The sequence below is a fragment of the Benincasa hispida genome, chromosome 4, assembly GCF_009727055.1.
Source record: "Benincasa hispida cultivar B227 chromosome 4, ASM972705v1, whole genome shotgun sequence".
Taxonomy (NCBI): Eukaryota; Viridiplantae; Streptophyta; class Magnoliopsida; order Cucurbitales; family Cucurbitaceae; genus Benincasa; species Benincasa hispida.
Genome location: NC_052352.1, coordinates 50377559 through 50449647, shown reverse-complemented (window position 1 = coordinate 50449647; position 72089 = coordinate 50377559). Strand labels below are relative to the sequence as shown.

Below are 72089 nucleotides of genomic sequence, written 5' to 3'. Positions count from 1 at the left end.
AGTCCTAAAGATAAATAATTAAGTATATAGCAATATTTTTTAAAGAATTGTAAAATGTAGCAAAATCTATGATAGAGATTCTATTGCTGATGACTCTTATCAATGATATACTCTATCACTTAGACCCCTATTAACAATATAGCCTATCATTGATAGACTCATAGAGTTAGTTCTAAATTTTGCTATATCTACAAATTTTTTTGTATTGTGTTATATATGTTAATACTTTGGATTTAATTGTTATATTTGTAAGCCTTATCATTGACCATTACAAAAGTATTTTCTTAATGCAATAAGTGAGGGTATAGAAATTTGAAGTTTATCCCAAAAAGTATTAATTACAATTTAACTATATTCACTTTACATTATTGCAAGTTATTATGATAATTTTGTTTTTAGTGGAAACAAAATAAAAGGCTTGTTTGGATTAACTTAGAAAAAATGTTATTGGAAAAGCCATTTTAATTTAAACACTTTTGATTAAAAAAAATGTTTAAGATTAAGTCACTTTATGTGTTTGACAACTCTTTCTCAAAAGTGTTTTTATTACAAGTTTGTTAGGTTTGTTGTATACTAAGGGTATTTTTATTAATCTCAAATTACTATAAATGACAACTGTAAAATACTATGAACCAATAATTTAAAATAATGGTTGTCGAAGTTGGTCGTTCTTGGAATTGGTTGTCGGAGTTGATCGTCAATGGTGGCGATCAAAGGTCATTGGCGACGATGATGGACACCGGTGGTGGTTAGAATTGACCGCTTGTGGTGGTGGCTGGAGTTGGACTGTAGAGGCGATGGTAGCTAAGACAACATAGTGAAAGTGAAGTAGATGACTTTTGGGGTATATTGGAAATTTTAATAATAATACAAATGGGTGAGAGATTAACCATTAAACACTTAAAAGTCATTTTTCAAAAAATGATTCCAAGTGTTTATCATAAACTAACTTATTCTATAAACTCGTTTTTTTCAAATTCCATTTTAAATGTTTACCAAATATTTAATTTTTTTTTTTTTTAAACTAACTTATTTGTTAAATTAAATACTTGAAAATATATTCCAAACATATTTAAAATCTATTCAAAAGAGATATTGGATTAAAAAGTAGTTCACCTATAAGAAATTAGAGTGAATTGACTTAACAATAATTGCAGTCTTTGCAACAAACATTTTATATATATATTATATAAAATATCATATGTATGCTTTATTTGGTAACCTTTTTGTTTTTTAAAATTAGGTCTATGGACATTACTTCCACTTCCAAATTTCTTTCTTTGTTATCTATTTTTGACTACTGGTTTAAAAAACCAAGCCAAATGTTGAGAACTAAAAAAAGTATCTTTCAAAAAGTTATTTTTGTTTTTAGAATTTAGCTCATAACTCAATCATTGTACTTAAAAAGATGCAAATGATAGTAAGAAATGTTGATGAAATAGACTTAATTTCAAAAACAAAAACAAAAAATCAAATGGTTACCAAACGAGGTCATAATAATTAAATTCCAAAATCTACCACACATTTTATAATTAAATAATCCTCAACTAACAACGAGCTAATAATAATAAGAGCAATAATTAGATGCAACCTACACTGTACTAATTCCATGTATCCTTTTTCTTACATGATAAAAAAAAAATTAAAATCAACCACATGACAAATTTTTTTGGTGTGCAAATATGATGCACAAAAATTATGATGATGATGATAAAAATAACTCAAACTTGTTGATTCAATCCAAAATATGAACTAAAAATATAAATCTTCATCTAATCATATTTTTTCTTACACCTTCGAAAAAATACAACAATCTCTATAGTCAATTATTTGGGTGCATTTTAAGTTACACCAATGGTTATACAATCTATCCAAATATCCAATAACAAATTGTAACGTGGTAAACTTTTTTTTGTTCTAAAATGATAACTCTTTTATATATATATATATATATATTCTTTTGTGATGGAAGGATGTATTAAGAGTGCCGATGTATTACTCTTAGAAATTCCAGAATCTTTCTGCCACATCATCCTCCAAAACCCAATCAGATGCAGCCATCTGGCCATCAAACTCTGCACCTCCACAAGCAGCACCCAAGAAAGAAAATGGGTGTTGTAGTTGTAGTTGTAATTGGTCCACCTGAAGAAAGTCACCATTATTATTCAGTGGCTGCACATCACAATTATTCCCAGCCTCTTCTGAAACACTTTCAGAGGATTCTGGCCATTGATAATAACCCCCACAACTCAGAATTGAGCTCTGATTGGCTTCTATGGTGGGTTCTGATGAGGATGAACCACATGGCTTTTGAAATAAAGCTTCTTCTGATGATGGAGGATTGTAGTTTGAGGAGGTTGATGATGATGGTTTTTGGTCCATTTTTTGAAGCAACCTCGGAATCCACAAATGGTGAACTGTCTCCAAGAATTTTTGGCTGTTCGATTCCATCTTTAGCTGTTTTGCTTGTTTTTCTACTCTTGTTCTCCAGTAATTCTTTATCTCATTGTCCGTTCTTCCTGGTAATTGTTGTGCAATCTTTGACCACCTGAGAATCAACAACAAAAATAAATGGACAAATAATCTTAAATTTTACATGAAATGACACTATAAGAACTTTAACATAAGACCCAAACACGGTTAAATTGAAAAAAAAAACTGATAAAAAAATCTTAAAAATTATTTTACGTTAATTATGAAAGAAAAAATGACATTACAGAAGCACGAACACAATAAGTCAAATCACTATTTACTTTTTCTAAGAAAGAGAGAAAATATAAAAAAAGCACGAAATCTTGTTATGTTTCATCAAACAAATTATTATCAATATTTTTTTATGGTTATAAACGTTCGAAAATAGAATCTAATTTAGAAAAAAATTAACTGATGTGTTACAGTAAATTTAATTTTCTAGATTCGTTCAAGTAGGTTCTTACCGGTTCCCCCACTTGGAATGGAGTTCGAGGATGAGGAGTTGTTCTTGAGGGGTTAGATTCCCACGCTTGATGTCGGGTTTTAAGTAGTTTAGCCATCTCAATCTGCAGCTTTTTCCTGTTCTCTTAAGGCCTATAGAAAGAAGAAGAAGAAAACAAACAAACAAGAAAGGGGAAGAAAGTTCAATAAATGAAAGGTATAGGGGTGGAAATAGAATTTGAGTTAAATTCTGTTTGTTTGCAGAAAGAGACCTGAATATTTGGCTAAGTTATTCCAATGGCCTTCACCATGACAAGCAATGTAGTGAATAAGGAGTGTGTCTTCTTCAATGGTCCATGGGCCTCTTCTTACCTCACTTTCTGCTGCATTATCATCATTATTATTGCAGCTTCTAATTACATTTCTTCTAATACTTTCCATTGAAAGACAAAAAACAGAGAGAAACAGAGAAGAAGAAAGATTCTAATTTGTTGATTTTGGGTGTGAGAAAGATTGAAGAGTCAAAACATTTATAGAGATGAGAAGAGAGGCCAAGGAGTTGTTCTAAAAAGCTAATTAGCCTAATATTTTGGTCCCTTATATGGGAGAATTTCTTCACATGTTCTTTTTTTTTTTTTTTTTTTTTTTTTTTTTTTCACTTCCGTAATTTGAGAGATGTCATCTTTTTCACTGAGACAATTCCAATCAAATGTTTTACCCAATAGATTTTAATACTTCCTCAACAATTTGAATTAAAAAAAAAAAAAATGACTTTCTTTTTCCTCTCTTTAAATTTGAAAGAAAGACTTCTNTTTATAGAGATGAGAAGAGAGGCCAAGGAGTTGTTCTAAAAAGCTAATTAGCCTAATATTTTGGTCCCTTATATGGGAGAATTTCTTCACATGTTTTTTTTTTTTTTTTTTTTTTTTTTTTTTTTTTTTTTTGCATAATTTGAGTGAAATTTTCTTATGAAATGGGACAAAACCAATAAAATGTATAACCCAATAGATTTTAATACTTCCTCAACAATTTGAATTAAAAAAAAAAAAAATGACTTTCTTTTTCCTCTCTTTAAATTTGAAAGAAAGACTTCTCCAAGTCCACATTGTCTATATGGGTAATGAGATTTTTAAAGTTAATTACAGTTTCACCTTTTTTAGCTTTATAAAGGGATTATTATGCAGCATGCATGTTGTAATCAATTTCACTTGAAATTTCCAGATTTCAAAGTGATTTGAAATTTAGAGGATAATTTCGTTTTCCCCCATTTCGATAGACATGTTATAATAAATAATTTATAATTATTTTGTACGATAATATTTTATATCTCCTTTAATTTTATTTTACTTTATTAATATGATTATTAACAATGATCCATTATAGTCTAATTAAATAATTATAATAATCTCTCTCCATTACGATAAATTTCTTGAAAATTTTCATTGACATTGATATTTTTGTAAAATCATGACATCGATATATCTACGGATATCATCATTTTGAACCTTGACTGCAATGTAAGTCGAACTACTAGATATAATAAATTAATTAAAAATAATAATAGGTCGTGTTTGACAACTATTTGAAATTTGATATTTAGTAAAATTAAGCTTTTCATCCATAATTTTTTTTTTTTGTTATTTATTATTTCTTTATAAATGTTCTTAAAAGTCAAGTCAACTAACATAAAACATGTATTATCAACCTCGATATTAAAAGATCCAATTCCCTTCCGAACACTGTAAAAAAAATTAAGAACTAAAAAAATAGTTTTTGTTTTTAAAATTTGACTAAAAATTAAAATTTATTTTAAAGAAAGTCAAGATCCATAGTACTTGTACGATCATAGTAAAAAAAATTGAGAAAATATTTTTTTTTTTTAAGAAAAGCGAGAAAACTAGAAACAAAATCATCATCAAACTTAGACATAGGTTAGCATGATTACTATTATTATTATTTCTTTCTTGGGAGGTTAGATCACAGGTTTTTAATCTATGAACTTTCATATTTGTGTGGCCGAACTTTAAAAAGTACAGCTATCAAGTCATGATCGTTCACTTTTATGTCTATTAATACGTATTAAATATATTTGACATTTTTTAAAATTAGTGAATCGATTATACATAAAATTAAAATTTATATATAAGTCATTAAATATTTAATTTTTTGTTGAATAATTTTGTGAATTTTTTAAAAATGTTGAATTGGTTAAGATTCATGTGACACAAAATTGAAAATTGAAAATTTTATTCCAAGTAGGTGCTAAATTTATAATTTAACCTAAAGATTTTTTTTAATGAAATAAATAACAATTAAAAGGGAAAACTTTCTCTAAAATTAAATGCTCCTTCGGATCACAAATTACTTTTAGGAGTACTTCGTTTTTCATCATATATCCCATTGACTCCTTATTGATATATTTGCTCATAAATACAATCTTGATGGGATATCGTTCAGTGCACCCAAAACCAATGGCCTTTCAATTCCCTTCCATATGTTAAGAATCAAATGCATTTCTTTGTCTTAAAGGATTATCAAGTCATTGTAACTAGTCCTACCTTTTTTCAAAAAAAAAAAATGGTGCAACGAACACGTGGAATTGGAGATTCAAACCGTTAGTATTTTGATCGGTGAAATTTGTCTTAATTAGTTGAGCTAGGCTCAGATTAACACAACTATTCATACTCAAGTGTCATATAAGGACTCCCATCATCAATCATCATTCATTTAAAAACTAATGTGTAAAGTAATTTTTAAGATTACAGTTGTTGAGGATCTCAAATCAAAAGATAAAAAATAAGTTACAATCTTTATGTGTAGTACATGAGTTATTCCCCCATACCTATTGGTTTGAAATAAAATTTATGTTTATCAATATGATATCGGTAAAAAGAAATCGGATCTAACCCAAAAATAGTGAACCAAAAGAGTTATTGGCTAGAGGGGCATATTGAAAATCTCTTGGATCAAAAAGTTGAAGAGAGGGGTAGACAACTTTTTGTGTACAGTAAAGGCATGAATAAATGACCACGATAAAATAGTAGAGGATTGGATAATCGACTTAATTAAAATGAAAATTTATATCTTTTATATACGGATAGAAATTTTAGAAAGTTCGGCAGTTGAAAAGAATAAATGTTTTTAAGTAAATAAGAGTAGTTTTTTGAATTCATAACAATTTTTGGCTATGACTATGAGACAACTTTTAAGAGAAACACTTCATTTTTGTTTACTTTTTCAATAGTGCTTATAACATAAGCAGTACTTTGGAACATGTCCATGACATATATATTTGAACAAAAAGAAAAATTCAAAAAAATGTTGGGGGGGACTAAAGGAAAAGAAAAATAAGGGTATATAAATAGGGCATAAAGTATAAATAAAAGGTATATGGTGAGAAGGGATACCCTTTAATAATTTGATTGATAGACTTAAAGTGAGAGAATGAGAATCAAATTATGAACATGAATATGAATATCATCACTCTTTCTTCTTTCATCAAAAACTGACTTAAAAGAAACCACAAAACCCATTATTATTATACAACTTTACAGTTTTCCAAAGCCAAAAAATAAATAAATAAAACCCATTATAGAGGTAAGAACTGATTGAAAGAAACAGCAAAACCAAACTCAATAATTTGCTTGGTTTTTTTCAGTCTCAATCTCAAAATATATGCATACAAATATAAAGGGAGAAAGAGAGAGATATTGTTTTGTTTTGTTTTGTAAAAGCTTATCCAATAGATGAATAAGTTGGTGCAATAATTGGAAGTGAGATTATGTGAACCAGAAGAAAGTTTATGTTTACAAATGTAGGAAGCAAGCATGCTTTTGGGTGGGGGACTCTTTCACACAAGATAAAGATAGGTGTTGTTCCTTCCCCCCCCCCCCCCCCCCCCCCCCCCCCCCCCCCCTTTTTTATTTGAAGAAAAAAGGGAGAAGAGTTTCAAAAAAGTGACTAAAAAGTTTGGGAAATTATTTTAAATGACAATACTTCTAAAAATATTAGACACAAATAGTAGTCTATCACGTAAAATTTTGCTATATTTATAAATATTTTGGTTTAGTTTCTTATATCTGAAAATAACCTTCAAAGTTTTTTTATCACATATAGTTCTATGTAATTAGATGTTTTTTTAAAAGAAAAAAAATGGAGGGAAGAATCAGGTTTGGGAAAAAAAATTCCAATTGAAAGAAAACATTGGGTAAAATTGTATTAGAAGGACTAAAGAAGCTATAAGGGATCCATTTTGTTTGCTAATTATTGACATGGATGACCAAAAGATATAAGGTTTTCATTTATTTTGACCTTAAGATTTTGAAGTTGTTCCAAATAAAAGTTAGAGGAGAATATTCCTTAAAATGATTGAAAAATATCCATACAATAATTGATGGATAAAAATTGGTACATACATATAAGACATTATTTATAACCATGTTTATGTAAATTGAAGTGAGAGTTGATATGAAATCAATATTGTTCATATAATGTTGTAAATGATGTCAAAAGAAAAATATGAGGGTAGAAATTTAAACATTTGATATCAAAAGAATAAGTTGATGTTTTAATTGACAAACTATACTCATATTTAGAAGCAAACCCAAAGAAACAATTTTTTTTTATTATTGAATTTGAGTAATGTTTGACAATCCGTCCATTCTAGTCAGATATTTGAAATTGAATAGTAAACGACACACACATACACCCTATGAAATACACATACAGATACAGATACGAGATACATATATGATAAGATATGACGATTCGTCAATTTCTAGAAAACTAAGATACTGATTCGTTAAAGATACGTTTTTTTTTCCTTAAAAAAATGTAAGATAAAAAAATTTACAAGTTAATGACAATATATATACAAATACTAAAATACAATACAAAAAGCAACATCTAAAATGTTGAAGTACAAAAGTCAATAACATGCAATAGAAAGTGATTCATATTGATCAGAGAAGAAGAAGATATTAGAGGAAGAAGTATAAAGATAAACGAAAAACTTATTCGTTAAATTATTGAAGATATTCAAATGGATTATACTTTGGTAGACATTATAAGACTTAAATGTGAAGATAGAATCTGATGATTCTAGGGTTTGATTTTTTTTTCTCCTTTTAGTTTTGGACTCGAGTAATGAACTTTTTAAATACGTTATCTAGAAAAAATTAGATGAGTTGCTTATCTTTTTTCTTTAAAAAAAATGTAAGCATAAGAATAGATACGTTAAATCATGTGTCAGATATGTATCTAGGAAACATCTGGAAATATGATTATTTGTCTCACATCAAATATCCGTGCTTCATAGCATACACCTTTAAAGAAAAACAGCATCATCAAGACATCAACCCACCATTGTATAAGTAAGTAAATAAATAAATCAATAAATGAAGAGAGTCGCGAGTCGAATAAAATTTTTTAAAACTATAGAAACCAAATTACAATTATGATCAAATATAAAGATCAATTTTGTAACATTCTAAAAATATAAGAATCGAAAATACATGTTTGACTTTGTGTAAATAGGAATAATAGAAATTAAAAGAAAATAATTTTCATTCATCACAAGCAAACGTAAGACCTATGATGCAAGGAATAATAGACTTACCTCGCAATATAACTTTCGATCTTCATTTTGATTTTTATAATGGATGAATATTATCGTTAATGGTAAGAAAGTTAAATAGGAATTAAATTCTCCTTTAATTTTGGAAGATTCAAAATCATTGGATGATTTTGTGGAATTTGTCATTATCAATGTGTCACATTCAAGAATTCTGCGTCATAATAAAGCTGAAATTTTGAATTACACAAGTCATCCATTATCAGAATTATCAAAGATCAAAAAAGAAAAAACATCTTTTAAGCTGTGAACCACTTGCCTTTCTGCTTGGCTTCATAGGTTGATCTCAATTTGACTAGAAAATTGGAGCGGTGGTTTTGTCTGTTTGTCAGAAGAAAAAGGATGTACACATTGGATTTTGTTTTAGACCATTTCGTCTCATTTGTCCTTTATGGTTTGATGGTTTGAGTTCAGACTTAGGTTTGATTCTATATGTTTAACTGTTTCTAACTTCCATTCAACAGTACTTGTTTTCTAAATTGTAAGAGATAGTATTTGAATCGTTGACTTCTGTTTACGATCTTAGTAAATTTGTTCTTTTTTATTTTTGGAAGAGAGATTTCTAATAGATAATTTAGTTAAATCTTATCAATAAACATCTTCGTTGTTAATATATTGACAAATTTTTTGTGGCATGGAGTTAATGTTTTCAATTTGGCTAGCTATGTTACTATACTACTCTAACAGCTTATAAAGTGAATAAAGTAAGGAAATATACAACATTAGTATTGAAAATGACTTGCAAAAGTGGAAAAACTAGCCATATTATATAGTTGGAAACTAGTCATTTATAAATTTAGAAACTAGCTGTTATAGTTGTTTTAAACTAGCCATTTTTTTGTCCTTATCTTCTTTATAAAGAAGAAGTTTTGCAAGATCAAACAAACATTCTTTGTTTTCAAGATTTCCAACCTTTACTTTTTCTCTCTATAATATTTCTGAGGGAAGGTTTTTATCAATTTCATTTCTGGGGAACAATCGACATATACGATTTAACACTGAGGTCGCGTCAAATTTTGCTTTTAAAGTGGTGGATCTTCCACAACACAAAAACGATTGACGTTTGGTTCATCAATTTGAAAGAAAAATTATCATTCTTTTCTACTCCAAATGTCGATCAAACATGCTTCCACTAGCAAGATCTTTTTATATTCTATAATTTCTCACCTCTATTGTGGCTGCCACAGGAAACAACACCACCAAATCGGTTCTCGTTGAACTTCAAGGCATCGTTAAGGAGGTTGTGCCTGAAATCTCCCCCAGTGAAATTAAGAAAAGTGGATAGAAAGAACAATGTATTGAGTCTTCCCACACTAAGAACAAAAGCTTGCTAGGTGAAGGGGAAATTGCTATGTTTTCAAAGGAAAGATTGATGAAAACACATGGGCTGCTGTAAGGATGGGATTCATGGGCTTATTTTTTGGTACAAACATCGATGTAGGGAACAATACTAATTTATTCATGTCCTCACAATTTGAGATGAAAGATTTAGGTGAGGCTAATGTGATACTTGATGTTAAATAAGGAAAGCTAGAAATGGATTTTCTTTATGTCAATCACACATTGAAAACCGCTAAAGAGATTTTATTGCTTTAATGATGCTCTTGTAAGAATACTAAAAAGTTTGCGAATTATCAAGTTATAAGCGAGTAACTAGGGCGATAGGTGCTATCAAGGAGAGGGTTCCTATCGTCTTTGTTGAGATTGATGCCCTAAATCTCGTGATCTTGTAGTTTGTAAACTGTATTTGTACAAACATCTTCTTTGTCTATAAAATAAGCGTTATTTATTTGATATTTAGTTGTATTAACCCAAAAACCAATAAACTAAGATCCAAAGTTATTAGATGAAGCTTAAACATGTATATGGAGACATACAGATGGATCATGTTTAAATGATAACCTGAATGATCTGTAGTAGATGGATAAGGTTGGGTACCTTATCCTGGTGACATTACGGATACAAACTATTTTGTAATTGTTACAATCATTGTAAAATGATACAAATTATCTGATCCTGATCATTCATATGGCGACATGTGAGCAAAAGTATCCTATACAAAGAGTTTGTATAAAAGATCGAACTACAAAATGAATAGCCTCTATTTATAACACTATTGTTAGAAGAGACTTACATTTCACCAGGATGACCTGTCACACCCCCTCCCAGTTTACCCTCTTAACCTAGAAAGAAATGTGAATGCAACAGTTACCAACCTTTATGTGGCACTTACTGCCTAGCTGACCTGTTTAGGAACCCTGAACTTTACAAATGTTAATTAAAAAACTAACTCAACTTCGAACTTTAAGACAATCTTAGGGTACCATTCACAGTAATTTACAATATATACATATAGAAGCAAGGTTTAGTAGGTCCTACAGATTCAGAACGAGTCCCTAATATGCAACACATGTGTACAAATATTTACAAAGTAACCACCTAAGTTTCCTTAAATTAATATTTAAGTGGCAGAGCAGCAACACAATTATCTTCTGGGGAGATGATCTCTACCTGGAAAAGAAAACATTTAAAAAACGGGGTGAGCTACTAGCCCAATGAGTGACTTTAATTAAAACATAAATCACATGCTTGAACTAGAAACTGGTAGTTAAAAACTAAAACTGAAAACTGGTCAAGCAAACATTCGTGCATAACTTTAAATACATAATATTTCTGGAACATAGCTGGTCTATTCCTCAGTTGAGAAAGAACCCTTTTATTCGATTCTTAACCGTAAACATGACCTTTACATAAAACCTTTTAAAAACATATCATACCTGAAAACATAACTGAACTAATACTAGGTCGAGAGAGGGAACCCTTTTGTCCAACTCTCATTATAACCTAGGCTAAGGTGTGGACCTTTTTGCATCACCTTATCATCGATCTTCATGTGAGGGAGAGACCCTTTTGCTCAACCCTCCATGCTGACCTTCTTTTGAGGGAGAGGCCCTTTTACTCAACTTTCTATCTTAAATCTTTATACTCAACATACGTGCACGTATAGCTAACTTGGATCCTGACATCAAGGATCACAACTAAAATTAAGCTCAAATACCTTCTCCTAGTACTTCAGTTGTGAGCTGCTCATACATTTATGAGAAAATAGTATCATCGAAATGCTTACTGAAAACATGGTGTCATAGATATAGCATTCATGAGAACTTTGTTCCTAACGCATGCTAATAAACATTAAAAGCTCTTTATCTAAGTTCATACTTTATATTTTTATAACCTAGCATGTGTCGAGCTCTTCATAACTTTTAAGTAAATAATTCTATTAACAAGCTTATTGAAATCATGTATCATAGCACATAACAACTAACGCATACCTCATATCACCTAGTACATCACTACTTTAAACATATGTTAGAAATTCTCTTTTTAAAACTAGCATGCATTGGCATTAATTTTAAACTTGGTTTGCTTGGAAAACTTGCTTTCGAATAAGCTAGCATGAGAATAAACTTTAGGATATTTGTAATACATAGTAGAATAAGAGAAAAAATCTAAAAATATATTGCATCTTTAAAATATTTGCAAATATGGATGAGTTGACTAGTCAATCTTTGAATTTTTTTTTAATTTCCAATTTTGTCCTCCCTTATCTTATCTTAGTGTACACCTTTTTTTTTTTAATCTTTTTTCTTTCTTTTCTTCAATTTTTGCTTCTTCCCTCCCTTATTTCATTTTTTCATTTTCTTTTCTTTCTCAATTTTTGCTTCTTTCATTTTTATTTTATTTTATTCTTTCCTTTAACCGATTTTTGCTTCTTTCCTTTATTTTTTATTTTCTTTCATTTCCTTTTTTTTCTTTTCTTTTTTTTCCTTTTTCTTTTTTTCAATTTGCTTTCTTTTCTTCAGTTTTTGCTTCTTCTATTTCTCTTATTTTTAAAATTTTTCTTTCTTTTATTTGAATTTTTTCTTCTTCCCCCTTTTTTTTCACAAGAATTATGAGGTTGAGTTTCGTACCCAAGACTTGAAAGTACTCAATTCATACTTAACACCAATAAGGAAATCATTAAGTTTGATTATTATAACAAATAATAAATATAAATAGCAAATGAAAGTTTATCAGTGATAGCCACTAATATTTCCTATCACTGATAACTTAATCTTTGATTATATTTTCATAGTTAATAGCCACTTATAGAAATCTATCATTGATAGCCAACTTAGTGAGTTTAATTAATAAAATTGAATCTCGAACTAAAATGTAAGTGGATGTCCAGAAGTTATCACTAATAGCATGTTTATCAGTGATAGAAGCTATCATCGAAAAGAAAAGAGACTTATAAATATTTGGGAAGGACAAGAAAAGGGCAAAAAGGTGTTCACTGGCTATGATTGATAGAAGCTACTATTGATAGCATGTTACTAGTGATAGAAGCTAATACTAATAGCATGTTATCGATGATAGAAGCTACTTGATAGTATGTTATCGTTGATGGAAACTACCGCTGATAGCATATTATCGGTGATAGAGAACTATCACTGATAGCATGATATCAGTGAGATCATTGATAGCATCTTATCAATGATGTTATCGGTGAAAGAAGTTATCACTATAACTACAATATGAGTGATGCTAGTGATATCAGTGATAGAACTTAGGTGATATCTATATATCGAGTTTATTTCAAAGGTGATAACTAGTTATAGAAGTCTATCATTGATAGCCTTAAGTGTTAATATTTCAAGGTTGATTCTAATTGATGAAAGTCTATTATTGATAGCGACTGATAGCTGCTATCAGTGATAGTCATGATAAAAGATTATTAGTGATAGCTACTGTGGTAATCAAAGTTGTTTGTCTTCTTTCAAAGTTGATCACTATTTATAAATCTATCATTGATAGCCACTGGTAGCCACTGATAGCCTTAAGTATTGATATTTTAAGGTTGATTCCAATTGATGAAAGTGAAACAATGATAGCTACTAATAATTGATAACAAATTAAAAGCTAATATTTCAATATTATATTGATTTTTCTCAAATTGAAAGCTATTGCTGATAGCAACTATCATCGATAGCAATTGATAAAAGCTATTAGTGATAGCAGCTGATAGCAGCTATCAATTACTATCTATGATAGTTGCTATCAGCAGCTAATAGCAGCTATTAGTGGCTATCACTAATAGCTGCTATCAGTGATAGTTTTTAAATTAAGAAAAATGGGAAGAAGCAAGCAAAATGGTGGTTAGGCATGGGTTTTTTTAGTCTTTTACTATTTTTTTTTATCTATATATGCAATTATTTTATCCTTGTATTACATATTCTATTATTTTGGGGTTGAATTCTATTTATGCAACTAGCCCTAAACTTTAATTAAAACATTCAAACATTTATAAAACGTTTATAGTCACTCACAGCCTTGGTCAATTCTCCTAGGGTTGATAAGATTCTCCTATTGGTGTCACCCTGTGACCACAAAAACATAGTTTAGCTACTACCTATGGTCTCCCTTTCGAGACTAACTTTCATACTTAAACTCATAATCGTCCTCACATAATGACCTTACCTTCCAATGCCAACCCTCCTGGGCATTGAACACTTAGAATAACTTTAGAAGTCAGGCTTGGCTAGGCGGCTAATAAATTAAAAATCGTTAAAATAATTATAATTGATTAAGTTTCACTAATTTTATCACTTTTAAAATTAATTTTAAAATTTAACTTCATAATTATTTTTAATTAACTAATAAAAATTGACGTTAATGATTGAAAGTGAGTATTTAATGAAATATTGAGATTAAAAATGTAAAATCTTGAAATCTAGGGACCAAATTGAAACAAAACTCAAATCTCAAAGGTAAAATTGTAATATTTTAAAACTTAGGGACTAAACTAAAACAAAACTCAAGTCTTAAGGACTAAATGTATAACATTTTAAAACCTAAGGACCAAATAGAAACTATAGTCAAAACCTAGGGACCAAAAAAGTATTATTCCTATATATATATATTAGCTTCTTACATTTCAAAGACTCAAATGATTCATATACTTACACTAAATCTTAAATTTTAGTATATTTATATTTAATAATTCTTAAGTTAATTCAAAGTTAATTTTTATTAAAATTGGTTAAATAATTATAATAATTTTCATGGAAGAAAAAAAAAGACCATATGGATATTTTGCTGTACAAATTTATAAATAATATTAATAGAGACTTTTTCTTTTCTTCTCTTTTCTTTTTTTAATAAAAAAAAAAAACACTAAACTAACTACATGGATTGTTTTATGATAGATTATAAATACATGTATTAAAATGAATGAAATTCAAAGTAGTTTTTTAACTTTTATCAGAAAATTCCACCCTTTAAATCCTTTTGAGTAGCATTTTTTTAAGATTGTTTTTTTTTTTAATTTTTTTACCAGGGATTGAAAATCTCAATTATTTATGACATGTTTCTTCCAATCCATTGAATTTATTTCCCTTTTCCTTTAGGTGAGAGATTAATGTTATCCATTTTTCTTTAAACGTATAGCCTAGGCGTTCTTTCAGTCACACTTCAATGCACGAACTGCTACTGTGTTTCCAAGTCTTCAGTAAATGCCCACACACCCTATCACATGGCCCAATGCATAGGCTAGCCCTCGCGCCAATCGCCTAACCTATACACCCAACTTGATGCACATCAACGCATACACCTTCTTTTTGTTGGAAGGTATCAATGTGCAGTGGAAAAAACCAGGATCCATAAGTACTCTAATTCATTAATTTTGGTTGAAAAGAAAACATGCTTCAACAGAAAAACATGGGTTTCATGACATAAACATGCTTCAACAGAAAAACATGGGTTTCATGACATACTTTTGAAGAACTTCCTTTAACCTTCGATTCAGCTGCAAATCTCCATAGGATCTTGTTGTAGACCACCCCAAGATCTTTCCTACTATTCTTTTGGAGCTAAAGATTGAGTAGTGAGACTCAAAATAAGCTAGAATTAAAGGAATTTGGAGAAGCTCACGGAAACAACCATGGAGAAGAACACCCTCTTCTCTCAACTTTTTTCAGAATTTTGTTCGGTTGCTCTCTTCTAAAACACTCCAAAATCTTCTATATATTGCAGACATTCATGCAAAGAAGCTTGTTGCATGAGATGCACCTCATGCTTGGAGTTAATGAAGAGTTTAAAGTGGGTTGTTGGTGAGCTAGTTCATGAAGTAAATAGAAAATCAATTTTTCCAATTTTGTGTATTTCTTTTCTTTTTCAATTTTATCAAAATTGATTTCAAAAATCAATTTTATTTAACAAAACTGAAAATATTATTAATTTTACAAAATTAATTTCATAAATTAATTTTCTTTAATAAAATTAATAAATAATTATTTAAACAATTTAAATAATTCTAATTAATTTAATATCAAATATTAAATTAATTTTTTAACACAATTCCATCTTTAAATATTTAAATCATATTTAAATATTATTTCTCCAAATTCATTTAATTCTAATTTGAACACTTCAAATTAACTTATCACGCTATTCTAGAGCTTATCCATTTACGAGCTAGTAAGGGGACCGCAGACCTACAGATCATGGGCTCCAACGATTCGAGATTAATCGGCTAAACTCATTAGACCAATCTAACCCCCATTCGTTAACTAATGGGTGATTCCACTAAAGCCCATAGTTGAACTCCCCTCACTGTAGATATATTATGTCCACTCGATATAACCATGATTAGTAAGTTAACTCTTCACAGGTTGCTCATAATAACGACTGGGTCGAATCTCTGTTTTACCCCCAAAATTACCTCTTGTTCCTTAAGTTCTACTGATCCCCTAATGAACAATTGATTTATGATCGAATCAACAAATCGAATCCCTCTCAGGCCAATGGGAGGGTGAGGTCTCTTGTTCAAGACCCAAAATCAGCACTTGAAGGGAACAACCTCTCTACTAACCCTAATCGGGTAGGAGTGAATTCCCTCTTCCACTCTATGTTTTCAGCTATTCATCTGGTCTTATCCCCAAAATGGTAAGCTTATTGAGCAGAGGCAATTCGTCTACTCTCACCGTTTGCAGATCAAAGGATAATCCCGAACAAATAGGAGTTCATAGTTAGCTCAGGATTAAGGTTAAGTTACCTAGGTCATCGCTTTGAAATCATCAGTCTTAAACAGTAAACAACGTTATAAAGTAAGAGTGACAGGTTTCGTGGTCCGATCTTGCACAAAACTCATTTGCACAGGACAGCCTCACTCCTCATATCTCAACGTGCACGAATAGGATCATTTCGTATTGCAACTCTCGTTCTCTTCGCTTGTTTCTTCGATTTACAGCTTAATTCCAACTCTAATGACTCCAAATAAATTACAGACTCTTGGGAACACACTAAAGCTCATCAAGAAAGAGCCAATTACAAATTTAAAAGGAAAATCAAAGCAAAATTAAAAGCCAAAATTGAAAGAACCATATCAGTACAACAGTTTCATAATTCTCATATAAAACACCCACTAAACCAAAATTAAACCGAATTGAATGCTTATTGATACTCTGATACCAGTTGTTAGAAGGTACTAATGTGCAGCGGAAGAAACCAGGATCCATAAGCACTCTAATTCATTAATTTTGGCTGAAAAGAAAACATGCTTCAACAGGAAAAAAAATGGGTTTCATGACATACCTTTGAAGAACTTACTCTAAGCTTCGATTCAGCTACAAATCTCCACAGGATCTTGTTGTAGACCACCCTAAGATCTTCCGTACTATCCCTCTTGGAGCTCAAGATTGAGTAGTGGAACTCAAAATAAGCTGGAATTAAAGGAATTTGGAGAAGCTCACAACAACAACCATGGAGAAGAACACCCTTCTTCTCTCAACTTTTTTCAGAATTTTGTTCGGTTGCTCTCTTCCAAAACACTCCAAAATCTTCTATATATTGCAGACATTCATGCAAAGAAGCTTGTTGCATGAAATGCACCTCATGCTTGGAGTTATGAAGAGTTTAAAGTGTGTTGTTGGTGAGCTAGTTCATGAAGTAAATGGAAAATCAATTTATCCAACTTTGTGTTTTTCTTTTCTTTTTCAATTTTATCAAAATTGATTTCAAAAATCAATTTTATTTAATAAAACTGAAAATATTATTAATTTTACAAAATTAATTTCATAAATTAATTTTCTTTAATAAAATTAATAAATAATTATTTAATAATTCTAATTAATTTAATATCAAATATTAAATTAATTTTTTAACAAAATTCCATATTTAAATATTTAAATTCATATTTAATATTATTTCTCCAAATTCATTTAATTCTAATTTGATCATTTCAAATTAACTTATCACGCTATTCTAGAGCTTATCCATTTACGAGCTAGTAGGGGGAACTCGCGGACCTACAGATCATGGGCTCCAACAATCCGAGATTAATCGGCAAAAATCATTAGACCAATCTAACCCCCATTCGTTAACTAATGGGTGATTCCACTAAAGCCCATAGTTAAACTTTCCCTCACTGTAGATATATTATGTCCACTCGATATAACCATGATTAGTAAGTTAACCCTTCACAGGTTGCTCGTAATAACGGCTGGGTCGAATCTCTGTTTTACCCCCGAAATTACCTCTTGTTTCTTAAGTTCCACTGATCCTCTAATGAACGATTTGTGATCCAATCAACAAATCGAATCCCCCTCAGGCTAATGGGAGGGTGAGGCCTCTCGTTCAAGATCCAGAATCAGCACTTGAAGGGAATAACCTCTCTACTAACCCTAATCGAGTAGGAGTGAATTCCTTCTTGCATCCTATGTTCCCAGCTATTCATCCGGTCTTATCCCCAAAATGGTAAGCTTATTGAATAGAAACAATTGGTCTACTCTCATCGTTTATAGATCAAAGGATAATCCCGAACAAACAGGAGTTCATAGTTAGCTCAAGATTAAGGTTAAGTTACCTAGGTCATTGCTTTGAAATCGTCAGTCTTAAATAGTAAACAACGTTATAAAGTAAGAATGATAGGTTTCGTGGTCCGATCTTACACAAAACTCATTTGCACAGGACACCCTCACTCCTCATGTCTCAACGTGCACGAATTAGGATCACTACGTATGTAGCACTTTACAACTCTTTGTAACAACTACAGATTAGGCCGCATCCAATAGTGTTACTAGAATAAAGTACCCAACCTTATTCATATACTATAGATCAGTTTGACTCTTTACTCAAACCTGATCCACTTGTATGTCTCTAAATAAAGTTTAAGTACACATATAATAGTCAAGGGACTTAGGTTTATTGGATTTCTAAAAAACAATATATTCAACAACAACTTTATCGAATTCTCAGAATAAGTTCTAATGTTTACAAACAACGAGTTTTAAGACATAAAACCCAACACCTTTGGTGTCTAAGTCACCTATGATCGACTACATAGCCTCACGCACAGCCCCAACACACAATGAGGCTTGTTGTTGCCCGAACGCATGCGTCCAACCTCGAGCTGCTAACTTGTTCAACTCAAGCAATTTCCTACTTGTTCAAAGAATTCCAGATTCAACTTATAATTTAAATAACTCCATTTTCAGACGTTTTCTCAAGAAATTTCCTTCTACAAACTTGTTTAAAATTGTCTTAACAAGCTCACCTTAAAATTTGAGCTCAAAATTTTTCGTAGTTTGGCCGAAATATTTAAAAATATAGCACTAGCCCTAGATTACTCGAGAGCTTGACCTTTTTGTATTTTCTTCAAATTTTCAGAAAGTTCCTGGTGGTTTCTTCTTCTGGTAACCCCTAGCCATCAATTAGACTTCTTTAACTTTCAGATGGATTTGGATCCTCTTCAAATGCTCGAGTGGTTTGTTCAAAATAGCTTTTTGAAGTCAGCTTTCTCCTTTTGTACTTGAATCTGCCTATCATTCATCCTTAATAAGCTGCCACAACACCCACTTAGTTTGCTGACTCCACTAAACTGACACAACTGACCTTCCTAAATGGTGCTTAAGACTGATCACTCATGCAAACTTGATGCTTGATGGCATTTACTCGATGGTATTTTGGTAATTACTCGATGGTACTTGATGGCAAACTCGATGATCGATCCTTTTCTCGCTCATGCATGACCTTTACTCGATGCACGATCATTTCCTTGCTCATGCATGGCCTTTACTCGATGCACGATCCTTTTCTTGCTCACGCATGACCTTTACTCGATGCACGATCCTTTCCTCGCTCACGAATGGCCTTTACTCGATGTTCGCCTAGTGTTTCCTCGATGCTCAGCCGCCATTTTCACTGCCAACACTTATCCAAATTTTTTTCTTGCTAGGCTAACTTATATTCACCCAAGAACCAAGTCTCCAATACTTAACCATTTTCTTCTTCAAGTGCTTCCTAACTTACTACCCAAGAAACCTATTTTAACACTTAAAGCTTTTTCTTTCCTATTCTCAAAATTTTCTCTACAACATAACCTTAACTTATACACAAACTTGTTTAACATACTAATTACTTACTTAAGTAGGGAAAATAAGATTCAGGTTTTACTTGACCATAGGTGACCTGACCTTAATATTGAGTCAGTTATGAACTCTTGCCTATAAGAATGGTCCTTTGATCTATATGGGTGAGAGTGGCCAGATTCCTCGACTTAATATGTCTACCATTTTGGGGATTCGTCTGATTGAGGAGTTGGGAACACAACTACACAAGAAGAAATCCATTCCTTCCCAATTGTTAAGGTAAGTAGATAAATTGTTCCCTTAAGAGCTAGTTTCGAGTCTTGAAAAATGTGGCACCACATCTTATCTTGGCCCGAGAGGGGTTCAATTATAACTGAACTATGACTAATTGTTCATTAGAGGAATCAGTGGTACTTAAAGAGTTAGATGTAACTACAAGGGTAAAACGGTAATTTTGACTCAGCTATACTTACGAGTAATTTGTGAGGGGTCAATGCACTGTTGATTGGTTATATCAAATGGACACAAAAATATATCTATAGTGAGAAGGGGTTAGCTCTCAGTCTTTAGTGGAGTGAGTGGTAGTTAATGAAGGTTGATTAATTTACTTAAAGAGTTTAATTAATTGGTCTTGTATAATTAGAGTTTCAATCTATATGTCCATAAGGTCTAGTTAACTCAATAAGTATTAATGAAAATCAAATTATTTTGGATGCATTTAAATTTTTCAAATTAATTAAAGGAAATTAATTGTACAAGATAAAATTATTATAATGTATATGATACATTATAATATAAAGTTTTAATGAGAGGAATAAATATTTGTATATGATCCAAATATTAATTATGTGAATGTGTTTCATATAAAAACTATAGGTTAAAAATTAATATGAATATGATTCATATTAATACTATAGATTATGGGAGAGAATAATAAACTATAGGTTTTGTATGTGATATAATAACTATAGGTTATATGTTACATGTGATATAACATGTATTATAATATATATATATATATATATATATATATTAAAGTAGTTAATATGTATATTAAAATTCAAATTTTGAATTTGAATTTCAAAAAGGGAGTTATTTGATTAACCTCCATCTCTCTCATAAAAATAGGAAGTTGGAGGCTTTAATAGATAAATGGTTTTTTTAATCACTATGAACTCCCTCTCATCATCCACCTTCAACTTCTCTACAAAATTCTCTTAATATCTCAACTCTTCCCTCACCAAAATTAACACACAGAAGTCCACACTCTCTCTGTTGATTCTCACCTTGAGAATAACTTGGAATTCTCGTAGTGGTGTCCAAAAGAAGGTTGTTGTGTTCATGGTTGATATGTTCGTGAAGGGAAGATCGAGTTTGTGTTGTAATGGAAGAAGAAGCGAGAAAACAGTTCTTCAAGTGTAACAACCCGAGTTCAAGAGGGGTACATGAATGAACCGATATCACATCTGAATGAGAGGGATCTTGAGGACATGAAAGTATAGTTAAGAAAGGCTTAAAAGAATTGAAAGTTACTACGTATACCAACAAGGTGCACATTCCTTTTCAGTGGCTCAAACATAAGAACTCCAAAGTTAAGTATGCTTAGCTTAGAGCAATCCTCTGTTGGGCAACCTCCTGGGAATTTTCTTAGGATACATGTGACTGAGGACAAAGCATGTTGAAAAGACTCGTGTTGGTTTTTCACTCTGTATATTAAAGTTCTATTAAATTAAAATTAGAGATACATGGCATTTGATTGCTTCCGTTTCAAGAAATTTCAATCCCTTCAATTGGTATCAGAGCCAAATTATGTATCTAATTTTTGTTTTTCTGACTTTTACAAAGTTTGGGTAGGATTTAAGCACTGTATTATGAACATATGTTGGGTTTGCACATGGATGTTTCAAAATTTTGCACATGGATTTAAGCACTGTATAAGTACCAATGTTTATCTAATGAACAATCTGTTTATGGTCCAACCATTAAATAGAAACTTTTTTCGGATAGTGAGAGGATAAGGCCCTTTGTTCAAGTATTGAAGATACCATTTAAGGGAACACTCATCTATTTACCCTAAAGTTGGGAATGAGTAAATTCCATCTCATGAAATTATGTTTCCAACTTCCTACTCGGTTTTGTTCCTAAAATGATAGGCCTATTGAGTCGGAAAACTGGTCACTCTCACTCATACAAATCAAAAGATAATCCCTTGTGAACAAGAGTCCATATTCCACTCAGAATTGAGACTAAGTTGCCTAGGTCATCTTAGTGAAATAGAAACCTATAGTCAACAGAGTTACATCTAGAGGTTACTATTTCATGGACCGGTCTTATGAAAACTCATTACATAGGATATCTCCACTCGCATGTCCCATACATGAACGTGTTGGATTCTTGCATTTGTATCAAATATAAAGTGGGTCATATCCATAGTGTCACCAGGATAAGGTATCCAGCATTATCCATATACTATAGACTCTTTAGGCTGTATGTTGAATACTAATCCTCATATGTTTCCGCATAGAGTTTAAGACTCATACAATAGTCTAGGATGTTAGTTTATTGAATTAAGGTTATTTAGGCAAGATAAATACTAGATAAGCAATAACTAATATTGTAATAAATATTAATAACACTTTATTAATGATCGATCGAATGTTACATTTGCTATCTACGAGTTTTAGGACATAAAACCCAATAGTTACATCTAGTGGTTACTATTTTGTGGTTCGATCTTATGCAAACTCATTACATAGGATACCCCCACTCGCATCCCCTACACAAATGTGTTAGATCATTGGATTTGTATCAATACAACATGGGTCGTATCCATAGTATCACTAGGATAAGGTACCTAGTCTTATCCATATACTATACACCCTTTAGGCGGTATCTTGAATGTTGATCCCTGTATGTCTCCATATATAGTTCAAGACTCATACAACAGTCTAGGATGTTTGTTTATTGGATTAGGGTTATTTAAGCAAGATAAATATAAGATAAACAATAACTATTTATTGTAATAAACATTAGTAACACTTTATTAGTGATTGGTCAAAAGTTACAATTACTATCTATGAGTTTTAGGGCATAAAACCCAACAGTGACCCTATCCCTCCACCATCCACAAAGTCCATTAACCCCATCCATCCACCATCCACCGAGCCCATTGACCCCATCCCTCCACCATCCACAAAGTCCATTGACCTCATCCCTCCACCTTCCACCGAGTTTAGTGACATCATCCCTCCACCCTCCACAAAGTCCAGTGACCCCATGCATCCACCTTCCACCGTATCTTGTGACCCCATCCCTACACCATCTACCAATCCCATCCTCTCCATCATTACAATATCCACCATTGTCCCCGAGGTACCACATCTTTCAATGTTGCTTTCCGAGATACCACCCTTTCCCCCATTGACTCTACCACATCTTGAGTTACTTCTACCACATACATTGAAGAAGCTCAGGATTAAGGTCGAGCCCAAGGTGAAGGTCGAGATTCATGTGAAGGATGAGCCTGTGGATTTTGAGAGGAACAGAGATAGACAAGTAGGAAGAGGAAGTTGACACAATTGTATACCTTTCGAGTTGACATGACTAGCGTGGCGAGGAAAAAACAGTAATACATTCAGCTAGGTCAACGTCCGACTGTCATCATCCCCTATGACCCGGCACATGCTATTCCAGAGGACGTGATAAATGAGTTCATGATCTGGTTGACCAACGCAGATATGGATCCTCACTGGCTGGGTAATGAAGTCCGCTTTAGAATAAATTGCACGATGAAGGAGTTATTCCGTGAGCTAACACGTGATAATTATTGGGTTGAGAACGATGTAAGTTAACATCTTCATTACGTTTGGATGGTTATTATTTACCATTTTCACTAACTAACTGGACTTATATATTATAGATTCTCAATGCTTTATTCATGTTTCTCCGACGGAAGTTTATTAGCCAACTGAAGATAAGTGCTCATCAATTCATGACGTTGCTACATGGCATATTGGTATGTATTATAGATTATTTAAATTTTGCACAATTGATATACACTTAACTTATTGTTATCAATTTTACAGAGTTACTTGAACCTATAGGGTCCAAATGGTTTGTTTCATGCCATATATAAGAAAATGCATAAAGAAGCTGCTAAAGTATGGAAAAAAGAGCACATGTATGTCGATTACGTGCTCAGATTGGAAGTTGAATATCAGCTTGGATAGGCAGATTTCGATTACATCTATAGCCCATTCAACTACAAGTAACACTAGATTAGGTTGGTGATAGACCTGAACCTTGGTACATCTTTTTATATGACTCACTCTCCAAGTTGAGCAGCACTAGATTATGTTGGTGATAGACATGAACCTTGGGCACATCCTTTTGTATGACTCATTTCCCAAATATATCACACAGAAGGATCTGGTATCATTCTTAGGGCCTCTATGCTTCACTTTCCCTTCATTGGCACATTTTTGCAACTTATATGCTGCAAAGCCAGACCTTGCATATAGTCCTTGGAGGTTGAGTCATGTCAATACAGGCTTCCTATAGGGTTCAGATATATTGGATTGTGGGATATTTTGATTTAAGTTCTTTGAATACTTGGTGACCGAATCCAGTCTAGAAAGTATACGAAAAGATAAAAATGCATGATTTTAGGTTGCAGTATGGTACCGAGTTGTGGGCCGATCAGTTTCTTTATTAGGTCTTTCTATGTAAATTTTGACAATATTTGTAAATGTATGAACTCGTTAATTTTATGAGCAAATTGTATATTCCCATGTTATAAGGTTTCAAGAAACTGTGTATAATTCCATATTAAGTAGTTGTATGTATATCGAGTATACATGATTTTAGGTGCAATGTATCGAGTAAGATGCATTGAGCATCGAGTAACCTGCACCGAGTATCAATTAACGTGTAACGCATACCGAGTATGGTTTAACGAGTATTGTCGAGTAATCGTGTATCGAGTAACATGCATCGAACAACGTGTAATGTGTAAATTGAATAGAGTATCAAGTATTTATTAGAATGTTTTTACTTTACACAATGAACAATATAATGTAGAGTAATAAATTATAAAGTATTTATTTGACATTGATTGTGTCCGGGTCTCTTGAGTCTCGCTCTTTGCCCGTTTGTTGCGTTTGGATGTATCAAGTGCTTGTTGCACTTTTGTCTATTATGTCCTAGTTGACCACACCATCCACATTTCTTTAATGTGACATGTTCTCCAACAGACGGTATAATGTTTACCCTTCGTCTACAAATCTATACAACTCTTTTCGGTGGGAATATTTTTACCTCAGTGTACCCTAGTAGCTTTTTCCATTTGGATATATGACCAAGTGGGTTCATTGACTTTGCATATGCTAGCACTAGAGAATCAATACTATAGAATCTACTGCCTAAAGTAAATGGATTGATATTGTGCTCTCTAGCTGCAGCAATAGCGTGCGAACATGGAATCTCCAAACACTGAAATTGTACACAACTACATTCTTGAGTGTTAAGGCTGACAATACTATCTAATCCACTGTCCTTGACATGAAATCTATAACAATAGAATCAATTCACTCGGTATTTCCTAGTTTTCTCACACTCTAAACCCATTATTTCCTCTGCATATTTTGAATGTGTCGATGTACTATTAGACCACATTGTTCGTCGCTCATGAAACCAACCTCGAAATAAACGTCTTATGTATTCTAGCAACAAAGTTATTGGCAACACTCTTGCTTCATTGGTAATAGCATTGAAGCAATCGACACTATTGCATATTATCATATCGGTTCCCAGACTGGTAACACCATACCCATTGCTGAATATCAGCATCCTCCAAATATCTTGTAAGGGAACCGTTGTTATAGTTTGCTATTTGGACCCATTAGCGCTTGAACTCTAATTCTTGATATGCTTCGCAAGCATCATGAAACAATTTTCTAATGAACTCACCCTTGAAATATTTCTACACGTTCCTTTTCAAATGGAAGGTACAAAGTCCATTGTAAGCATTGGGGAATACGACATCAATGACATTAGCTATAACTCTATCCACGGTCTGAGACGAATACAAGGTTAGGGCATTCTCCAATTGTTGTTTTAAAGATCGTCATGAACCACTTCAAGGCTCGGTATTCTCATTATCAACAATTGCATATGTCAGTGGGTACAATTGGTTATTACCATCCATTGCAACACCAACTGGCATTGTTCCCTTGTACTTACCCTTTAGATGAGTACCATCTACAATGATCACAGGTCAACAACTCTTAAAACCTCTTAAACTCGCACCTAGTGCCATGAACATGTATTTGAAATATTTTTATTCTTCAAGGTCGATGTCAAATACAATTTCAGGATTTTCTATCTTCAAAGCCTCACCATATGCATGCAAGACGACATATGATTCTAAGAGTAAAAGCAGTTTCTCTTACATTCCATGCCTTCTCATAACTAATATTGACACTGTACTGATGCCGCATATCCTTAATATGGTGCAGTTTGTTCCCTCAACCAATGTTGAACTTGTCCTTGATTAAGTGACTAATAACGAATGTGCTGGCTTGCCTGTGGTCATGATTCAATACTTCAATCGAGCATGTGTGATTGGGCATGCATTTTATGATCTTGAAAATATCACATCCGTCCATTTTAATTGCTCGAATGACCCACTTATATGTCAAGTGTAAACACCGAGTAGTATATAATTTTTTGTTTAATTTTTTAACCCGCACTTAAAGTTGCTCTTAATGGCCAACATTGTTAACCTCAACTTCACATCATTCTTGCTGAAGAAAATTTGATCTACTTCAACGGTATCCACCAACCCTACAGACAACTATGGTTGCATGATCAAGTCCCCCATTCTGGCATTACTACGGAATGGTACATTGCAAGGATTTTGGCAAGGCACACTCCCAACAAAATAATCAAAATCTTTTGACTGAATCGGAGTTATTTGTTCTTCATTCACAACAAAATGACCACTCCCTAAAATAACCTAGGTTGGCTGTTTTTCATTCCCAACATCTTCCTCTTCTATCATCACATTCTCATTTACACATGTCCCAACCTCTTCTATTGTCACATTCAAATGCAATATGTTCACTATATTAAAATCGAAGTTGTCGTTTTCCAGTGATACACCCGATGGAAAAACATCATACTCAATGACATCCACTCCACCATGGGTTGGTCTTCTTTCTTTGGTTAATCAAATGTTGCCTTGTGATGAGTTTCTTCAATTTCCTCAAGACTTACAATACCTACGGTCTAGTACGGTCATACTCTAAGAGAAGAAATTCAATATCAATATTGTTCATTAAGCATACTGAAGGATAATCAATATCCATCTTATATGACACCCTCATTATAATCTTGAACTCTGTCGAACTAACTTGCATGATCTCATATACTAGATTTACCTGCTCATTATATGTCAATGTGCTCGGAACCAGCAAACCCTTCAAATGACCTCTAATATAGCATTCTTCTATGTCGTCCCATATACCACATAAGGTAAGAATATATACTTCTCCATCCTTCAAGAAAAGCAATACACAAAGTGAGCAGTTAGGAAAATTGGTTACTGTTAAATACTTTCTATACTCGATCCTCGCTACACGTTCTTTGCTACTTGATACTCAATATTTTTCCCTCGATACTCAGTATTCTTAACTTGATGCTTACTGTTTCATAGCTTTCTCTCCTCTCATCCTTGTTCCACTAGGAGCTACTCGCATGTCTCAGCGCACACTAAAAAACTCACACTTACTCATTATCTTTGCTACATTAGTATGTCTCACACATCATCGAAGAGGTAAAGAAACGTTGGCAAAAAATGAGAAAAAACTAGCACATTTATTTAATTGAGTTGTGAGTCAATATAGTGAAATGATCTGAATGCCTTTGTAATTTGATCTCTGTCTAGAAAAAACAGGTTTTGTGAAGTGGGTTTTTTGGAGGGAAAGTGAGCTTGATTTTCTCTTTTATGCTTCAATTCTGTTTGTTCTTAGTTAATAAAAAAAAAATTACTTCAAATTTCAAGAAATTGATTTGAAAGAATAGTGAGAATTGTCAGAAAATTCTCCAATTTGTATGTGTTCATATATGAGCATTAACTACAAAGCAAGTCCTTTGATGGGTGCGAGAAGTTCAAAATGATCGAGTATACATTAATCGAGTATCGAGTATGACGTGGCTATGATCGAGTATACACGTGTCGATTGCACATGTATTGAGTGACCATGCATCTAGGTATCGAATGATCGTACATCGAGGATCATGTGATTATCCAACAAGGGTCAAGTTCCTTGGTAGTGGCAGGTATGCAGGGTATATCTCAGGGGCAAAACAGTAAAATCACACATAGATGGCATCATCAGAAGACCACTTTCCATTATTTTTTCTACAAGTAGCCTTCATTTGGGCCTTCCAAATAAGGCCATCCATGCAAAAAAAAAACATTTTGTGCCCTTCCAATGACACAACGTGGTCGCATTTTGGAGCCATACCTCGTTTTTGTTAACCAAAAGGGTATTTCAATTAGACTTCACTTAGAGTTTACCGAAGGTATTTAAAATTGTTGAAATATAAACTTGATTTTGGGCTAGAAGTAATTTGGCCTAGCCCAAACAAAAACCCAAGTTCTAGAAATATCAAACATTAGAATATTCTAGATTGTAGTAGGAGATGCTTAGAGTAGATTGAAGAATATAGAAAATATAAGAAAAAAGTGTAATTGTAGAGAATATTCTAGAGAGACATTTATAACCATTGGATCATGAATGTGTTTACAAAATCCTAACCATTGATTTTATCATATTCATATTCTTTCTTCTTGTTAATAATTGAGTGCATCGATGGGACTACTATATAAATAAAATGATTGCGTAGATAAAAATGGGTTTGGACTTTTAAATCATTTTTAGAAAAATATTCAATTGTACATGAATTCATCTAACCTTTGAAAACTATATCAATTAAGAAAACCTCATACACTATTCGATGGTGATTTACAACTATTTTTACCTAATTTTATTTAAAATCAACTTAGTATCATTAAAATAAAAATTATTATTATTCCAAACTCTGATCATGGTAGTATACATATATACCACATATTCCCTCAAATTTTCAAAATTACATATTCCAACTTCATTTGGTAATCATTTTATTTTTTGTTTTTGTTTTTTTAATATTTAGGTTTGTGAATACTAGTTCCATCTCCAAATATTTTTTTTTATTATCTACTTCTCACCAATGGTTTAAAAAACCAAGTCAAATTTGAGAACTAATTAGAGTTTGGCCCAGAATTCAAGAATTTGGCCAAGAATTCAATCATTATATTTAATAAAAATGTAAATCATAGTAAGAAATGTGATTACCAAATAGGCCTTAATTAATGAGATTTAAAAAAATAATTAACGAATTTGTGAAATACAAAATTTTAAATTTAGAGTTTAATTATATAAATATTAAATTTATATCTAATAGATTAATTAGTCATTTAAAATTTTGATTTTGCCAAGTACTTAATACAGACGGAAATTCATGGGTTAGCTTTTTCGCTTGTAATCTCAAATTAATTAATTTTAATTAATTGATATTTTGATTATAACAAACCTATATTAATTTACTAATGAATTTTATTATTTTGAAGTTTTCATTGTATGAAATTCGGAATGACAAATCCAACCAATTTGAATCGCTCAAATAAAAAAGTTGGGTCAAAACAAACTTAACGAAAATTAGCCGAAGTAGTGACGTGGCAGCCAAATCATCGTAATAGACCGTTTAGAGTGTGAAGAGTGAAGTGATAGAGAAGATGAAACTTGGTGCGCTTTGGTTGGATTCAAAAACAAAATGAACTTTAGATTTTATTTGAAAGTTTAGATTTATAACATATTTTTAAATGTTTGGAGAACAAATAGGGAGTCAATTTTGTAATTTAACAAATAGGGAGACTTATAATATGAAGGGTTTAAATTGATACTATTATGAGGGTTTAAATTGATACTATTATGAAAGTTTAAAGTTTGAATTGATACATCTATGAAAGTTTAGAGTTTATATTGATACAAGTATTAGTTTGAGGTTTAAATTAATACGACTCTCAAAGTTTAGAGTTTAAATTGATACAATTATTAGTTTAAGGTTTAAATTGATATAATCTCCAAAGTTCAAGAGTATAAATAGACATTTTTCTAACAAAAAATAAAAAATCAAACGAGGCTTTAGTTTGTAAAGACGTGCATTCGAATTTTGTTTTTAAGAGGTCGATAATGGTCATTCCATTTTTTCGGTTAGAAGGATAATTTTAGTGTTAAATTAAAAGGAAGACAATGAGGAAAAGTTTAGTTTAAGTTCTTACCTTGGAAAGTGTCGCATGCTAAAAGAAGGGTAAATTTTGGATAAAAAATGAGACCTTTAAATATATAATAGAAATTTGACCTCTAAATAATAAAATTCGAAGCCTCTTTCCAACCTATTCAATAGATCTTGGGTTCAACTCCAGACAACATTAATATCTTCTATTTGTATTTTAATATATTATTTTAATTTTTAATATTAACTTTTCATTTATATATTATATTGGTTTTGAATTTTAAACTTTACATGTGTATTTATATATACTTAATTTTGAATTTAAAATTTTGGAAAATGTATATTTATATATTACCTGCAATCAACTAAAATGTTGCAATATATAAATTTTGTTATCTTTTTCTAGAAGGAATGTTTTTTTTTTCCATTTAAGGTCTATTTGGATTGATTTTATGAAATAAATATTTTTTTTAAAAAAAATCATTTTTATTTAAACACTTTTGATAAAAACCGATTAAAATACACTTGAAAAGTAATTTTGAGTAGTTATCAAACATTTTAATTTCTTCTAAAATGATTTATTTTTTAAATTAAATACTTGAAAATGTATTTCAAACATACCATTAGACGTACATTTAGCCTTCACTTTAATATTTTACAACCACAAAATTTACAAGAGAAATATAATAGAGTTGGATCTTAGTCAACATTATTGAATGTGAATGACTTGAGTAACAACTAACATTGCATATCAAATTTGGACAACGTTTGAAAGATAATTTTGTTATTGTTATTAATATTGTGATGAGACTTATTTGTATTAGATAATGTAAACATTTGACAATTATCCTTTATACATTTTAATGCATGTTATATATTTTTTATATTATATAATGAAATTATATTTAAACTATGAAACACGAATAAAATCAAAATAGTAAAGGAAAAAAAGATACGAAAAACGAGTTTACTAGACATATTTCTATTTCATGTTTTAACAAATCAAGAAACATGGGCATTATCAAACATGACGTTAGTTTTTTGTTTATTGTTTTTTTTTTTTTAAGCACTGTTTTTTTCCTGATAATATTTTAGTTTTCATTTTTTCTAATACAAATATTTGAATTTTTAGTCAAATTTTAAAAACAAAAAATGTTTTTGAAAATTATTTTTTTCTAGTTTTCAAATATGATTTTGATTTTAAAATACTTCAAAATGTAGACAACAAAGCATATAAATCAGTAGTAGATAGAAATGATATTTATAAACTTAATTTAAAAACTAAAAAAAAAAAAAGAAATGTGCTAAAAGAACATATCATAAGTCAATGGATCAAATGGAGACTAAAAAAAACCATATTTTTTCTTAACTCTACCAACCAAGGGAGGGGCGGTATAGGTATTCACAGAGTCGAACGTTGTATGATTAATAATTATAGTGCATCTTTCCATGGCTTGAATGATAACCTAGATCAATTGTTTATTACTCCAAGTCCAAGTCTACAAATAAGTTTTTTTTCCTTTTTTTAAAAAGCCATTTGAAAAAAAAAAAATTAAACGTGTTTGGTAACACATTTAAAAAATCACTTTTAAAAAGAAAACATTAATTTCCCGTCTAATTTAAAACCACTATCCTACTAACTTTTAAATTCTCCTAAAATCATATAGACTTTTTAATTAATATTTAGTTTTTAATTTGGGGAATTCTTATAAATAAGAAAAAATAATAATATTTACACTTTATAGTAAAAAAAAAATTCCAATTTTTTTTTTTTAAATTACCAAAAATACCCTTCTTCCTCGCCAATTTTCCTTTTTTTGAATTTTCATTTTCCGCGCTCGCTCGCTAAACTCTGCTTTCTCGTCGATGCCGTGATTTTCCTCCTAGCCATTCTCAAATTACAAACACCGTATTGACTTTATTGTTTAAGAGTAAGCTTTTATTTGAACATCCTTCCGCATTGGCGGCGAGTGAAGTGCCTTCTCTCCTTATCGACACCATGATTTTCCTTCTTGCCGATTTTCCTTCTCTTCAAATTTGATTCGCTACACTCGTTGAACTCTGTTCTTCTTTCTTCCTCGTCGAACGCATTGATCTTCTTCCTCGCTGAACGCTGTTTTTCTTTCTTCATCGTCGAATGTCGTGATCTTCTTTCTCGGCAATCTTCTTCATCGAAATTCTTCCTCGACCATGGTATGATTTTTTTCTTCTATTTTTTGTGTTTGTAAGTGTACGTTTCTTCATCGAATTCTTTTACAGTACTGGTGAGTTTTTTTTATCTGCATTGCGTTTATGTGATAAATGTTTGTGGATGAATTGTTGATGGATGTTTCGGGATAGAATTCTCATTTTAAGGCTTTCTTTAAATTTTACAAAGTTAAACGATCAGATAGCTTTTATTATGAGAGATCGTGTAGAGTTTACTACACAATTGTATAACATTTGCTAAACGATCATATAGCTAATGCTACACGATCGTGTAGAGTTTTTTATATGATCGTGTAGAGTTTTTTACACGATCGTGTGGTGTTGGCTACATGATCACATAGGCGCTCGCTTGCTAGACGATCGCGCGGTATTGGATACTCGATGCATCATTGCGTGCTAAACGATCATGCTAATCGAATTCACAGATAGATAGTTTTTGCATGCTAAACGATCGTGCCAATCGAATTCGTAGATTGATAAATAGTTTCTGATAGACAATGATACACATATATCATTGTCTATAAGTTATACAAAGTGATAGAGTTTTATCACTTTCTATCAGTGATAGACAGTAATATAGTTCTATCACTGTCTATCACTAATTGAAAGTGATAGAACTCTATCATTCTCTATAATAGTGATTGAGCTCTATCACTAGTGATATACCGTGCTTGATATACTATGATTGAGCTCTATCATTGTCTATCACGATAGACAGTAATAAAGCTATATACATATTAAGGCTTTATTTAAATTTTACAAAGTTAAACGATCAGATAGCTTCTGTTATGCGATATATAGGGTTTACTACACGATCGTGTAGAGTTTTTTACACGATCGTAAAGCTAATGCTACGCGATCGTATGGCGTTGGTTGAATGATCGTGTAGGCGCTCGCTTGCTAGACGATCGCGTGGTATTAGATACTCGACGCATCCTTGCGGGCCAAACGATTGTGTAGCATCATCCATCTATGGTTTCTTCCTTGTAGATAGATAGTTTTTTTTTTGACTATTTATGGATGTGAATATTTATTTACCACTGATAGATAATGATACACATATATCACTGTCTATAAGTTATACAAAGTGATAGAGTTTTATCACTTTCTATCGTGATAGACAGTGATATAGTTCTATCACTGTCTATCACTGATAGAAAGTGATAGAACTTTATCCCTCTCTATAATAGTGATTGAGCTCTATCACTAGTGATATACCGTGTTTGATATACTTTGATTGAGCTCTATCATTGTCTATAACTGATAGACAGTGATAAAGCTATATACATATTAACATTTTTCTTATACAATCTTATTTTCCTTTTATTGCAATAAATTGATACCATAGTTAATATTCTTATTGTCGTTTTTGGGGTTTTTGTTGATGATATGACAGACTTCAATGGTTTAGTTAGTTTGTGATATTGGATGAAATTCAGTTAGATGTTTCAATAGATTTATCAGTATTGTTGGATTTTGGTCAAACTAATATTCAATCTATATTTCAAATAAAGCAAGATAAGGATATCAGTTGGGATTTGTCTTTGGCTAAAGATTCAGGTACTAGGCATCATTTAGTTGCTCATGTTAGTCATCATTCTGTAGAAGGATCTTGCAGTGGTATTAGTGGTGGAGGTGGTGATAGATTGCTATGTTTAGGTTCTTCTTCTAGTTCTTCAAATGATCAAGTTATACAAAAAGTTGGTTTTAATGGCGATTTGAAGGAACAAGATGTTTTTGGAAGTAAAGAAATACTGTGTAAGTGTTTTTATGTAATAGCAGTGAATAAGAATTTTCAATTTAGGACTACGCGGTCAAATTCAAAGTCACTTGAGTTGAAATATTTGCAAGAAGGTTGTTAATGGTATGTTCGGGCATCTCAATACAAGAAGAGTGAGTTGTGCATGCTTAGAAAGTATATTTTCGACCATAATTGTTCAATGAATACAACTCAAAGTTGTCATAGGCAAGCTTCTTCATCTGTAATTGGGGACTGCTTGAAAGAGGATTTTAGGGTTATCTCTACTAATCACTCCCTTCCTAGAGATATTGTTCATAAGGCTCGTACTAAGTTTGGTGTTAATATTAGTTATCAAAAAGCTTGGAGGGCAAAAGAACATATATTACGATCATTAAATGGTGATGCAGCTGAATCATATAGCTTGATTCCACAATTTTTTGAAAGGTTGAAAGAAATGAATCTATGTATTATTTCAAATAAAGTATTCTTCTTATAAATTTTATATCGCTGTGTATTGTAGATGAATTGTGATAGTCATCTATCATTGTCTATTAATGATAGTTGTGCATCATTGTCTATCACTAATTGACTATGATAGCCATATTACTGTTTATCTACCAATAATAGACAATGATTGATTTGTTACCATTGTGACTAATATAATTATTTTCATTTATTTTTTCAGGAACATACACTGATGAAAATGGACATTTTAAATTCTATTTCATGGCTATTGGTGTATCTATTAAGGGGTGGAGATACTAGACCTACTATATTCGTTGATGGCACGTTTTTAAAGTCTAAGTTTGGCGATACTCTACTATCAGCTTCCACACTAGGTGGTAACAATAATATTTTTTCCCTTGCATTTGCTATTGTAGATTCTGAGAATAATTTATCATGGAAATGGTTTTTCGAACATATACAAACTAGTTTAGGGGATAAGGAATATTTAGTCATTGTCTCTGGTCGACATTTGAGCATTTCAAAGGGTGACTTAAGTGTGTTTAACAATGTTGAGTACTATATGTGCATTCAACATGTTCTGCGAAATTTGAAGAAGTTGTTCAAGGATCCTTTGATTGACCAGTTTTACTTTAGTTGTGCTAATCTTATACTGTTGATGACTTCGAGTTTAATATGAGATCTATGGAGTCAATTTCTCCAAATATTCGAAGTTACCTTATTAATGTAGGATTTGAGAAGTGGTCTCGTGCATATTCTTGAAGAAAAAGGTATGAAATGATGACAAAAAACCCTTCAGAGTGTGTAAATTCTGTTTTGAAAGAGAATAGGAACTTACCAGTTGCAAGTTTACTCGATGCAATTAGAAGTTTACTGCAAAAATGGTTTCATGATCGAAGGAAAACTAGTTTGTTAATGACAACAATTTTGACTCCTTGGGCAGAGAATATATTACACAACCAACATGAACAATCAAGAAGTTTCATGGTAAGTGTTCTTTATAAAATTGATAGGAGAATGATATTCAGTGTGATAGACAGTGATAGATTTCTATCATTGTCTATCGAATGATATTCAGTGTGATAGACAGTGATAGATTTCTATCATTGTCTATCAATGATAGATAGTGATATTATCTATCACTGATCGATTGTGATAGAATTCTATCACTTTCTATCACTGATAGACCATGATAGAAGTCTATCACCCTAACCTTGATAGATTTCTACAACTTTATATTTATTTGTATATTTGGTATGTTTGGTATGTTTGTAATGTGTTGATTTTTTTTCCCATTTTTATTTATTAGGTACATCCTATTGACAACGTTGAATACTCAATAATGGATGGTGATAACCAATTCCTAGTAAGCTTAATTTTGGATCTTGTAGCTGTCGAGTATGGGATTTTGAAGAAAGTCCATGCTCTTATGCGCTTGTTGTTCTTTGGCTGCTTAACATGGATATTTATTCCTATGTATCTAATTATTATTACTCAAGCGCGTTTTCATGGACATATATGGGTTGTGTTCGACATGTTGGAGTCCATTCAGAATGGAGGGTTTTAGATGATGGTATTAGAGCATTACCTCCTATTTTTAAACGTTCAGCAGGAAGACCTAAAAAACAAAGGATTCCATCTATAGGTGAAGCTAAAAGTAGTTCATTAAGATGTAGTCGTTGTCATTCTAAAGGTCACAATTCTAGGACTTGCAAACTTCGCCTAATTAGTCAATGATGTAATCATTATAGTCAATTTTTCCCTTGTATTGCCAATAGTATTGATATTAGAACTTATGAAATTATTTTTACCCTTTGTTGGTTCTATTATTGAGTTTGTAAGTGAATGGAACACTATCTTTATATGAATAAAATTCTTGAATTTCTTTGTTTATATTCCTTTTCTAGACTGAAACATGTGATATAGTCATTTATACAAACACTGATATATAATTATAGACACTGATAAATTTCTATCAGTGTTTGTCATTTATACACACCGATATACTATTGTGTTGATATCCACTGATATTTTTCAATCAGTGTATATCACAGCTATTCTGAAAAATGAAGATACTTGATGAACTAATCATGGATATTGATACTGAACTTGTTTAATGGTCAATTTGAAAGCCAGTGTTTCTTTTTTACTATCTGATAAAGTATATCAATTTTGGTTATTAAAATTTATATATTGATTTCATTTTTTATGTAAAATTTGTTGCAATATTAGGATTATCTATGGTTGATTCATTTTTTGGCATCAAAACTAGAAGTATTATAGCATTATAGTAATTGAGTTGAGAGTTGATAGACATCAATGTCTATCAGTAAACTATGGAATTGATAGACTTCAAAACTATATAATATATATTTAAACATTGATAGACACTACGATCGTTTAGAATTTACTAAAGTATCGTTTACACGATCGTGTAGTTACTATCGCATCGTGTACTCGATTGTTTAGCTCCGCATGCAATTGTTTATACGATTGTTTAGCTCATCAACCGTCGTCTACACAATCGTATAGCTCGAGTCAACTATCGTCTACACGATCGTCTAGCGCTTCATCTAATCGTTTACATAATTGAACTATCGTTTAGTTCTTGGTATTATGATTATCCATGGTTGATTCATTTTTTGGCATCAAAACTAGAAGCATTATAGCATTATAGTAATTGAGTTGAGAGTTGATAGACAATATTAGAAATCTATCAATGTCTATCAGTAAACTATGGAATTGATAGATTTCAAAAGTATATAATATATATTTAAACATTGATAGACACTACAAGCGTTTAGAATTTACTAAAGTATCGTTTACACGATCATGTAGTTATTATCGCATCGTGTACTCGATCGTTTAGCTCCGCATGCAATCGTTTATACGATTGTTTAGCTCATCAGCTGTCATTTACTCGTATAGCTCGAGTCAACTAGTCTACACGATCGTTTAGCGCTTCATCCAATCGTTTACATAATTGAACTATCGTTTAGTTCTTGGTATTAGGATTATCCATGGTTGATTCATTTTTTGGCATTAAAACGAGAAGCATTATAGAATTATAGTAATTGAGTTGAGAGTTGATTTACACTGATAGAAGACTATCAATGTCTATCAGTAAACTATGGAATTGATAGACTTCAAAAGTATATAATATATATTTAAACATTGATAGACACTACGATCGTTTAGAATTTACTAAAATATCGTTTACACAATCATGTAGTTCATATCACATCGTGTACTCGATCGTTTAGCTCTGCGTCCAATCATCTATACAATCGTTTAGCTCATCAGCTATCATCTACACGATCATATAGCTCGAGTCAACTATTTTCTACATGATCATCTAGCACTTCATCCAATCATTTACATAATTCAACTATCGTTTAATTCTTGGTATTAGGATTATCCACGGTTGATTCATTTTTTGGCATCAAAACTAAAAACATTATAGCATTATAGTAATTCAATTCAGAGTTGATAGACACTAATAGAAGTCTATCAATGTCTATCAGTAATCTATGGAAATGATAGACTTCAAAAGTATATAATATATATTTAAACATTGATAGACACTACGATCGTTTAGAATTTACTAAAGTATCGTTTACACGATCGTGTAGTTTCTATCGCACCGTGTACTCGTCATTTAGCTCCGCGTCCAATCGTTTAGTTCACCAGCTATCATCTACACAATCGTATAGCTCGAGTCAACTATCGTCTACACGATCATCTAGCGCTTCATCCAATCGTTTACATAATTCAACTATCGTTTAGTTCTTAGAACTTTGTCTACACGATTGAGCTGCCATTTAGTAAAAGACTGAAGAATTTCAAGCCTCAACATACCCTTGACTCTTGAATTGTTATTGACATCTGAGTGTTTTGTGATCATAGTCATATGGGACAACAAGTGGTATCAAAGCTCAGTGAGAAATTCTTTCCCTAAGTGAGATGGAGCTTACAATCATGTTCTTTTTTAATAGACCATCACTAATAGACATTTATAGACTTCTATCATTGTCTATCAATGATAGATTCATGATGTACCTAATAGAATTACATTGGACATATATTTGACAGTGGTTTATTCATCATGTACCTGATAGAATTTTATCCAACACATATACAAAAGTTTATAAATTTGATACAATCACAGTAGATAAATCATTAGTATAATCTAGAATTCTTATATACCATCAATGTTCATTGTCACTTGTAACATTCACAAAATATCATTCACAAAATAACATAGTTTATTGTTAGTAGTATTGTAGTCTTTTTCAATAACATTCTAAAACCAAGTTCTAACATTAAGTTTGAGAAGGTTGAGATTGAGTTTAAGAGTTTAATTGAGAGATTTTAAGCTGAAGCTTGGAGCACTGTCCATTAATGAAGTCGTTTTAATCTTTTTCTTCTTTTTAGGAGATGCTTTTTTCATTTCCTTTGCCTTTGTTGTTTGTTTCCTTTCTCTCTTTGGCCTCTCATTGACAATTTTCTTGTCCTCATCTAATACTTTTGGTCTAAATTTTGTAAGTTTTTCTTTTCCTGCAGCTTCAATAACCTAAAATAATAGTAACAAGAAAGAAAGTTAAATGTTAGAATTTGAAAACTACATATCATGACTGACAACAACAACTCTTGGTTACCTTCTTTTCTGTTGGTTGTTTGCTTTTATTTTCAAGTCTTTTTTTCATCTCATTCTCGTTTTATTCTTCACTTTCTTCCTCATCAACTTGTTCTTCAACATGCTCTTCTTGTTCAACAACATTTTTTCCTTTATCAACAGCCTGTAATAAAGGAAAACACTAATACTTAAGAAGATAACCTCCATTATATTTTTCTCATACTCCTATTTTCCTCCAATTAAATCTCTTCATTTATTTTTTCTTCTTTTTTTCTTTCTCTTTCTATTTTTTCCTTCTCCTTTTCTTCCAAATCTATCAAATATTTGATAGTGGTTGATTGTGATTCTTCTTCTGTTGGAACTAATGGAATTACACAAAACTACAAGTTTAAACACATGTTAAATCATTAGATAAAAAACAATAAAACACTAACAAGTTTTTTTATGATATATGTCTATTAGTGATAGACTATTATCTGATTTTTGTTTGAAACCATTGCAAGTAATAAAAACAAGGCTACGAAATTATAGAAAATACTTACATCATTTTTTTGAAAGATATTCTCTTTAAGATTTCTCCAATGATCAGGTTGTAAGCACTCCCATGATATTATTCTTGGACTTTGATTGTAAATTTTTCTTCCAAATCCAATATCTATTGTTGAAAGTTTTGATATTATTTCGAATCCCCAATAAACTAGTGCCAAAGGGAAACCTTGAAGGCATACAAAATCCTTTTCAGTAGAAGAAACCTTTTTGAAAAATTGATATGTCAAATTATATGACAATCTTCCCCAATGATAGATTTTAAATTCTTCTTCATTGTCCAACATGTCAACATGTTTCCAATTAACAACATTGTGACCTTGTCATGGGATTAAAAAGGACTCTAAGAGAAGGAGGTTTGCCAACTTAACCTTGACACTATCACTTTCAGAATCATGTAAGAACTTAAAGCTTCTCTCAATGTCTTTTCTATCAATTGAATCATCATTCTTAAAGACTATTTTTCTAAGTTAAGAAATTTACTCTTTTTCTTCTAAATCTATTGATGGTAGTTGAGTACCACTTAAACCTGTGATTAAACAAAATTATTTCAATCCAAACTCTGCTATATGCCCATTAAAGTTAAAAGTCAAGACATTTGGCTTATTTGTGATGCATTGTCTTCTTAGAAGGTAGTTTATGAATCTTGAGGGCATTTTCTCAATTTTTATATCTAGAAAGTGTCCACAAGGACCATTTCTAAAAGTATTTAAATTTATATAATCTAATTGGTTTTTAATAATTTGTATTACATCTAATGAAATGCATATTGTTATCTTCAAATGCTTGTTCTGGTCTTGCATTTTTGTTTGATGTTCATGTTCTTGTTCCACCTGTTTAAAAATACAAGTATCAGCAATAAACAAGTGATATATGTTTATATTCTATCATAAACTGTCTATATTCTATCATAAACTATCATTCACTATTATCTCAAACATACAAGTATCAACATGACGGTTTTAAGTAGCCTATGAATTATAAAAACACTGTCTATCTATAAAAGAAATATCAAAACACCAACTGTAAGTGGCCCCAACTAAACATGGTATGAATGATAGATAACATAACATATATAAGAAAATGTTCATAACACTGATAGACAGTGATATACCCCTATCGATGTCTATCATAGTTTGTTTATACCTTTAGTTTAGTTTCCCTTTTTCTTTTTTTTGAGTTTTTGTCTTCTTTTGTTTATTTGATGATCCTTCTTCTTTAACAGTCTTTCTTTTGATGTTGCTTACCATTTGTACACAAAATTTAGGGTTAATAAATATTACCAGTAAACAAAATCACACTTAATAACTATAATCACGAAAAGAAAAGAGTTATACCTTTTGTTGTTGATATAGTGGTAGAAGAAGCAGCAGAAGGATTAGAAAGAAGAAGAAGAAGAAAAAGCAGTGAACGAAGTCGATTGAAGAAAATGACCTAAATAGAAAAATGTTGGAGAAGATCAATCAACTTCGATTGAAGAAACGTCGTGAAGCAGCATGATGAAAAATAACCAAGTTGATGTGAAGAAGCATTATGGTAGAAGAAGAAGAAAAAGAAGAAGAACGGTGAACGAAGTTGGGTTGAAAAAGAAGATGAAACGTTTGAGGAAAAATCCCCCTTTCATTTAATTTTTTATGTAAAAGTTGGGCTTTGGTTGGGTTGTAACTTTCCTTAGGTTTTTTGCTATAGATTTGTATTTAAACATTGATAAACAATACGATCATTTAGAATTTACTAAAGTATTGTTTACACGATCGTGAGTTCCTATCCCATCGTGTACGCGATCGTTTAGCTCCTATCCCATCGTCTATACGATCATTTAGCTCATCAGCTGTCGTCTACACGACCGTCTAGATCCAGTCAACTGTCGCCTACACGATCATCTAGCGTTTTATCCAATCGTTTACATAATTGAACTATCGTTTAGTTCTTGGAGCTTCGTCTACACGATCGAGCTACCATTTGGTAAACGACAGAAGAATTTCAAGCCTCAACATACTACCTCCCCTAACTCTTGAATTGTTATTGACCGTTAAATTTGAGTGTTTTGTGATTGTGAACGTGAAGATCATAGTGAGATGAAGCTTACAATCATGTTCTTTTTTAATAACCATCACTAACAGAAATTTATAGACTTCTATCATTGTCTATCAATGATAGAATTCATGATAACATGAATTCTATCACTGAGTTTACCATCACTAACGATATTTCTTTGTTTATATTCATTTTCTAGATTGAAACATGTGATATACCTATTTATACAAACACTGATATATTCTGATAGACACTGATACAAATATATCATGATAGACACTGATAGATACACCATTGTGTTGATATCCAATGATAGACAATAGCACCGTCCATCTATGGCTTTTTCCCCGCAGATAGATAGTTTTTTGTGGGACTATGTATGGATGTGAATATTTCTCCACCACTGATAGACAATGATACACATATATCACTGTGTGTAAGTTATACAAAGTGATAGAGTTTTATCACTTTCTATCAATGATAGATAGTGATATAGTTCTATCACTGTCTATCAATGATAGTAAATGATAAAGCTTTATCATTCTCTATAACAGTGATTCAGTTCTATCACTAGTGATATACCATGCTTGATATACTGTGATTGAGCTCTATCATTGTCTATTACTGATAGACAGTGATAGATAGTGCTTGATATATCGTTTAGCTCCGTGTCCAATCGTCTATATGATCGTTTAGTTCATCAACTGTGGTCTACACGATCGTCTAGCTCCAGTCAACTGTCTTCTACATGATCGTCTAGCATTTCATCCAATCGTTAACATAATTGAACTATCGTTTAGTTCTTGGAGCTTCGTCTACACGATCGAGCTGCCATTTGGTAAACGACAAAAGAATTTCAAGCCTTAACATACTACCTCCTCTGACTCTTGAATTGTTATTTATCGTTAAATCTAAGTGTTTTGTGATTGTGAACGTGAAGATCATAGTCGTCTGGGACAATAAGTGGTATCAGAGCTCAGTGAACAGTTCTTTCCCTAAGTGAGATGGAGCTTACAATCATGTTCTTTTTTAATAGATCATCACTAACAGACATTTATAGATTTCTATCATTGTCTATCAATGATAGAATTCATGAAAATATGAATTCTATCATTGAGCTTACCATCACTAATAATATTTCTTTTTTTATATTCCTTTTATATCTGAAACATGTGATATACCCATTTATACAAACACTGATATATATTGATAGACACTGAGATTTCTATCGGTGTCTATCATTTATACACACCGATATACCATTGTGTTGATATCCACTGATATCTTTCAATCAGTGTATATCACAGCTATTCTAAAAATGAAGATAATTGATGAACTGATCATGGATATTGATACTGAACTTGTCTAATGATCAATTTGAAAGCCAGTGTTTCTTTTTTACCATCTGACAGTATATCAGTTTTGGTTATTAAAATTTATATATTGATTTCATTTTTTATGTAAAAGTTGTTGCAATATTAGTATTATCCATGGTTGATTCATTTTTTGGTATCAAAACTAGAAGCATTATAGCACTATAGTAATTGAGTTGAGAGTTGATAGAAACTGATAGAAGTCTATCAATGTCTATAAGTAAACTATGGAATTGATAGACTTCAAAAGTATATAATATATATTAAAACATTGATAGACACTGATAGCAGTTTAAATATAGGATATTTGTAATACACAGTAGAATAAGAGAAAAAATCTAAAAATATATTACATTTTTAAAATATTTGCAAATATGAATGAGTTGACTATTCAATCTTTGATTTTGTTTTTTAATTTTCAATTTTGCCCTCCCTTGTCTTATCTTGTTGTACACTTTTTTTAGTTTTTTTATTTTATTTCTCTTCTTTGATTTTTGCTTCTTCCCTCATTTTTTTCATTTTTTTCATTTTTTTTCTTTCTCAATTTTTGCTTCTTCCTTTTTTTTTATATATTTTATTCTTTCCTTTATCCGAATTTTGCTTCTTTCCTTTATTTTTTATTTTTTTTCATTTCCTTCTTTTTCTCTTTCTTTTTCTTTCCTTTTATTTAAATTTTCTTTTCTTTCTTCGATTTTTGCTTATTCCATTTTTTATTTTCTTTCCTCGGTTCTTGCTTATTCCTTTTTTTATTTTTATTTTCTTCACTTTCTCCGATTTTTGCTTCTTCCCTTATCCTTTTTTATTATTTTTCTTTTCTTTTCTTTCCCCGTTTTTTGTTTCTTCCCTTTCTTTTTATTTTTTTAGTTTTTGTCTCATTTGTTTGGTTTTTGCTTCCTTTTGTTCTATTTAATTTTCTTTCCTTTTTTCAATTTTTACTTCTTCTCTTTCTCTTATTTTTAAAAATTTTCTTTCCTTTATTTAAATTTTTTCTTCTTCTCCTTTTTTTTTCACAAGAATTATGAATGAGTTCCGTACGCAGGACTTGAAAGTACTAAATTCATAAGTGACTTTGATTATTATAACAAATAATAAATATAAATAGCAAATGAAAGTCTATCAGTGATAGCCACTAATATTTTCTATTATTGATAGCTTAATCTTTGATTTTATTTTCATAGTTAATAGTCATTTATAGAAATCTATCATTGATAGCCAACTTAGTCAATTTAATTAATAAAGTTGAATCTCGAACTAAAATGTAAGTGGAATGCCTAAAAGTTATCACTAATAGCATGTTTATCAGTGATAGAAGCTATCATTGAAAAGAAAAGGGACTTATAAATGTTTCGGAAGGACAAGAAAGGGGCAAAAAGGTGTTCAATAGCTATGATTGATAAAAGCTACTACTAATAACATGTTACCAGTGAGAGAGGCTAATACTAATAGCATGTTATCGATGATAGAAGTTACCCGATAGCATGTTATCGGTGATAGAAGCTACCACTAATACCACGTTATCGATGATGGAGAACTATCACTGATAGCATGGTATCAGTGAGATCATTGATAACATCTTATTAGCGATGTTATCAGTGAAAGAAACTATCACTTATAACCACAATATGAGTGATGTTAGTGATATCGGTGATAAAACTTAGGTGATATCTATATATCAAGTTTCTTTCAAAGGTGATAACCAGTTATAGAAATCTATCATTGATAGCCTTAAGTGTTAAAATTTCAAGGTTGATTCTAATTGATGAAAGTCTATCAGTGATAATGACTGATAGCTGTTATCAATGATAGCCATGATAAAATATTATTAGTGATAACTACTATGGTAATCAAAGTTGTTGGTCTTCTTTCAAAGTTGATCACTATTTATAAATATATCATTGTTAGCTTGTTAGCCACTGATAGCCTTAAGTAGTAATATTTCAACGTTGATTCTAATTAATGAAAGTGAATCAATGATAGCTACTAATAATCGATAATAATTGATAGTAAATTAAAAGCTAATATTTCAAGATTGTATTAATTTTTCTCAAATTAAAAGCTATCGCTGATAGCAACTATCATTGATAGCAATTGATAGAAGCTATCAGCGATAGCAGCTGATAGCAGCTATCAGTGGTTATCACTAATAGTTGTTATCAGTGATAGCTTTTGATTTGAGAAAATCGAGAAGAAGCAAACAAAATGGTGGCTAGGCATGGATCTTTTGGTCTTTTACAATTTTTTGATTTATATATGTAATTATTTTATCCTTGTACTACATATTCTATTATTTTGGGCTTGAATTCTATTTATGCAACTAGCCCTTATATATATTTATCAGTAAACTCTGGGTTTTTTTTTTTTTTTATCTGCATTGCATTTATATGATAAATGTTTGTGGACAAATTGTTGATGGATGTTTCGGGATAGAATTCTCGTTTTAAGGCTTTCTTTAAATTTTACAAAGTTAAACGATCGGATAGCTTTTGTTATGTTGTCATGTAGAGTTTACTACATGATCGGATAGCTTTTGTTATGCAGTCATGTAGAGTTTACTACACGATCGTATAACATTTGCTAAACGATCGTATAACTAATGTTATGCGATCGTATAGCTAATGATATGCGATTGTGTAGAGTTTTTTACACGATCGTGCGGCATTGGTTGCATGATCGCGTAGGCGCTCGCTTGCTAGACAGTGATAGACAGTGCTTGATATACTGTTTAGCTCCACGTCCAATCGTCTATACGATTGTTTAACTCATCAACTGTCGTCTACACGATCGTCTAGAGTCAACTATCATCTTCACGATTGTCTAGCGCTTCATCCAATCGTTTACATAATTGAACTATCGTTTAGTTCTTGGAGTTTCGTCTACACGATCGTCTAGAGTCAACTATCATCTTCACGATTGTCTACCGCTTCATCCAATCGTTTACATAATTGAGCTATCGTTTAGTTCTTGGAATTTCATCTACACGATCGAGCTTCCATTTGGTAAATGATAGAAGAATTTCAAGGCTCAACATACTACCTCCCCTAACTCTTGAATTGTTATTGACCGTTAAATCTGAGTGTTTTGTGATTGTGAACGTGAAGATCATAGTCATCTGGACAATAAGTGGTATCAGAGCTAAGTGAACAGTTCTTTTCCCAAGTGAGATGGAGCTTACAATCATGTTTTTTTTTAACAGACCATCACTAACAGACTTTTATAGACTTCTATCATTGTCTATCAATGATAGAATTCCTGATGTACCTAATAGAATTACATTGGACATATATTTGGTCTAAACTTTGTACATTTGCGTCGTGAAGCAGCGTGATGAAAGAAGAAGAAGAAAAAGAAGAAGAGTGAACGAAGTCAAGTTGAAGAAGGAGATGAAATGTTGGAGGGAAAAATCGGCTGAAGAGGAAAAATCGAGCAAGACTTTTTTGGTATTTCACACCATTTTTGGGCTTTGATTGGGCTGCAACTTTTCGATTTTTTTTTTTTTTTTTGGCTACAAATTGTAATTACTTTGACCCAATTTTTTATATTTAAAAATCCCCCTTTTAATTTTATACTTTAGAAAGGAGATTTATTTTATATATTTATCTATTTCTTACATAATCAAATCTATTGTCTATTTTTCATGAATTAAATGCATCAATTTTTTAAAAAAGTATATCATAATGATTTTTTAAATAAAGTTTTTTTTTTTAATATTTAAAAATTAATCTATAACAAACAAAATTTATCATATTAATCAATTATTTAAAATTTTAAATTACAAACAAAATTTTAAAAAATTGATTATAAGTCTATTTTAGCTATTATATCTGCAATAAGATTTTAGTGTATTTATTTATCAAACACTCTAACCTATTTTTTCAAGTTTAAACTGAAATTTACCGAACATCATTTTTTCTTTTCACAGTTCATTTTTCTAAAAGCACGCATGCCAACAATTATCTTAAAAGTTACAACAATCTCAAAATAAACCTTATTTTTTTTTAGATTAGAGGTAGATGCGGAGAACATCCCAACTCTATTTTATCTATTCTCCTCAACTCTACTTTAAATATTGCCATCCTCATTATATAATTAAGCTGCAACAAAGATTTAAAGAAAACCATAATATATAATCATGGATGAAACATCTTGTTCTTGTGAACAATGATCATAAATAACAAAATTTATCAAAATATAATCTCCAAAATGCTGAAAGAAAACGTCAAATATTGCCTCGCATTCTTATGCCATTTGATAATTATTCATTAGGGTAAAAATGTTCACTAAAATGATAACCAATAATTTCAATTTTATGATGATCAACCTAATCCAAATTAAACCCATCATCAAGTTTAATCTAGTCCAGCAATCAAGTAGGTAGTCACAGTCTTTATGGAGAGATCGAGTGTTTGAAACGAATTCTAATAGCTCTCCTCAAATGAATCTATATTAAGCATAAATTTATATTGCTCAATTCAATCAAATCAAACCCAACCAAATTAGGTCAGAGCCATTGTCACAATGTCATCATACAGTTTTTGTTTGGAATGATGTGAAGTATGAGTTTACCAAATAGGTATTTTGAGAACATTAAATTATATCAATGTTATTTTCAAACTATAATTAATTCTATTACAATATAAATTAAACTTGCAACTTAATCATCAAAAGCTTGCTTAACCATAATCACAAAAGATAAGTGGGTGTAGCTAAAGATACTTGAAGCCTTACTTACCAATGAACTAGAAGATATCACAACTTCCTTGAACTCCTACTTGAAGGTCATGGCTTCAGGGAATAAGAGCCATCCCCACCTCAAGGCCAAGATTGTCACTTGCCACGACTTAGATAGATTGACATGCTTTATTAATAAGAAAACTCAGCAATGAGGACAATATATTTATAAGCAGAGAATTGAAAAAGTTAGAGGAAATGAGGCAGGTTTATGATAAAAGAACTGTAATAATGTAACACCATGAGTTCTGGAACTGAAAGCACAAAAGTCAGAAAATCCCCACATTACCCCAAAAGTACACAAAAATGGATTTGATGATCAGATGTAGATAGCAGCATCTGGTTCAAAAGCAAAAAAAAAATTCTTACAACAATCAGAATATCACATGCATAATTCAGTACCAGTTTCCAAAGAATAATTTGGTGAAATGAGGAAGGTTTCTCAATAAAGCACTCTACAAAGTACAAAATCATGAGTTTAAAAGTGAGAGCCTAATAGAACAAACCTACCAATGTCCACAAAATCATGGGTCCAGGCATCAAGCCAAGCCTAACCCATCAAAATCCTACTTTGATTAAGTTCTAAAGCACATTTTTATCTAACGTAATTAGAATTACCTACACAATTCAGAAACAATCTAAACCAACAATGGAAATTCAAGAGCCTTCTTAAACTGAATATGAGAATTTAAAGAGAAAAAAAGCTTCATCTTCTTCAACAGGCATCCATATTTAAAGGGAAAAAGGAGCACAACCCATCTTGATTTATGAAGAAAGAGATCTTATGCAGTAAGACAAAAACAATAAGCTCTTATATCTATATATGCACACAAGATTACCATTAACATTCAAGTACCAGCTGTAGGCAAAGTCGCCATGAATGAATTATAAGAAGATTCAAGATCAAAGTGAAGCTGCCGAGCTTGCTGCTCTGTTAACTCATCCGCCGCATCCATTTTCGAAAGTCGTCCAAGCCACTCCTTCATCTTTGTTTTCCCTTCAAAATCCGGCGGCAGAATGGTCAATTTGTTCAATGAAGCAGAGAGATCCGAGAGCAAGGGGTGCACCTGATCAACCGCCACCATGTTCAATTTCAACGAATCCATAGCCGTAATGAAGTTCTGCACACACTCCGCCACAATAGCAGCGGAGGTAGTGGCGGAGGCAGCAGCGGCCGCCCTATGCTCCACCGTGGCAGGCACCCCAGTTATCACAAGACGGTTAATCGCCGCTGGACAGTCCATTTTGTAAGTATCTGCAAATAGTTCAATGCTTGGGACTGTGTCCTTAAGCGTCGAGGCCAGTGTCTTAAAATGTGCGATGAGTTTGAAGCATTCGGTCTCGTAATCGGAGGAAGGGATAATGTCACGGATGTAAGCCTTTTCGAGCTTTTCCGTGGCCTTGATAATGGCGTAGAGCTCTACAAAATTGTCGTACATTTCTCTCTCGCGCTTGTCGTTCCAAAGCTTGACCTCCATCGAAGCAATCTTCGGGTGCAAATGGTGAAGAGAAATTGGGGGTTTTATGTTCTGTGGAGGATTGGAGAAGAGAACGGGACACGCGCAAAGAGAAAGACCTTCTTCACTGAAGAGAACCAGAGATAAAGTAAACATAAATCCAGAAAAGGTTGAATTTCACAGATCAACACTCCAAACCCACAAAATATAACCACAATCCGTTCAATCTAGAGACGTGAAGAAGGAAAAAGAAAACATGGGTTCTTTAATTGGAGGAAAAACAAATTGGAAAACACAATAAACCCTTCGAAATAGCAACCAAATTCAATCGAATCGGATCTAAGAAAAGAGAAGAGAAATCTTTTCGTAGAACAAGAGACAAACAACAACCAAAAACTTATTATCCATGATTTTTCTCCGATTTCTCGGCAGCCAAACAGGATAATCAGTAACAACAAAAGGGGAAAGTAAACAATCGTGAGATCAAAAGGAAAAAGACAAGAAGAACAATCTAAATAGAAGGAAAAGTGTTAGAATAGATATATGCGTACAATGTATAATGGTATGTTAGGTATAATGGTGTGTTAGGTATGAGATTAATTATATGTATATAGTGCCTTGGTTGTTGAATGTTTTAAGGGTATAGACAGTACTGAGAAAGGAAGGGCAAGGGATTATCTGAATATCTTACATGGTAGCAGAGAAGGTTATTCTTCTACCAAAATATTTGTTTCTTTTTCCAAATTTTCTTCATTATTGAAGATCTTCGCTGCCCGACCATCCGAAGTCTTCATCGCCGAAGAGCTCCCTGCCGCCGCCGTTGCGTCGATTCTGCTTCAAATCCCCCCGCGCCACGCCTCTAGGTTCGTCAGGATCCGAATTCTTCACAGATCTGCACCCAGTCCGCCGATCGACGTTGAGCGCCCAGATCCGCCGATTTGAACACCATAAACCCGAGGTTGACCGCCGCTCGGATCTCTACTAGTTCGATCCGGTCAAGTTATTTGGGAAATTGCCAAAAAGACCCATCTAGGAGTGAGAAAATTTCACAAAATAACCCAAAAACTAGGGGTGTACATAGTCCGGATTAGACCGGGTTGGAAGATTTTTGTGGATCCTATTAATTCTTTTTTGGAGGGTCAACCCAACCAAAAATTTTCGGTTTGGGCCGGATCACCGGTTCTGTTTTTTTTTTTTTTTTTTTTAATTTGACTTTTTTTGTTACTTTATATATATTCAGGTCAAGTCGGGTCGACCCGACCCTGAAATGGGGTAACCATTGACCCAACCCGAATTTAATATTTTTTAACATTTTTAACCAACCCAACTCAAAATAAAATCTAACCTAACCCAACCGGTTTGGATTGGGTAGTCCGGGTGGTCGATTACCGGGTTTTTTGAACACCCCTACCAAAAACTATTATATATATATATATATATATATATGACAATCTTTCTAAAAATTTTATTCTAATCTTTTTTACATGTGAAATACTATTTTTTCCTGGTTTTAAATGCTACTATCCCTTCTTTTACTCTTCTTCATCGTTTGATCTTCTCTTCCAACCATCAAATAGACCACCATAATTGAATGCAACCATTTATTCTCAACTAACATTGTACCATTAGAATTCAATATTATTGGATCTCAACAATGGGACAAGTAATGAAATATCATTTTTAACTCTTCAACTTCACTCGAACACTATCACTTTCCTCATTGCTTTAAAACAGATCGCTTTCAACTCCATTTAATTTATTTTGTGGGTCTAGAGTAAGCATTCTTCAAAAAAAAAGATCTTTCTACATGTCCAAAAATGAATATTGTACGTGTTAACCGAAAGTTTTAGAAGTTCATTCACTATTATTTTTTCGATCGTGTATAATAATATATGGAATCGTGTACAATTGTATTTGTCATCGTATATCATGAGGTGCAAGATGATGTACCACAACATACACAGTCATGTATTATTAGATATTAGATCATATACCATTGTATATATGATTATATATGTGGTGATATACGATCATGTACTTCATGTTATATGATCCTATACCCTTTTGTAGGCGATCGTTTACCACACACATTTTTGTTTCTGTAATTTCAAGGTTTGATCGATTATTATAATTGGCGTATTGCAGATCAATGACGTTACTTTGCATCTTTGTATGATATGGTGGGGAGTGGGACCAGATCAGAAGTAATTATGGTGGCGGTCATATGAAAAGTCTAAAGATTAGACATGATATATCATGTAGTGAACTAATGAGTCTTCTACACCAACGACTGAATATGGATCCGGATAGATTTGACATACACATCAAATGTTGTTACAATCTATTGGTTCAAGCTCCCTAGATTGATATAGTCAATGATGAAGATCTTAGTTTTTTTTTTTTTTTAGAAGGCAGTGATGCATCCTGAATGCCTCTGTTTGTATCAGTCACACCGCACGATATTCATGGAACGTACATTGAGAACGTGTAGCATCAGGACAATTCCACTATTTCAATCATCTCAACTAGTTAGAACTTTGACGTTCCAACTACATCAAGACATAACAGTCCTCTATATCTTAGCTAGATGAGAACATCGAGCCATGTAACCTGGGGGATGATGGAAATGAAACTTAGATGGGTCACTACATCCAAATGAGATGCACGTCACAAACTTATACTAACTATGGATATGGATAACCTCTAGGTCCACAACCAGTTCTAACACCTTTCATTCGTGTTCCAACCTCATCTGCTCCAATCCCACCAATGGCGATGCCCACAAATCCAATACAACCAAGTGTTCATACCCAACCATTCATAGATGTACCTAGAGCATCTAATGGCCCGTCTTATGATGAACTTATCTCAATACCTCACGACTATCTCAATACATACTTAAGTTACAACGATAACTATAAATCTTAGTTTATTGGTTTGTGGTTAATGCAACTAAAATATCTCATATTTGATAGACTGAAGTGAATAAAATATCTCATATTATAAATAATCAAACTATTTGTTCATACAAATGTTTACAAACTATAGGACCTTACAAGATTTAAGGCATCAACCCTAACATAATTGACCACCCCAAAGCCGACATATGAGTTCACAGGACTCTCAACAATTTCTCCTCCTCTACCTTATTTAATTCAGATGAAATAATTATAGGATAAGTAGAAGATTCCCCTAGAAAAGCCTACCTCAGATGTGCAGGTAATTCTTTCAACTCTACTGTGGGTGGTGTGTTGAACTGAGATTTACTAATAGACATTAAGGACACAGGGGCATGCTTAGCATAACACACAGACAAATAATTCAAACATTCAGGGTAAAAAGCAATATCCTCATCTAGTCAATCAATCTTATCCATCTCATAGTTTAACAAACTCTAACTCAAATGGTCTGTGGATAAGGCTAACTCTTGAAACTCAGCTACATTTCTATCTACAACATCTACTCTATAACAAGTACTATCAAACTCAACATACTTCAGAGAATGAAATATGTTAAATTTTACCTTCTCATCGTTCACCCTAAGTGAAAGCTTACCTTCTTGGACATCTATCAATGCCCTACCTGTGGCCAAGAACAGCCAACCTAGAATGATGGGAACTTCTGAATCTTCCTCCATGTCTAGAACCATAAAATCCACTAGGAAGATGAATTTACCAACTTTAACTAGAACATCCTCTACTACACTTCCAAGGTAAGTGAGAGAACGATCTACTAGTTGCAGTGATACGGTCGTCAATTGTACCTCCCCGATGTCACATTTCCTATATAAAGATAATGGCATCAGATTAATTGAGGCCCTGAAATCACATAGAGCTCTACTTATCGTCAAGATCCCAATGGTACAGGGGATTGTGAAGCTCCCAGGATCCTTCATCTTTTGAGGTTACTTTTTTTGCAGAATGGCACTACATTCCTCTATTAAGTTTACCGTCTCATATTTTTCAAATTTCTTCTTTCTTGATAACGCGTCCTTCATAAACTTAGCATAATTGGGCATTTGTTCCAGAGCATCTGCAAAAGGAATATTTATGTGAATATTTTGGGATTTTTTATTGGCAATATCCTAAACTCATAGTTTGTAAATATTGTTAAACATATTCTATTTATCAATAAAAGTATTATTGAGTATTTTATTCAATAAATTGTTATTGATATTGCATTCTATTATAAAAATCTATAAACGAATACATGGTTAAAATATGAATACTTTAACTTTATGTGGTGATATAAAAGAGAATCAAGTTTTAGTATATAGCCAAAATGGTCTATAAGTATATGGATGAGATTGGGTACCTCATCCGGGTAACACTATTGGATGCGGCTCATTTTGTATACTGATATAGATGATGTGATCCAAAAATCATTCATGTGGAGACATGTGAGTGGTGGCATCTTATGCAATGAGTTTGCATAAGACCAGACCTCGAAATAGTCAATTTTCTTTATAACAACTATTTACTGTTAAAACTGACTATTTCAAAATTCAATGACCTAGGATAACTCGATTTTAATCATGAGCTAACTATGAACTCCTGTTTATTCGAGATTATTCTTTGATCTGCATAGGTGAGAGTAGTTCATCAATACTGTTCAATAAGCCTCCCATTTTTGGGATAAGATAGGATAGATAGCTGGGGACATAACTCTGCAAGATGGAATTCACTCCTACCCGACTTAGGGTTAGCAGATAGGTTGTTCTCTTAAGCGTTGAATCTTGGTCTTGAACAAAGGGGCCCCGCCCTCTCTTGATCAAAAGAGTCATGGTTTACGAGTCGGACTATAAACAAATTAGTCAATGGAGGTTCAGTGAGAGCATAAGGAACAATATGTATTTATAGAGGTAAAATGGTAAATTTGACCTAGTTGTAAATACGAACAATCTGTGAATGATCGACTTATAAATTATAGTTATAGTGGACAAAAATATATCTACAATGAGGAGAGTGCAACTATCGAACTATTGTGGTATGTCTCAGTAGTTAACAAATATTAGTTAATTTGGTCTAAAGAGCTTAGCTAATTAATCTCAAATCATTGGAGCTCATGATCTGCAAGCGTGACGTGCACAGCCATGTCACAAACTTATACTAACTATGGATATGAAATTATCAAAATATCAATTTATTTATTAACAATTAAAACATATTTTGAAATGAATTTTCAAAGAGAATTTGAAAATGAAAGGAAATTCCAAAAATTGGAAAACCCCACTAAGGGTTAGCAACTTAATCACCATTCCACTCCAAATTCCATTCAAATTAATGAAGAAGAAGCTGGCTTTCATGCAAGCAATCTGATTGCATGGTGAAAGAATTTATGAATTGAAGTTTTGGCCTGAGAATTCAGCCATGCAAGCTGAAACCAAAAAATTGAAGTTTCCTCCCAAAACCTTTTTCTTCCCTAGTTCCATTACTCTAATTCAGTGTTTTTACTACACAATTTGAGCTAGATATTAGTAGAGAAGCATCTCTTGGTAGTTTACTGAAAGTTTGAAGCATCAATTTGTGGAATTCAACTGGAATTAAAGGGTTTTCTTTAAAGGTATTATGTTCTTAAAACCCTCTTTTGAAATTGTGTTTCAATGCACGTGTTAAACTCAAATTAAATGTAATTGGAGTGCTTATTGATTCTGATTTTTTTCGTTACATGTTATTTTACACTATCAATTAGTATCAGAGAATGATTTAAGCATTCAATTATCATTAATTTGAGTTTGGTGGTGAATTCCTAAGTTTGCATGTTTTTGTGACTGATATGGTAAAAATCCAAATCTGGCATTAGATTTCTCTTTTGAAGTTTAAATTATAATTGGATCTTGATTGATGAGCTTATATGTGTGCTCTAGAGTATGTATTTTTATTAGAGTCAATAGAGTCCAAATTAGGCTGTAACTGAAGTGAAAAGCAAGCATGGACGAGCAGTAGTTTTATGGGTTGAAGCTTCTACCTGCAAGCGTTGCGACGCTGTTCATCAAGTGTTGCAATTCCTCCGCCATTTTGATGAACAACGTTGCAACGCTGGGATGCAACATCATGACGGTGTTCATCCTAGCCAAGAACAGTGTGTGTCAACAAGCTAGTTTGCGCGGGAGGATGACTGATTTAACCGGTTCAGTCTTCATCCAGTCTGTTTTACCATATATGGTTCGGTTTAGACTCAATTGGAGCTGTGGTGGTCCGATTCGGGTAGTTTGGGTTCGGTTCAAGTCAAATCGAGCGATCCTTCGTCATTTTGAGGTTTTTTTGTACCTATTTTGTAATAATTTATTTATTTTGCTTGCTTAGGATGCCAAAGTTGAACATATTAGTATTGTTTAATTATTTTATGCATGTGATGTATATTATATTTGAATTAAATATGTTTGTGCATATAGTATGCCATTTAGATTTAAAATCCCACCATAGAAAAGCATGTTGCATGCATAATATTATGTTATAAGTTAGTTATAATATATGGTATGCATGTTTAAGGTTTCCTAAAATTAATATAAGTGTTATGTTAATTTTGAATGCCTTTGATATATGTTATGGATAGATAACATGTCTATTATTTTATAATTTGTTACAAAATCATATTAGACATTAAAATCCAAGACAAAGATTATCAACATGCTCACTTAGGTTAACAACTTGTTCTAAATAGTTAAAATAGGTCATTATCTTATAAAATTCAATTACAAACTCAATTGGTTAATAATCCTGTCTAAGGCTGGAGGTATTTAAGTTGAAGGTTTAATATAACACCTCCTACATGGGGATTATGACCGAAATGTTGAGTGTTGTTAACCAATTTTATGAGCTTGCATGAGTGGTGTGAGGTTTAAAATTGGTTTATGTGAAACCTGAATTTCAATTTCCATACTCAAGCAGGTAATTAAGGGAATTAACTAAGTATAAGTTAAATCCTATGTTGAAGAAAAGAAAAATTCTAAGTGTGAATAGATTTTGTTTGAGTAGCTTTGAGTTGAGCCTTAACTAGTAAGAATTTGGCTAAGTATAAAGTCAAAAGAAACCATATATTTGGTGTTAGGAAACATTAACGCATGAGGCTCTAATGAGGCTAAGTTTGTAGAGGTTATAAGAGATTAAGCCTTGAAGCCAAGTGTGGCCAAGTGCAGAAAAGCCATGCGTTGGACAAGGCATACGATAACCAAGTTTTGGAGGTTAGCATGCATGCGACAGAATCAGGTGTTCGTAAGCGTGGACGCTGGGCATTGAAGTGTTACGCACGCAGACGATCGTGTAACTACATGTGGTGCTAAATGATGCACTTGATGATAGCACTACAAGATAGACGATGGCACTACACGATAGGTGATGACTCTACACAATAACCATGAGTGCTAGACGATAGGCGAAGCGCTAGACGATGGCGCTACATGATAAGCGTGAACGCTAGACAATAAGCATAAACACTAGACGATAGCACTAGACGATAGCGCTAAACTATGGGCTTAGGCACTAGACGATAAGCGTAAATGCTAGATGATGCATTAGGCGCGAGCGCTAGGCGATAGACGTAAGCGCTAGACGATGGCGCTACATGATAGGCATAAGGGCTAGACGATGAGCGTGATCCGTTAGACGATGGGGTCAGCGTTATAGGATGAGTGATAGTGAGAGGTACACAATGAGCGACAATGAGATCGTTAGGTGATAAGTGATAGCGAGAGATCACTAGACGATGGAGCTATGCGATGAGGCGTAAGAGCTATGCAATGGGCGCAGACGCTAGACAATGAGCAACAGTGAAAGGGCTGGATGATGAGCGACAGTGAGAAGGCTGGATGATAAGCAACATCGAGAGATTACTAGGCGATAAGCTATGCGATGAGTGCAAGTGCTACACGATGAACAAGACGATAGGCCAAGTGTTTATGCGTTGATGGGGCTTGAGGTACACAAGGCAGATGGATTCACCCAGACAAGTGACTAAACCGAGAAGAGGTTGAGCTTGAGTTAGTAGGAGGTGGACAAATAGAGTTTCATGCAAGAAAGACTTATGCATGAGGAAGACAACTCAAACTTCATGCAAGTAGGTGAGTGGGATGGAAGTAGGTGGTGGTAAAGCATGGTGCAGACACTTCAAAAGTCCTAAAGTAGGAGATGTCATGCATTAGAAGCCTTGGGAAATGAGAAGGATCGGTACCTAAGGCCTATAAATACCACCACAAAATGTCTCTTTAGTTCATAACACAAATCCTCTTCAAAGCATATTAGGAAGAGTGTTTGAGGGCAGATTCGGAGAAAGCTATGTGTTGATCATGAGGGGCATGTGTTGGTAGCAAAACCAGCATTGATCAAGTGGTTCCAAAAGGAGGAGATGTTGTCGGACAGTGAGGTCCTAAAGTAGCATCAATTTGGGACGAGGAGCTCTCCTAGAATACTCGTGCGTTTTGAGTGATTCCATAGCCACTTGAAAGCTTTGAGAGTATAGTTTTCAAGGCAGGGTTGCTGAAGGAAAAGCTCCAAGGAATCAGACTGGAGAGTGAAGAAAATACAGAAGGGTCGAGCTCTGGGTAAGTTGGGCCAGTCTTGATGTTTTGAAGATTCCAGCCAAACCATTGAGCTACAATTTTAAGTTAAGCTTCCTGAGACATTTTAGAACATGTTTGTAGAAGGAAGTGTCTCAAAATAAGGTCTGGAACTATGAGTAATCTAAGCTTGTAGTTGAATCTGGAATTTAGGGTTCAAAAGTGAGCTCGAGGAAATCAAGGAACTTCTAGAGAGGAAGGTTCCTAACGACCAAGGTGAGTGGTATTTCCTTTCAGTCTTAAGCATATCTTTTAGAGTATATGCATATGCTTATGTTGTGAATGAGTAATTAGAATGTGATTGAGAATATGTGAATGGGATGTTTGGAGGGTCAATAGACCTAGTTCTTAAGCCCAAGAGAAGAACCTCACGGGATGATCAGGGGACCGAGAAGTCTAGTTCCTTAACCTCTGAGAAAAACCTCGTATGGGATAGTCAGAGGGTCGGCAGGTCTAGCTTCTGAGCCCATAAGCGGGGATCTATGTGCACATAGGAAATGCAAGAGAGTAAGCGTTTATGACTAGTATCAATTTAACTATCTATCGTGTGTGTAGGTAGAGTTAAGAATAGTCTCATTATGATTAGTATCAGTTTAACTATCTACCGTGCGTGTAGATAGAGTTGAGAACAGGCTCATTCGAGACTGAGGTTTGAGTAGTAACCTCGTAGTTGTGATATGCTTGTATTATTATGAATTCAAATAGACCCTAGAAATTGTTTACCACTCACTCAGCTTCTTGAAGCTCATTCTTTTTTTCATGTTTTTCTTCCCAGGTAGCGAAAGGTGAGGAGTTCCAGGGTGCTGCTAAGGTCAAGGTCATCCACAGCCACAGTCACACTTCCGGTTTTCAGAGTTGTTGTAAACTTTGTAATTAAGTCTGGGAGTTGTATAAACATTGTACTATTTGTAATAAAATGAGTTTAGTCAAACGGTTGTTGTTTTTATCCTTGGCTTAAAGTTTCATAAGTGTAAAGAGTGTCAAATGGGCAGTAGGTATCACAAAAGGGTGGTATCTGCGGTCAATCGCGCCTCCCCTCGGGCTCAGGAGGTGGGCTCGGGGTGGGGTATGACAGTTTAACATCTAGACATTGTAGGATAAAATCCAAATATAAACGTTGTACTTGGATAAAAACATATAGACTTAGGTTGTTTAGTATTAGTCATATCTAAGTAAAAGAATACCCAAACATTTAGAACACTTCAGTGGGAGATTAACAATATATTCGATATATCATTTTTAGCTCTCACGGCCCCAAGAGTTCACACCGTGAGATCCATGCTCGACTTCATGTCACTTTTACTATGACTGCTCTATTCGGAAAGTATTTGCATGGGCCAATAACAAGGTAAATGGAGAAAGTAGTTCATAGTAAGTGGGTGAAGTAAATGTGTCAACATATCCTACGGTCTCCTCCATTAATTGAACCGTGAGATTCCTATGTTACACCTGCTGTCATTTTTAGGCGGCACTAGCTAATCGTTAACCGCGGCGATCCCTTTGGAGGATTGTAACATAGGATTTAGAATAAAACAAGCTTCATAAATGAATAGGGTCTTATAGTTCCGTCTTGAACATTGTCTTCTAATTTAGGGGCATGTTCATACCATTCGATAAGATTTGAAATGGCGAATCACACTTACAAGAGTTACTAAATGTTAGTAAAGTTCTTGACAAAAAATGGTAACCTTCTTGACCAAAAATGATAACCAAATAACTATACGAATAAGAGCTATTCTGGATATAGTATTTGGTCAAGATTGTTTTTGCTTCAGTGATAGAATTTTTGGCTGCACCTCGGTAGCATCTATTCTAACTCACTAAAGTATGGTTGCAAATAAATAAAGAAATATGGGTACTTTATTACTTTTTACTAAAATTGGGTTTAAATGCATAAAGTTTAAAGGAATTTGTTTATTTTTCAGCAATGTCAAACTCGATTATACAACTTCTTGCTTCTGACAAATTCAACGGAAAAGGTTACTCTAATTGGAAATCGAATATAAATACAATACTAATAGTTGATGATCTGATGTTTGTTTTAACAGAGGAATGCCATTCTCTTCCCAGTTCAAATACTAACCGAAATGTTTGGGAAGTTTATGATAGATGGGTGAGGGCTAATGAGAAGGTAAGAGCCTATATCTTGGTGAGCATATCTGATGTGCTCAACAAGAAACATGAAGTCATGCCCACTGCACGTAAATTATGGCGTCATTGCAAGAAATGTTTAGACAACCATCATCTTCTATGCATCATGAGGCTATAAAATATGTTTATAACTTACGTATGAAATATGGAACCAATGTCATGGAGCATGTCCTAGACATGATGGTTCACTTTAACATCGTAGAAGCTCATGGGGCTACCATGGATGGAACTAGTCAAGTTAGTATGATCTTGGAGTCTCTTCCGAAAAGCTTCTTGACCTTTCGAACTAATGACGTAATGAAGAAAATTGTTTACAATATGACTACTTTATTAAATGAACTCCAGACGTACCAATCGATGATGAAATTAAAAGAAGTGAAGCAAATGCTGTTTCACATCAGAAAAATTTCTGAAGCAATCGTCTTCGAGAACGAAGCCTTTAGATAAAAAGAAGTTTTTCCTTTCATCTTCTAAAGATAAAAGTATCTAGATGAAGAAAAAGGGGAAAGGGAAGAAGAAACCTACTGCTAAAACAAAGGCCCTAAAAGAAAGTGTTTCCATTGTGGACAAGACGGGCATTAGAAGCGAAACTGCCCGAAATATTTTGTTGTAAAAAGAGCTGAAAAGGATAAACAAGGTAAATCAAATTTACTTGTAGTTGAAACATGTTTAGTGGAAAATTTTCACTTAACCTAGATATTAGATTCAGGCGTCGGCAACCATGTTTGCACTTTTCTACAGGAAACTAGTTCTTGGATTCAACTCTTAGAACATGAAATGACTTTCAAGGTGGGAACAGAAGAAGTCATTTCAGTTGAAGTAGTGGAAGACATCAAGTTATATTTTGGAGAATCTTTTATTTTGTTAAAGAATGTATATTATATACCCAAAATGAAAAGAAACTTGATCTCTGTATCTTGTCTATTAGAAAATATGTATAGAGTATCTTTTGAAATTAATGAAGTATTCGTTTTTTCAAGAGGTATTCATATTTGTTATGCTAGACTTGAAAATAACTTGTATGTATTAAAACCAACTGAAACAAAAGCCATTTTAAATATAGAGACGTTTAAAACGACAGAAACTTAAAATAAAAGATGAAAATTTTCTCCTAACGCCTATCTTTGGCATCTCAAACTTGGTCACATAAATATCAATAGGATTGAGAGATTAGTTAAAAAACGGTCATCTAAATCAGTTAGAAAACGGTTCTTTACCTCCGTGTGAATCATGTCTTGAAGAAAAAATGATGACAAGATCTTTTTCTGGAAAAGGTCTTCATGCCAAAGAACCCTTAGAACTTATACATTTAAACCTTTGTGGTCCAATGAATGTAAAAGCTCGAGGTGGATATGAATATCTTGTCAATTTTGTTGGCGATTATTCAAGATATGGCTATATTTACTTAATGAGTTACAAGTCTGAAACTCTCGAAAAGTTCAGAGAATTTAAGACGGAAGTTGAAAACTTATTAGGTAAAAGAATTAAAACACTTCGATCAGATCGAGGTGGTGAGTATATGGATTTACAATTCCAGAACTATTTAGTAGATCATGGAATCAATCCCAACTTATAACACCTGGAACACCATAGCAAAATGGTGCTGCAGAAAGGAGAAATTGAACCTTGTTAGACATGCTTCATTCAATGATGAGTTATGTTCTATTACCTCAATCCTTTTGGGAATATGCAGTTCAGACTGCTTATTCTGAACATGGTTCCAAAAAAGTGTTTAAGAAACATTGTATGAGTTATGGAAATGACGTAAGAAATTGGAACGACGTTCAAAATTATGCCTATCCGTAGTATACCCTAAGGAAACAAATGGTGGATTGTTCTATGATCCCCAAGAAGATAAAGTATTTGTATCGACAAATGCTACAATCTTGGAAGAAGATCATATTAGAAATCATCAACCTCGCAATAAATTAATATTGAATGAAATGACCAAAGATACTACAGACAAATCAATAAAAGTTGTTGATCAAGCTGGTCCATCAACAACAATTGTTGCCCCATCACATCCTTTTTAAGAGTTGAGAATGTCTTGACGTAGTGGGAGGGTTGTTCATCAGCCTGAACGCTACATGGGTTTAACAGAAACTCAGGACATCATACCTGATGATGGCCTAAAGGATCCATTGACCTTTAAAAAGGCAATGGAAGATGTTGATAGGGAACAATGGACAAAAGCCATGACATAGAAATGGTGTCAATGTACTTTAATTCTGTCTGGGAACTTGTAGACCAACCACAAAGGGTTAAACCTATAGGTTGTAAATGTATCTACAACAGAAAGCGAGACCAAATTGGCAAGATGCAAACCTATAAAGCTAGACTCATGGCAAAAGGTTTTACTCAAAGGGAGGGGGTGGACAATGAAGAAACCTTTTCTCCTGTTGCCATGATAAAATCTATTAGAATACTTTTATCTATTGCTACATATTACGACTATGAAATATGGCAAATGGATGTCAAGACAACTTTCTTAAACGGCCATCTTGATGAAAGTATTTTCATGTCTCAACTAGAAGGGTTCATTGAACAGGGTCAAGAACAAAGTGTACGTAAGCTAAAAAGATCCATTTATGGGTTAAAACAAGCTTCTAGATCATAGAATATATCAAGTTTTATGGCTTTGAACATAATGTTGATGAATCTTAGTCAACAAAATTGTAGCTTTCTTGGTCCTTTACGTTGATGATATCTTGCTCATTGGGAATGAGACAAGTTTCCTTGCTGACGTAAAGAGATGATTAACATCACAATTCTAAATGAAAGATTCGGGAGATGCTCAATACATTCTTGGAATCAAAATTTTTTGGAATCGCAAGAACAAATCCCTAGCACTATCTCAAGCATCTTATGTTGATAAGATGTTGTCAAGGTATAATATACAAAATTCCAAAAAGGGTATGTAACCTTTTAGACATGGAATTCATTTGTCAGAGGAACAGTGTCCTAAGACACCTCAAGAAGTTGAGGAGATGAAAAGAATTCCATATGCTTCAGTAGTTGGGAGTCTGATGTACGTTATGTTGTGTACATGTCTTGACATGTGCTTTGCAGTACCAATCTAACCCTGGACACAATCATTGGACTACTGTAAAAAACATCCTCAAGTATCTCCAGAGAACGAGGAACTATATGCTTGTGTATGAGCCTAAGGATTTGATCCTTACAGGATACACCGATTCTAATTTTCATACTAATGTAGATTCTAGGAAATCTACTTCAGGATCAGTTTTCACTCTTAACGGGGGGGCTATAGTGTGGAGAAGCATCAAACAGAGTTGTATGACTCCACAATGGAAACAAAATATGTAGCTACATGCGAAGCAACTAAAGAAGAAGTGTGGCTACGCAAGTTCCTCACAGATTTCGAAGTGGTTCCAAATATGCATCTGCCCATCGCTCTATATTGCGATAACAACGGTGCAGTTGCCAATTCCAAGGAACCAACAAGTCACAAACGTGGAAAACATATCGAAAGAAAGTACCATCTCATCAGAAAGATCGTACACCGAGGAGACGTGATAGTTACGAAGATAGCCTCAGAAGACAACCTTGTCGATCCTTTTACAAAGGCCCTCTTAGCTAAAGTGTTCGAGGGCCATCTGGTCGGACTAGGACTACAAGCATCATAATCTAGGGCAAGTAGGAGAATATCAAGGATATTTGGATGCCCTAGTTTATTGTATTTTCTCTTATTTTTCTCAACATTGTAAATAATATATATATATATATATATGTATATATAGTATCTCATTAGAATTTTGGTCCAAGTGGAAGATTACTGGGAATTTCCTAAACTCATAGTTCGTAAATATTATTAAACATATTATATTTATCGATAAAACTATTATTGAGTATTTTATTCAATAAATTATTATTGATATTGAATTCTATTATAAAAATCCAATAAACGAAACCATGGCTACAATATGAATATTTTAACTTTATGTGGCGACATAAAAGAGAATCAAGTTTTAGTATATAGCCAAAATGGTCTATAAGTATATGGACGAGATTGGGTACCTCATCTTGGTGACACTATTGAATGCGACCCATCTTGTATACTGATACAGATGATGTGATCCTAAAATCATTCATTTGGAGACATGTATGTCCTAAAACTCACTGTTTATAAGGTTAAACATATTCTATTATCAATAAAGATGTTATTCGACATTACTTCAATAAAGTTGTTATTGAATTTATAAATTGCACTTATAAAGTCTAAATCCAATAAACTAAGATTGATGGCTATTATATGAATACTTGAACTTTATGCGAAGACATAAAAGTGGATCAGGTCCAAGTAAATAGTCAAAATAATCTATAGTATACAAATAAGGATGGGTACCTTATTCTGGTAACACTATCAGATGTGGCCCATTCTGTACTTGTTACAAGTTGTTGTAACGATGCTACAAATGAAGTGATCCTGATTCATTCATGTATTGACATGAGAAGTGGGAGCGTCCTATGCAATGAGTTTGCATAAAATCGGACCAAGAAATAAGTCACTCTTACTTTATAACGTTGTTTACTGTTTAAGACTAACTATTTTCCTTAGATGACCTAGGTAACTCGATCTTAATCCTAAGGTAACTATGAACTTCTGTTTATTCGGGATTATTCTTAGATTTGCATAGGTGAAGGTTAACTCAATAGCGCCGGCTCAATAAGCCTCCGATTTCAGGGGTAAGACATGATAGATAGCTGGGGACATGGAGTGCAATAAGGAATTCACACCTACCCAATTTAGGGATAGAAAAAAGGTTGTTCTCTTAAATACTGAATCCAGGTCTTGAACAAGGGGCTCCACCCCCTCATTAGCCCAAGAGGGATCCGGTTTAGTGATTGGATCACAAACTAATTGTTCATTAAATGATTAGTGGAACTTAAGGAGCAAGATATAATATCGAAGGTAAAATAGCATATTGACCCAGTCATTATTACAAACAATCTGTGAAGGGCCGACTTATTGATTATGGTTAAAGAAAGTGGACACAAATATATCTATAGTGAGAAGAGTGCAGCTATCGAGCTATAGTGGTATGACTTAATAGTTAACAAATACTAGTTAATTTGGTCTAAAGAGTTTTAGCCAATTAATCTTAAATCGTTGGAGCTCATGATCTGTAGGTCTCTAAGGTCCCTCTACTAGCTCGTGAAACATGAACACCTTGAATTATTAAATTCAGTGAATTTGGAATGATATCAAATTGAATTATTCAAATTGAATTTCAATTTGAAAAGTTCAAATTCAAAATTAGGGTTTATATAATTATATTTGATATAATTAACATTTAATTTATTGAAATTAAATGAAATTGGAGAGTTTATAATATTTAAATAATTTAAATATTAATTATATGAATAAGATTCATGATAAAAATTGGGTGTGTGATTAGTTTAATATTTGATATTAAATTATTTAATTAATTAAATATCAAATTAATTTTCAACTTTAGTTCCATTTAAGAAATTGAATTTTGGTTGAATTAATTATGAATTAATTAAATCAAAATTTAGTTAATTTTAGAATTGATTAAAATTTGAAAATTGAGAAATGAAAACTTAGTTTGAGTGAGTTTTTTTCCACATTTTACACCCAAGTAGGAGGCGTTCCTCCCAAATTTACACACAAACCCCACTTCTTCATGAAGTTGCTGTTGGCATTGAGCTGAGTTTGAGATCTTGCATGCACTTTGTGTATAAAAACTCTAAAATTAGAGATTGGACATTGGAATTTCTGAGTTTTTTAGAAGACTGCTGCAGAAATTCAGCTTCACCAAAAACACACACATACACCCTTCACAAATTCATTCTAATTGGATTTCCACCACTCAAATTCAAGGTTGAGAATAGTAGAGAATATCTTTTGGTGGTTGACTAGAGAATTGGAGTTGAAATCAGGTGAAGAGTAGCTTGGATTTGGGAGAATTCATCGAAGGTATGTTATTAAGAGACCCCTCTTCTAATTTTCTATCAAAGTATGCTTTTAAAACTCAAATTAAATGTAATTAGAGTGCTTATTGATTCTGTTTGCTTCCGTTGCATGCTTGTATATCCCAACACTAGGGTAACTCGATCTTAATCTTGAGCTAACTATGAATTCTTGTTTATTCAAGATTATCCTTTAATCTGCATAGGTGAGAGTAGTCCATCAGCACTGCTCAATAAGCCTCCCGTTTTGGGGATAAGACAGGATAAATAGTTTGGGACATAGCTCTGCAAGATGAAATTCACTCCTACTTGACTTAGGGTTAGTAGATAGGTTGTTCTTTTAAGCATTGAATCCTGGTCTTGAACAAATGAGCCCCGCCCTCTCTTCATCAAGAGGTTCATGATTTATGAGTCGGACTATAAACCAATTATTCAATGGAGGTTCAGTGGGAGCTTAAGGAGCAAGATGTATTTACAGGGGTAAAACGGTAAATTTGACCTAGCTGTAAATACGAACGACCTAAGAAGGACCGACTTACAAATTATTGTTATAGAGGATATAAATATATCTATAGTGAGAAGAGTACAACTATCGAACTATAGTGGTATGTCTCGATAGTTAACGAATTTTGGTTAATTTGGTCTAAAGAGTCTAGCCAATTAATTTCAAATCGTTGAAGCTCATGATCTATAAGTCCATAAGGTCCCTCTACTAGCTTGTAAATTAAATCTTGGATTAGTGAATTGAGCCAATTTGAAATATTCAAATCGAAATTGGAATTTTGAATTTGAAGTGTTCAAATTCAGTTTAGGGTTTGGTTAATTATATTCGATATAATTAACAAAATTGGAGAGTCGATTAATATTTAAAATGTTATTTATGTTAGAGTATATCATCAAGCAGCGGAAACAACAAGGATCAATAAGCACTCTAATTCATTAATTTTGGCAGTAACTAAAGCATGCTCATAATAAAACAAAAGGGTTTCAAGCCATAATTCCATTTTTGTGTTTTTCAAACTTTTTCAATATTTCAAAATGATTTCAAAAATCAATTTGATTTCTAAAATTGTAAATATTATTAATTTTGCAAAATTAATTTCATAAATTAATTTTCTAATAAAATTAATAAATAATTATTTAAACAATTTAATTAATTCTAATTAATTTAATATCAAATATTAAATTAATTTTACACAAATCCACCTTCATATATTTAAATAATATTTAAATATTAATTTTCATATTCCGTTTAATTCTTAAAATTAAACGTGTAATTATATCTCATATAATTACTAATTCATTTAATTCTAATTTAAACGTTTCAAATTAACTTATCACGCTACTCTAAAGCTAATCCATTTACGAGCTAGTAGGGGGACCTCGTGGACCTATATATCATGGGCTCCAACGATCTGAGATTAATTGGCTAAACTCATTACACCGAATTAACCCCATTCGTTAACTAATGGGTTACTCCACTAAAGCCCATAGTTGAACTCCCCTCACTGTAGATATATTATGTCCACTCGATATAACCATGATTAGTAAGTTGGCTTCACAGGTTGTTCGTAATAACGGCTGGGTCAAATATCTGTTTTACCCCTGAGATTAACTCTTGCTTCTTAAGTCCCACTGATCCTCTAATGAACAATTGATCTTTGATCCAATCAACAAACCGAGTCCCTCTCGAGCCAATGAGAGGGTGGAACCCCTTATTTAAGACCCGAAGTTAGCACTTAAGGAAACAACCTCTCTACTATACCTAAAAGTAGGTAGGAGTGAATTCCTTCTTGCACCCTATGTCCCCAGCTATCTACCTGGTCTTACCCTGAAATGGAGGTTTATTGAGCTGGCGCTATTGAGCCAACCCTCACCTATGCAAATCTAATGATAATCCCAAATAAATAGGAGTTCATAGTTAGCTTGGGATTAAGGTCAAGTTACCCAGGTCATCGCTTTGAAATAGTCAGTCTTAAACAGTAAACAACGTTATAAAGTAAGAGTGACTGATTTCGTGGTCCGATCTTATACAAATCCATTTGCACAGGACGCCCCCACTCCTCATGTCATAATATGTATGAATTAGGATCACTTCGTTTGTAGCATTTTACAACTCTTTGTAACAACTACATAGTAGGCTGCATCCAATAGTGTTACTAGAATAAGACACCCAACCTTATTCATATACTATAGATCATTTTGACTATTTACTCGAATATGATCCACTTTTATGTCTCCACATAAAGTTCAAGTACTCATGTAATAGTCATGAGTCTTTTAGGTTTATTGGATTTCTAATAAGCAATACATATATTCAATAACAACTTGTTGAATTTTCAGAACAAGTTTTATTGTTTACAAACCACGAATTTTAGAACATAAGCCCAACAATTTAAATATTAATTACATGAATTAAAATTCATTGTAGGAAGATTGGTGTTTGATTAATTTAATATTTTATATTAAATTAATAAAACTAATTAAACTGTTTAATTAATTAATATTTATTAATTTTATCTAAAAATTAATTAATTAAATTAATTTTATGAAATTAATAAAATATCAGTTTATTTATTAACAATTAAAACCTATTTTTAAATGAATTTTCAAATAGAATTTGAAAATTAAAGGAAATTCCAAAAGTTGGAGAAACCCACCAAGGGTTAGCACCTTAATCACCATTCCACTCCAAATTCTATTCAAATTAATGAAGAAGGAGCTGACTTTTATGCAAACAATCTGATTGCATGGTGAAAGAATTTATAAATTGAAGTTTTGGACTGAGAATTCAGCCATGCAAGCTTAAACCAAAAAACTGAAGTTTCCTCCCAAAACCTTCTTATTCCCTAGTCTCATTACTCTCAATTTAGTGTTTCCACCACAAAAAAGAAGTTTGAGATTAGTAGAGAAGCATCTCTTGGTGGTCTACTGAAAATTTGAAGCATCAAATCGTGGAATTCAGCTAGAATCAAATAGTTTTCTTCAAAGGTATTATGTTATTAAAACCCTCTTCGAAATTGTGTTCCAATGCATGTTTTAAACTCAAATTAAACGTAATTAGAGTGCATATTGATTCCTATTTTTTCTGTTGCATGTTAGTTTACTCTATCAATTTTCTATTTATAAGAATTTCTCTTATATATATATATAATTTGAAAATTTAAGCATTAAAAATTGTATATATACATATACATGTAAACCGACACCATATGGAGAGATATGTGCCCTCTTGGCCCCTTCATAAATCCGCCTCTGGCATAAACCCCACCATAATTAAGTTCTCACAATCAAATATAAATGGGTTTTCCTCCTAACCCTAAACTAGAAGGACTTGTCTCAGCCACTCATAATGTGCCAAGAAGAAATCCAAGAGATTAATATTCAAGTACAAGGAAAAATAGCTGAAAAAGAGAAAAATGCACGTTCCAAGAATGGATGGAGGCTGATGGAATCGGACTTCTTAACCCTAAGAGAAAGAAGAGGTACATATAGAAATTGGGCTAGCACTGCAACACTATGGCACTTTGATCCCTAGCACCGCATGCACACAATTCCCTGATGACACTATGTCGTTAGAGGATAGTGTTGCGTCTCTTCTTTCATTTGGTGCCTTTTGTTTCTAGTGTCACAGCGCTACATCAGACTTGCCCTCAAGGATATTTTTATAACTTTGCACTCTTTTCCTTGATTAATTCTTTGGATCTCCATTTTGATCCATTTTAGCTTGGTTTGTGCCACGATAGTTAATTCTATCCTCTTAATGCTCGAGACCTATAAATTCATGATATGCCCAAGTAAAATCATAGAATGACATTAAATTACGTGGAGTAAGATAATACATTTTAGGGGCTATCAAATCACCCCTAACTTAATTTTTTATCATTTTCGAGCAAGGTAGAAACACACAATTAGACAAAAATAATAAGTTTAATTAATTACAGGGCTTGTTACTATAGTTTTAATAGACTACTATAATCAAGATTTCCATCAATAATGTCATCCACTAACAATCAATCAATGAATCAAATTTAAAAAGGTTTTTCAAACCTATTTATGCATGAATTATCTGCACACAACCTTTCTACACAAGCCTAAACAAACCTAGAATGGTTTTATAAAGTCTTCAATTCGTTTTCTTTTACTATGCTGGCTTGAAAGATGAAGTGCCAAACTTTCTAGACCCAAAGTTGTAAAGACATGCTCGGTGGGAAACCAGCTTCTTTCCTTTCATTATCCTTTAAATTCTTCTTCTTCTTCTTTACTAGGTACTTGGAGAGGAAACCTTATACCGACATATTGTTTTCCTTTTGGCTTGTTGATCGACCAATGTGCATGAATAATAAAATGAGTATAAATATGGTCTAAGTCTAAGCATACACTATCCATGAAGTAATAAATCTTGGAGTAGTCCAAGTGTCGAATCCCACAAGACTATTTATGCAATCCATTTTTTTTTTTAAAAAAAGAGCTTTTCAATGAAATCCAAGGGATAGCTGATAAATAAGTGATTTTGAGGTTAATGATGATAAAAAGCAGTAGACAAGAGTGTTGAACAAGGATATTGTTATGTTTCAACCAAAAGGGCAATGTGACTCCATCGTACCGGGACAGTGACTTAACATGGACAAAAAAATTTTTCTATTCAGTCTTGTGTCAAGTTCCTTTAAGAGCTTTAAACAGCTAATGCCTATATTTCTATGGTTAGCTTGATCTTAGATTATTTATATGCAGTTTTTTTTATGCATAATTTGAATGTTCTGTAATTTTATTTTGTAAAAAATGAAATTGGGACGATCCTACTTCCGCAATGGACCTCGCGGTTCCTTCAACACCCACTCTGATTTCTAAACTGACAAGGATTTGAGGAAATCCACGTCAGGATTGGTGTTTACCCTCAAGGGGGGAGCTGTAGTATGGCGTAGTATCAAGCAAGGATGCATTGAAGATTCCACTATGAAAGCTGACACAAACGAGGAAAGCAAATTGAAAGGAAGTATCATCTGATATGGGAGATTGTGCAAACGGGAGATGTGATCATTACAAAAATGGCCTCAGAGCACAATATTGCTGATCCATTTACGAAGGTTCTCTCGGCTAAAGTGTTCAAGGGTCATCTGGAGAATCTAGGTCTACGAGACATGTACATTATATAATCTAGGGCATGTGGGAGATGCGTAAAGGGTATATTGATGCCCTAGTTTATTTTATTTAGCATTATCCTGCCTTATGTATTGTGTACAACCCATTGACTAGAGTTTTAGTTCATGTGGGAGTTTGTTGGGTTCTATGCCCTAAAACTCGTAGATACCAACAATTATTAATTGACAATCATCAATAAAGAGTTAAGGATGTTAAATCAATGAATTTTATTGTTTGTATTGTTGTCTATTTTGTCTTAATAACCCTCAATCCAATAAACTAACATCCAAGGTTGTCTTATGAATCTTGAACTGTATGTGGAGACATACGGGGATCAATGTTCAAGATACAACCTAAAAGGTCTATAATATAGTGATAAGGTTGGATACCTTATCCCGGTAACATTATGGATACGACCCAATTTGTATTTGATACAAACATAATGATCCAACACGTTCATGTAGGTGACAAGCGAGTGGGGGTATCCTATGCAATAAGTTTGCATAAAATTGGACCATGAAATAGTAACCACTAGATGCAACACTGTTGATTAGTTAGGTTCCTATTTCATTAAGATGACCTATCCAACTTAATCTTAATCGTGAGTATATTATGAACATCTGTTCACGAGGGATTGTCCTTTGATTTATATAGGTGAGGGTGGCCAGTTCGCCAACCCAATATGCCTACCATTTTAGGGACGAGACCGAGTGGGGACCCGGGAACATAATAATACAAGATGAAATTCACTATTTCCCTCCTTGAGGGTAAGTAGATGAGTGTTCTCTTAAATAGTGTCTCT

The 72089-nt window shown here is 32.7% G+C and overlaps 3 protein-coding genes across 7 annotated transcripts; all 3 read right to left on the bottom strand.

Annotated features, from left to right (window-relative positions):
• Positions 1-1730: 1730 nt before the first annotated feature.
• LOC120076031 (transcription factor MYB24-like) lies at positions 1731-3524 on the bottom strand. Its single transcript, XM_039029816.1, has 3 exons — positions 3186-3524; positions 2937-3066; positions 1731-2548 (listed from the first exon to the last, which is right to left on the bottom strand). The coding sequence occupies exons 1-3, from the start codon at positions 3352-3354 to the stop codon at positions 2002-2004; spliced, it is 846 nt and encodes a 281-aa protein (XP_038885744.1). The 5' UTR covers positions 3355-3524; the 3' UTR covers positions 1731-2001.
• A 44266-nt stretch (positions 3525-47790) lies between these two features.
• On the bottom strand, positions 47791-50519 carry LOC120076467 (vacuolar protein sorting-associated protein 28 homolog 2-like). 5 transcript variants are annotated; one of them, XM_039030309.1, is made up of 3 exons: positions 50177-50519; positions 48885-49612; positions 48162-48367 (listed from the first exon to the last, which is right to left on the bottom strand). In XM_039030309.1, the coding sequence occupies exons 2-3, from the start codon at positions 49504-49506 to the stop codon at positions 48348-48350; spliced, it is 642 nt and encodes a 213-aa protein (XP_038886237.1). In that variant the 5' UTR covers positions 49507-49612; positions 50177-50519; the 3' UTR covers positions 48162-48347. The 5 variants fall into 5 exon arrangements, with proteins under 5 accessions (XP_038886234.1, XP_038886235.1, XP_038886237.1 ...); XM_039030306.1 differs by lacking the exons at positions 48162-48367; positions 50177-50519 and adding an exon at positions 47791-48155 and having other exon boundaries at positions 48885-50129; XM_039030307.1 differs by lacking the exons at positions 48162-48367; positions 50177-50519 and adding an exon at positions 47791-48155 and having other exon boundaries at positions 48868-50126.
• Positions 50520-52879: 2360 nt separating this feature from the next.
• Positions 52880-53380, bottom strand: LOC120076237. Its single transcript, XM_039030001.1, has one exon. It carries the CDS (start codon positions 53378-53380, stop codon positions 52880-52882), a length of 501 nt encoding a protein of 166 aa, XP_038885929.1.
• Between the last annotated feature and the right edge of the window lie 18709 nt (positions 53381-72089).

Excerpts from the sequence above, each read along its gene's own strand:
- LOC120076031 (XM_039029816.1), bottom strand. The coding sequence starts at position 3,354 with ATGGAAAGTATTAGAAGAAATGTAATTAGAAGCTGCAATAATAATGAT. Across the intron at positions 3,067-3,185 it reads TAACTTAGCCAAATATTCAG|GCCTTAAGAGAACAGGAAAA; the intron begins GTCTCTTTCTGC and ends TTCTTTCTATAG. Across the intron at positions 2,549-2,936 it reads CATTCCAAGTGGGGGAACCG|GTGGTCAAAGATTGCACAAC; the intron begins GTAAGAACCTAC and ends GTTGATTCTCAG.
- LOC120076237 (XM_039030001.1), bottom strand. The coding sequence starts at position 53,380 with ATGAAGGATCCTGGGAGCTTCACAATCCCCTGTACCATTGGGATCTTG.
- LOC120076467 (XM_039030305.1), bottom strand. The coding sequence starts at position 49,641 with ATGTTTACTTTATCTCTGGTTCTCTTCAGTGAAGAAGGTCTTTCTCTT. Across the intron at positions 48,368-48,884 it reads GGCGACTTTGCCTACAGCTG|ATGCTGCTATCTACATCTGA; the intron begins GTACTTGAATGT and ends CTTTTGAACCAG.